General features: G+C 43.6%; 2 protein-coding genes across 8 annotated transcripts; both read right to left on the reverse strand.

Annotated features, from left to right (window-relative positions):
- Positions 1 to 2,343: 2,343 nt before the first annotated feature.
- On the reverse strand, positions 2,344 to 33,826 carry ISY1 (ISY1 splicing factor homolog). Of its 4 annotated transcripts, none has more exons than XM_050957905.1 (12): positions 32,081 to 33,826; positions 25,368 to 25,493; positions 24,584 to 24,606; positions 22,745 to 22,796; positions 19,443 to 19,508; positions 18,851 to 18,893; positions 17,601 to 17,713; positions 14,894 to 15,011; positions 13,106 to 13,228; positions 7,605 to 7,714; positions 5,581 to 5,667; positions 2,344 to 3,280 (listed from the first exon to the last, which is right to left on the reverse strand). In XM_050957905.1, the coding sequence occupies exons 2-12, from the start codon at positions 25,368 to 25,370 to the stop codon at positions 3,173 to 3,175; spliced, it is 846 nt and encodes a 281-aa protein (XP_050813862.1). In that variant the 5' UTR covers positions 25,371 to 25,493; positions 32,081 to 33,826; the 3' UTR covers positions 2,344 to 3,172. The 4 variants fall into 4 exon arrangements, with proteins under 4 accessions (XP_050813862.1, XP_050813861.1, XP_050813860.1 ...); XM_050957904.1 differs by having other exon boundaries at positions 25,368 to 25,533; XM_050957903.1 differs by lacking the exon at positions 32,081 to 33,826 and having other exon boundaries at positions 25,368 to 26,933.
- Positions 33,827 to 53,575: 19,749 nt separating this feature from the next.
- On the reverse strand, positions 53,576 to 64,396 carry CNBP (CCHC-type zinc finger nucleic acid binding protein). 4 transcript variants are annotated; one of them, XM_050957931.1, is made up of 5 exons: positions 64,277 to 64,396; positions 56,139 to 56,257; positions 55,628 to 55,720; positions 55,266 to 55,464; positions 53,576 to 54,777 (listed from the first exon to the last, which is right to left on the reverse strand). In XM_050957931.1, the coding sequence occupies exons 2-5, from the start codon at positions 56,239 to 56,241 to the stop codon at positions 54,660 to 54,662; spliced, it is 513 nt and encodes a 170-aa protein (XP_050813888.1). In that variant the 5' UTR covers positions 56,242 to 56,257; positions 64,277 to 64,396; the 3' UTR covers positions 53,576 to 54,659. The 4 variants fall into 4 exon arrangements, with proteins under 4 accessions (XP_050813888.1, XP_050813886.1, XP_050813885.1 ...); XM_050957929.1 differs by having other exon boundaries at positions 55,266 to 55,467; XM_050957928.1 differs by having other exon boundaries at positions 56,118 to 56,257.
- Between the last annotated feature and the right edge of the window lie 7,693 nt (positions 64,397 to 72,089).

Raw genomic sequence — 72,089 nt, forward strand, 5'->3', positions numbered from 1 at the left:
CAAAGGAGACATGCTCACAAAGCAGTCAGCAGCTTTTATCTGCAAAGCAACAAAAACTTAAAGAAAAAGGTTATGAGCAAAAACTGAAAGCATCATACCTTTCTTAGTTATCTGCTCAAGCATATTTAAACATTAATGTAGGCCAGAAATTAACTGAACAGCAATTGAAGTTTGTATGACCCACTCCCCAGGAGTTAAACAGGTTTCGGGGGAGGGTCACAACCACCCTGCCCTTCCCACATTGCTAAATGGAAGATGAGTCCCAGCATGGAAGGGGTTGATAACCACTGCTTAAGAGCTGCATGTAGCTATATCCTTCATATGGCATAACAATCAAACAATGTGCAATGGTTGCATTCTGTAATGTCCCCCACACAAACCTATTTAGGAGGTTCATTCCTCCAGAATATCTGCAGCTTTTCAAAGACTCCTAAATTGTGTGTCTTAGCACTCCATCTCATGGCTATGCTCAATGGGATGTTAACACTTTAAATGAAATGAAAGGGCTATAGCATTGAATGTTATAACACAATTATTTATGGTGCTCATGTTTCCCATTCATTAACCCTCTTCTACAAACAATTACCATGACTTTCTCATCAATGTTCTTGCAGAGAAAAGAGGGGGAATTAAATTAAACAAGCTTGCTAAACAAACTGGTTGAGTCAAATCTTGGTCATGAGCCTACAATCAGACAAATTAACCCAATTAGGCAAGATATTAATGCAACAGTCAACCTAGAATTATATTCTATAATTACATACAATATCTGTTTTTCCACATTAAAACTAAATGATCTCTTTCTTCAGTTGCAAAGTGGAAACAACCCTTTTCGGCAGCTGGTATGCGCTTCTCATGGCCCATTTTCAAATTTCTTTTGAAAAACCATCTTTTCCCGCTACCTCTTATTGGCTCTCATTTTACATTAGCATACTGTAGTTCCAAGTGTGTGGGGATAAAAGTCATTGCATACAGCAATTTTCATAAAGTAGTTGAGTCATACTAATAATATATGGAGATATACCTATACCATAGAACTGGAAGGGTCATTGACTCCAGCCCCCTGCCTTCACTAGCAGCACCAAGTACTGATTTTGCCCCACATCCCTAAGTGGCCCCCTCAAGGACTGAACTCAGAACCCTGGGTTTAGCAGGCAAATGCTCAAACCACTAAGCTATCCGTCCCCCCTGCTGAAACACCTGGAAGCCCGTTACATAAACCATGTTATGATGTAACAAACACTACTCTGAAAATATCTGAAGTCACTATAGGCTTCACTGACCCTACTCAACGCAGTTTTACCCCAGAGCATAGACATCGCACTGGGTCAAGGCAGTAGGTTTTTGTGGAAGTAGATACACAAAATTAAAAAGCCTCAAGTGTTCATGTGTCCTTTATGGTCACTGAGCACAAGATGGTGTTGAAAAGCTGCAGTCCCTGTTTGAAGAGCTCCATTTTCAGAGGATCCAGAGGACAGCATTGAGCAATTGCTCATCTGTTCCAAGGGTTCTCTTAAGCAAGTACAGTAGGTTTCTGACAATCATCCTGTTCAACACGACATGCTGCAAGGAAAGTTAGTGAAGTGGTATAGGCTGAGGGGCTTTCAATATGCAGGTCACACCCAGCTTCACATTTGTTTGTTAACAGCTGATGGCCCTTGCCACAGTCGCTGACCAAGATCCGAGTTCAGATTAGGGCAAAATGGCAAAAACTCTGCCCAAAGAAGACTAGCTAGGGAAAAGACTCAAGAAATTGTGGTAGTGTTATCAACTCCTTTGATTGAGGGAGATATGTGTGTTACTCAAGTTTCCAATTTAGGTGTTGTCAGATTCTCTGCTTCTGCTCAGATTCTCTACTCTTCGTGTAGGTCCAGAAATAGCAGTAGTGGCCTTGAGTGCTTTTATTTTTTTAAAATATCTATACTAGGCAAGATACAGACCTCATCACAGTAATCCATACCTTTGCCATCTTCAGACTGGATTATCGCAATGTGATACACAGGGGCTACATTTTAAGACTGCCTGGGAACTTTAGCTAGCACAAAATGCCTGTTCGTTGATCACTACATTTCTCATAGACTATGCTCTGAACAGGAGTGACTTCCAGTTAGTCTCCATTCATGCCTGTACACTTTGTAAGATATTCAGGGTTCACAGGTTATTAAAACTACATAGCTTGGGTACCTCAGAGATTGCCTCTTTTTGTGCTACAGCAGCCAAGAGCAGCTGGTTATGCGAGAGTTAACAGCCCTCTGGCTAAGGGATCTTATGACTTCCCTTCTGTGTTTATAGTAAAGAAAACACATTATTTTTGAGTCAGACTGAAAACAATATAGAAAAAAATTAGTTTGTATAAAATGCTTTACTAAAAAGATCTGAGTAACTTAATACAAAGGTGAAAAAGTAATTACAATAATTGCTGAAATATCCAGCACTCTAGCAATCCATCCAGCAACAGTCATGAATGATAACAGGAAAAAAACTTTAGACAGACTACAAGAAAACTGCACTGCTTGGGCAGATAAATGAGAGTTTACTTCTTCAGAGTTTTAGTGATTTTTCTGAAATTTATAAAATAGTCATGGAAACAAACAGTCTTCAAACTCCATCTCAAACTAAGAGGTTATAGGCTATCCTAATAGTTTAGAATTAGCAGACCTCCATCTAGAGGTCACCACAGGATGGCAGAATTAATAGTCAGAATGTGGAGGAATGAAAAGTATTTGCCAGCCATGTCACTCCTAGGGCATCTCCTCTAGTTTCAGAAGGAAACGCTTTGGTTTGCTTTTCTATTCAAGAGTGGTCACTATGGAAGTGACCACTAGAGAAAGGGAAAACAGGGAAGTAGGGGAAATAAATGGAAGCTAGAAAAAAAAAATAGTACTGAAAACATGAAGGAGGCCAACTTATTTTTGTTGGTCTTTTTTGAGACTGAGGGACAACAAATACATTCCTTAGGGTGGAGAAAGATAAGAGGACAAACCTATATGGAGTAGTCTACCTAAAACATTGGAGTGTTTTAGGAAAATATGCAGGAGGATCACCTTTTAGTCTTAGCATCAGCAAAGACTAACACAGTTGCTGATGAGTCTATATTTAGGGGATCAAAATAACTGCTGTCAGGATGGATTGTAAAAAATAAAAAATAAACATGCCACTACGTGGTGAGACACTACAACCCTAGGAGCCTTTTCGCGTCTTCACTTTGTGCCATGAGAGTTTCACTGGCATACTTCTGGAGAAGCTCCATCTTCTTCCTCCGCACAAGAGCTTCCTCAATCTGTAAATACAAAACATAAAATAATTCAACTTTCAGTTCAAATCACTAAAACCCAGAGATTATAGATCAGGCAGAAAAGAAAGCAGTCTGAAGGCTGGAAGAAGCTGGCCTTTTATTAGAAAGCAGTACTACACAGGGACAGAAGCAGCAATAGTATTCATATTGCTTCCAACGTTCAGCTAAAAACTAATGTTGGTCAGCAAAGGCTATCATTGGAATGGAAGATACTGATGACTTTACAGCTTTGCTACTGTACATTAGTATTTAAAAACCTTCTCTGGACTGACTCATTTTCCATTATATTGGATATGACAATCTGCTCAGAACTCCGACTGGATAAAATAATTTAAGTGAGCCATTTTCCCATTACAAGGCTTTGCAATGAGATTTGGATGACAGCTCTAAAAGTAGGCTAAATCCATACCACAGTAGGTTAATTAATTCGTACTGTTTACTCTTCATTTCAGAGTCTAGAAAACAAGACTGGTTTGCTGTTTTTTTTAATCAAAGAAATCTGCCTGCCTATGCTGCAGTCTTAATAAAATCACCACTATGTTCCCGACACAATTACAGGATTAAACATCCTCACTTGAACTCTGCATCTATGCTCAAACACATGCAACAATTATTTATTTATTTATTTATTTTTTAAAAGAGACAGCCCTTAGCCACGAAGTCTGGATCTGAACTTCCAAACACATGAGAAAATTCAGATCCTGGGTTTTGGTCTGAACCAAACTCTAGCATTTCAAAAGTTTTGTGCACAAATTCCAGCTGCATGTAAAAAATATGGATGTTATTTAAAAGACTGCCAAGGAGAAAATGATCAATAAGTTCTACATTTGTCTTAAGGATATAAATCAATTGGTGCAACTCCACTCGTTTTTACAATCAGTGTTGTCATTTATTTCCCCCCCCTCTCTAATTGTTCTCTCTGAAAGTCAAATATGACCACAATGAGTACAAAATAAGAAGCAGAATTGCAGCTACACTGATTTATATCTTAGGATAAGGCCGTGTTATTGATCATGCCTCTTTTTAGGAACCTTTACATCATAAAAGGTTCAAAGCTTAGTTAATGTAAAACAGCATTTCTATACAAACATCACAAGATAAATTAAAATACACTCCTCATTCCTTTTGAAATCCACATAATTCTTATTCACAGTACACTGCAAAATAAATGTTATTCCTATTAAAAAAAATTACATATTTGTCTGAATGAGACTGTATCTAGTACATGACCTTTAAAAAGTTCAATTCCAGAGGCTGAACACTATTATAAATTATATCCACACTCATTAGATACAGATTATTATATTCCAGTGAGTAACACTGACAACGGAAAAGGGTCTGGTCCATTAACACTTGCATATATTTACCCAAGAGACAACTTTTCTGCTTTACAACTGGAATCCCCCTAGAATTCCCCTTGCCTACATCATCAATAGTAGTTCAGCATCAGATACCCTGTTCTGACTGTTCCTCACAGTGCTGTGCTCACTGAATCGACAGTACTGCTATCCAGTCTGCAGCATCTCTCTCCCCTATAATTTTGCCATCTCATTTTAGCATAGATTAACACTATATGTATCAACCACTTCATATGGATATATTACTGTCGTCTTCTCTTTCCTCTGCGGCTCCGGTGCCAAGCACTATGGGGTATCTGTGTGAGGCAGAGGCACATCTAGTGCTAGGTAAACAAACTGGGTGAGAAGTCTCAAGAGTTGTTTCAGGTAAATTGATAAAATTAAGCTAAGTTGTACCCTAGAACAGTTTCAAAAGCAAACAGAAAAAAAGAGTGACTGATTTCAGGCTCATCTAACCAGGGCCATTTTTAAGAATGGTCACTTGATTCCCTAAACAAACAAAGCAATCAAAAATAGAGGCATTAAAAGTTAACAAGAAAAAATCTAGATGCTAAAACTCCAAACACAAAAACTTAGCCTGGTTTGCCACCAATAACTTTCTATCTTTCGAGTAACCCGTCACCATGTATATTCTTATTTGCACACTACTTTACAAAATGTTTGAGACTCTCAGATGAAAGCATTTGAAACTACAAATGTTATGTCTCATAACACTCCTGGAAGGTAAACATCCCCATTTCAAAGATGGATAAATGGAAGTGAAGAACTTAAGTGATTTCCACAGCGAGACGATATTCAGGAAGAGAACCCAGGAGATCTGCCCCCTAGTAGGAAACACTTTCTGTAGGATGCCTGCCATTGTTTAGGTCCTGCATTGTAATAGCCTGCGAATGTCCCACGTGCCTTTGCCTCCCCATTATTTCTTACCTCTTGTTGTGATGGCACTGGAACATGGGCAATAAATTTCTGCTGCCCTTCTTCAGCTTCTTTTTCTTTGGCGCTTTCCTCATCAGACTACAAAATTAAAGACATTTAAACAAACTTATTTTGCAGTTCCCATCAACAGGTCATTACAGCTAAACCTCACTGATCTGCAGTAGTGGAGGTAAACCCAAAGCAAATTAATGAGGCTTGCGAACCACAAAGTGCTGGGGGCATGACCGCTGCAGGAGACGGTGCACTCCACGCAGCAATAGGGAAGTATCACACCACCCTGACCCTGCTACTTGAAGTCCTAAAACAGAGTTGCTTACTTTCCTCTGTACCAGATGCCATCCCTTGTGCTGCTGATGTATGGATGTGGGGCCACGTTCTTACTTTTCCCACATTTCTCAGCCGGGGCAGTGTAGACAAACAAGTTAACTCAGGCAGGGGATCGGGGCTTTTACAGAGACAGCCATGCCATTTTTCTGTCAAGTGGTTGCTCAAGAGCTGACACCACCACCCTCCTCACTCCCCACAGCTGGGCTCAATGTAGCCACAGGAGATAGCATAGATATAGATAGAGCAAGGTGGTGGGGGAACAGCAAGGCAAACTTTGTCAGCTAAACTAGTTCCTATGACAGGTCCAGCAGAGAACATGCTTCTGCAATGCTGCTGACCTCCCAGGAATAGGAGACAGAAGTAGCCCTATCTCAGGGTCTCAGCAAGTGTGGGATAGGGTTAGCAGTGACATGCACTCCCCACATTGCCCTGCAGGAAGTGTGATGTCACAGTAGTACCCCTGCTCGTTAACACTAGAAGAGCAAAGCTGGAGGATGGTTTTGTAGTACATCAAAGCGTAAATAAGTGAAGTTCTACTGTACACAAAACAACTTAAGTTCAGCTACAGACACTAAATATTCTACATATTGCACACTGTTGTATCTGTACTGATAAGTAAAACCTTTTGAGAGATTCAGAGTCTCAAATGCCATCTATGTCAATATCTCCCACAAATAAAAACCGCAAAATCAGTCTTTTTACTTGGTTTTCATTCCAGCCACAGGAAAAAGCCTTCTCAGGTCGCTGACTCTGATTCGAAGTCATGCTTAGAGTGAGACCAAAAGCCCCATTCTAGTGTTAATTTGTATCAACCACAAACACTCATGCACGAGGCTTTAACAATTCACAGCCATGAAAAATGCACTGTGAAATCTGGTCTTGGGTGCTTTTACCCCATACTATATAGATTTCATGGGGGAGACCAACGTTTCTCAAATTGCAGGTTCTAACCCAAAAAGGAGTTGCAGGGGGATCATAAGGTTATTTTAGGCAGGCTATAGTATTGTCACCCTTACTTCTTCGCTGCCTTCAGAGCTGGGCACCCGGAGAGTGGCAGCTGTTGGCCAGGTGCCCAGCTCTGAGGGCAGTGCCCTGCCAGCAGCATTGCAGAAGTAAGGGTGGCAATATCAGACCATGCCACCCTTATTTCTGTGCTGCTTCCTTCAGAGCTATGCAGCTAGAGAGTGGCACTTGCTGACTGCGGGCCCAGCTTTGCAGGCAACAGAGCAGAAGCAAGGGTGGCAATACAATATCGTGCCACCTTTACTTCTGTGCATCTGCTGGCAGTGACTCTCCAGTTGCCCAGCTCTGAAAGCTGTGCCACTGCCAGCAGCAGCGCAAAAGTGAGGGCAGCAGTACCACATTCCCCCTACAATAAACTTGCGACACTACCACCCCCAACTCCTTTTTGGGGCAGGACCCCTACAATTACAACACTATCTGAAATGTCAGATAATCAAAAATTATGATTTTTAAAATTCTGTGACAGTTAAATTAACCGAAATGGACCATGAATTTGGTAGGGCCCTACTCATGCAGAGAATACAGAGGGTAGCAAAATTCTCTTCAGAACAAAGCAGCCACTCTGCTTCCAAGTAATTAACGCTGAAGACATCTAAAGGATACTCATGCTATCCAGGCTAACACTAATTGCTATCAAGACTTCGGTCTCTTATTCACTGGGGTACCTCATCATCGACGGCATAGATGTTAATTTCCTCCTCTTCCTCCTCCTTGTCACCTCCCGCAAGTCGTGCCTCTCTCTCTACTTTCCATTTTTCCACTGCTTCTGCTATGACTGGTTGGAAAAATAAAAAAAACTACATAACTAGGTTTAAAGGCAACGTCAGACATGAAAGTCAGTTCTAGAGCTGATGCTAATTCTTCTAAGCTCTTGTACACAGACTTTTACCATGCACTTGTAACAATGCTCCTAGTTAGATCCACAGGGATTGAACCTGGGACATGCATCTAAAAAGCATGAGCTTCTGCTGATTAAGCAAAAGGATTAGGTCCATTAGTTCAAAGGCAGAGGAAGATCCAAAACAAGTAAAGGTAGTTGTCCACCAGAGGGAGACAAAGTCACACTTAGTGTGAACTGCACTTTAACCAGGCTAAACCTTGGATGTGACCAAGTTGTTAGACTGGTTACAGAACATGGTTAATGGCCCAAACTCCACACTATAACTATGTCGTAACCACATCCAGGGAACACTGTTCTAAATGGATTCCATACCATAGCTATATTTATAGTGCAAGCAGGCACACGAAAACAGGCTGCTTGATGGCAGTTATTGTACCATAAGACTGTCAAATACAAACTTTCTCTTACTTGAATAATTATTACATGGTTAAACCATGTTCTCCTTGACTCATTTTTATTTTCTCCATTTTATAAACCATGCCAAATGAAGTTTACTTTTTTTTTTTTTTTTTTTTAAAGGTAACGAATTGGTTGTAGACTTTATGGTGTGGATAACTGCTGTTGGGCTACTATACCTGGGGTACTGCAAATGCTAATACACCTTTAACTATAACAGTAGCTGTGCTACTTCAAGTTATAAGTAGCATGAACATTGCTTCACTCCTCTTTTCTTCATGCCTTTACCTGATATTGCAGCCTTCATGTTAGGGTCCACATTTATCTCAAATGAGCCTGCAAATATCCTGCAAGGACTACCAACGTATGCAATGACAGCCCATCTCAATCATTCAAGGTTAGTCAGTCTCCTAACAAAGAAGACAGCAATGTCTCTAAAAAGCCCACAGAGATTTGCTAATAGCTTTCTTATCATGCAGTTAGAGTTACAATACCCAGAAAGCAGCAATTTTTCATCTTTGACAGTAAGTGGGGAATTACTAGCCCCTCTTTATTCATGTAAAGAAACAAAATTACAGGAGGAAAAGCTGACCACAGTCATATAGTTGTGCTGCTATGTGATAGCGTAAGTAGTGAAAAAGAAAGCTCTTGCTAATTAGGAAAGTTCAAGTAGTGTATAACCTTTTAAATTCTATATCTCACATGATCAGACCATAGAAGAGCCTGGATGATGTCTCACATAACTGGTGACCTTTAAGATTTTTTAAATAGAAAAATAAAGATGCCACGTGCTACTACTTTGGGGCAGTCCATCACATTTTTCTTTCTCCCAGTATATCTGAAGCACCCATCCCAACAATTCTAGGAGCTTACACAAGCTTTTGAAACACACACACACACACACACAAGTTAAAAGTCCAAAATATTATTTTCCCAAACTCCAATGAATTGCCCACCAAAATAACCACCTTCTTCATGGGACCCCATAACCCTGAACCTCCACCCAATCAAAAGAAGCTAGAGAAAACATATACTCCTTACTGCATGCTCCAGAGGCCAAAAAATTCCACCTTACATGAACCAATTAAATTCCCTCCTCCCGCATTCAGACCAAGGGGACTGAGCATCTCCATTTATTACAAACGGCACAATGTCACTTGGGGAGAAAGTTTCTTAGGCAGTCACTTGAATCTAGTATACTGCCACTCCTGTCTAACCAATGATGCCAAGACATAACACTATACGTTTTTAATGTTTGCAGCAGCCCCTATATGCTCTGATCTTGTTTTCACTCTAATACTTCACTCTTTCCTATGTATTTGAACTCCCAGACCCTCCCTGTTCCCACCTATTGCTACCTTCCACCCCACTTTAATCTCCATCCCACAACACTCGAACTGTTGCTACTCTCATATCCCTATAAGAGTCTGACCCACTCCTTCCACTGTGCTCTCCCACTATTCCCTCCCCAAAGGATCCAATCTCATTCCTGCCAAATGCTTCTATTCCATGGTCAATGGCAGCCCAGTCCCAAGCCATTACTGCTGCCTCTACCCACTTCCCTTGTGCGCCCAGCATGCTGCTCCTCTCACCACTCCAACCATTGCTAGATCATCACCCTCTTTATATCAGCTGCATCTATTCTTACCTACTTCTGTCCCTCCACATTCTACCCAGGAGGAAGCCAAATTATGCTCCGACCCCAGGTGTGCAGCAAGACTCTGATTTGAGGCACTAGCACTAGATCCTGTGGTAACTAGGAAGCTAGGCAGCAGCCTGCAGTCTTCAGAGGCTCTTTTAACATGGTTTCCTATATACCTCTCCCTACTGCACAGCTTTCAGCATCCCTGTGCTACTGAAATTGCAGGTAGTGAAAAGGGACCTGGCTTTGCAGCTGAATTCAGGTGCTGTGTACTGTGCAACACATGGGGTCTGCTGAAACATGTTACAACTGAATGTTTGCTCCTTCTAGCTGCAGCAAAACATATGCAAGTTGATGAGTACACATCACATTAGCATTTATGTGAAGATCAGGTCACAGACTGGCTAGCCAAAAAGAACAGCTCTGCAGGAAAAACAAGCCTGAAGTTAGAAACAAGGGGGGAAAAGTCATGAAAGAAAAGGCTGTTATAAGGGACTTGAAAAAAGGTTGAGTGCATAACCTGTGGCTCTGATATCATCATCATTTGACTCACCTAGAACAGAACAGAACATCAGGGTTGGAAGGTGTCATAAACAGATAGCTAAGGGTTAATGTCTCTTACACCTGGAAAAAAGTAATCTGAACCACCTGACCAGAGGACCAATCAGGAAACAAGACTTTTTCAAATCTGGGTGGAGGGAACTTTGTGAGGGAGTCCTTTGTTCTGGGGTTGTCTGTCTGCCTCTCTCTCAGCTATGAGAAGTAATTTCTGTTTCCTGCTTTCTAATCTTCTGTTTCCCAGTTGTAAGTACAAAAAGATCAGATAGTGAGTTATATGGTTTTTTTCTTTTGTATTTACATATCTATAGTTGCTGAAGTGCTTTAAATTGTATTCTTTTTGAATAAGGCTGTTTATTCAATATTCTTTTAAGCAATTGACCCTGTATTTGTCACCTTAATACAGAGAGACCATTTTTATGTATTTTTCTTTTTATATAAAGCTTTCTTTTTAAGACCTGTTGGAGTCTTTTCTTTAGTGGGGAACTCCAGGGAAATTGAGTCTGTACTCACCAGGGAATTGGTGGGAGGAAGAAGTCAGGGGGAAATCTGTGTGTGTTAGATTTACTAGCCTGACTTTGCATACCCTCTGGGTGAGGGGGGAAAGAGAGATTAACTCTCGGTACTTCTGTTTTCCAAGACTGGGAATGGGGAGGGTGGAATCCCTCTGTTTAGATTCACGAAGCTTGCTTCGGTGTCTCTCTCCAGGAACACCTGGAGGGGGGAAGGGAAAAGGTTTATTTCCCTTGGTTGTGAGACTCAAGGGATTTGGGTCTTGGGGTCCCCAGGGAAGGTTTTTGGGGGGGACCAGAGTGCCCCAAAACACTCTAATTTTTTGGGTGGTGGCAGCTTTACCAGGTCCAAGCGGGTAACTAAGCTTGGAGGTTTTCATGCTAACCCCCATATTTTGGACGCTAAGGTCCAAATCTGGGACTAGGTTATGATAGAAGGGACCTTGGGAAATCATCTAGTCCAACCCCCTGCTCAAAGCGGGATCAATCCCCAGACTGATTTTTGCCCCAGATCCCTAAATCCGCCTCAAGGATTGAACTTACAACTCTGGGTTTAGCAGCTCAAACCACTGAGCTACCTGAAGTATATAATGCAGATTTGTCTCTATGTATTCAAGAGAGACTGAACTAAACCAGAAAGGGACAAAGTCAATGGAATAATATCAAGTCTACAACTAGAATGACACAGGTATTCAATTCAAGAAGGCAGAACCTGAGACTTTTACTGGTTGCTATGCAGACGAGCTAACTCAAGTCAACCTAATGTTTTCCCTATAAATATTGATGTCATACTGGGGAGGAAAAACCAGGTGAAAGGCAGTATTTCATAACTATTTACAGAGCTTCCCTTTATAATCAATTACAGCAGCTCAGCTATTTCCTCTGTGGCTCATCTAATTTGCTTTAGGCTCATTCCTTCCATACTAAATGAATTAAAATTATTAGTTTCCCCTGTATCCTTGTGATTACAAACATAACAGTTTGGAGCATGCGTAGGCTAACTGGAGTCAGATGGTAAATCATACAAATTGTTTCTACTCCTTTATTGATCCTAAATGGTTTGCTGTATAAATAACTTAACCAGTTTTCCCAATGCACATTTCTAAACGCTAAGTTTAGGTTACATTCCAACGGACTTTTTTTTGCAAGATGTTTTATTGAATTCACGTATGCTCCACCATAGTAATACTAGCAATCAGGGCTAGTATAGACCTTAAAGTGCTACACATAAGCAGGGAAACTGGTATCTTCATTTTACAGACAGGAAACAGAGGTACAGAGAGGCTAACGTTCCTAAAGCCTGTGACAGTGGCAGTGCCTGGTATAGTACCTAGATATCCAGACTCTCCAGCACCCACTGGCTTTAGTGGAAAGGTGTAAACCAGCTGGCTTCCAACAAAAATTAGCCCTTGCAGCTTTATACTTTTGTTTGGAAGCAGATGGAGGAATGAGAGAGATTTCATCTCCTCTTTAAATGAAAATATGCTAGTTTTCCTGTATTTGATTTTTATATAACCAAATCAAAGGTTGCTGAATAAAGTTTTACACTGAGATTTCAGCAAGAGATATCCAGAAAGAGTGACAGGAAGATACCCACTTCCCTTGCCTATCCTTTTATTTTAAATGGAAGCATAGTAGTTAAATGAGACAACAAAAATATTCCTATCAAAGAGCTTTACAGTACACTAAGTTAAAAAACTCACAAAGATAGGACTACTGCTTACTCACTGTAGGTAGAACTATGCACAATGAAGTATCAGAGGGGTAGCCGTGTTTGCTGCTTTTACAGATCCAGACTAAGAATCCTGTAGCACCTTATAGACTAACAGATGTTTTGGAGCATGAGCTTTCGTGGGTGAATACCCACTTCTTCAAAGTGGGTATTCACCCACGAAAGCTCATGCTCCAAAACGTCTGTTAGTCTATAAGGTGCTACAGGATTCTTTGCTGCTATGCACAATGAAGATCTACAAGCCAGAAGAAAATGCAGTGAAGCACCATTTTAAAGAGTAAAAGGGAAAAGAAAAGAAAAAAAAAACAGTTCTGCTCTAGCAACATGTAACTTGCAGATGGTCACATGTAACAAGCTGGGGACATCAGAAACAGCCTTAAATGAAACTGCACCCTGTTTATATAGGATTTTTTTATCTCACATACCTTTCTTTTCATGTTCCTGTTCCAATGGCTCCAAGACACCATCATCTTCATCCCTGTAGCCGTAATACTCTGCGTCAATAGCCTTCATAAGCTCAGCTCGAGTCTTCCTTGGAGGAGGGAGGGCTGAAGGAAAAGCGACCACCACACTTTCAACCACCCCCAAAAAAGTGAAATTCTACCAATCTTAACAGCTGGTCCTGCCCTCATGGATCACATCAACCCTGTACCACTTGTCTAGCAAAGCAGATTAATTTGCATTCAGACTGTTTTCTGACCATCATCCTAACCTCTCACATTCCCATCAGTTTCCACTTTCTGGCAATTTTCTTTAGGCTGATGCCAGCTTCATGCTGCCAACCAGTGCTCCTAGAAAGTAGTTTTTCTTTGAATTCTACAAACTCTACTTCAGCTGTGGATAACAATATCTAAAGTGGACAGGGAAATCCCCACATGGTCCTCTGTGGTTATGTCTACACTGCAATGAAACAACTGCAGCTGACTCAAGACACACAGGCTCGAGCAGTGGGGCTATAAAATCGCAGTGTCGACACTCAGGCTGGAGAGCATGCTCTAGGACTCTGCATGGAGTAGGATCCCACAGCCTGGGCTTCAGCCCAAGCTCAAAACTCTACATTATAGCCCTGCAGCTTGAACGCCACGAGCTCAAGTCAGCTGAGACAGGTCAACTGTAGATGTTTTATTGCAGTGTAGACATACCCAATGAGATTCTGGAGCAAGGCTTCCTGAGGAAAAAGTTTTAAATGGTTTCATTTGGGCTTTTAGGCCCAAATGCCTCTTGACCAAATTATGCAATATTTTTACATAAGATTGGTTAGGACCAGCCAAAGGATCAATAGGTCCACTGGGCACACATTACAGGAGATTTTTTTTTTTAAGAGGCAGGTGATCAATGGATAAGTGACTGAGATAGAAGATTAGATAGACCATTAAACTATATATAGACTGCTATACTGTTACTGATCAATGGCTTATCTAGTTCACAAGATAGATTAAACCTAACTCATACAAATACAGAAAAAACTTCTTCCATAGGATATTTACCTTTTCCTTTGACTACAAAATTAGTTAGCCTCCTTAAGCATTATAGTGAATACAGGAAGCAACTTGTCATGACAATTTAGTCAATATGAAACTTGGAGTGGAGGGCTGAACACAGAGTCATTTTAACAGGACAGCATCAAATAGTTTTAACCATAGTTAGCTTTATGGGCTTACGGGCATGCCATCCTCTCTTAGAAAAGTAGTGTGGTCCCTACTTCATACTAAATACAGGAGACGGAGCATGAATTTAAAACAAGGAAGGGAAGAGAAGACACACAATTTCCCCTTTTATCATCCTGCCCTTGTTTGAAACAGTCACTGAATTAATATAAAATATTTGAGCTTTGGGAGTGCAGAAAAACAATTTTATCTAATTCCAATCAAAGATAATCATGGCTGTGAAAGAACAGGCACGCAAATAAATGGGTTTCTTCTCAGTCAAGGAAAGAGCTTTTAATGGATGACGACTTAGTTATACTGTGGTAAATGTTTGACTAGACTGACACCTACATAAAGAGATTCTTTTCCCCACCTCCTTCCCTAGGATTCACCCTACATTTCCGATGACACATTTTGTATGACAGGAGAGATGCTAGAGAAATTACTCTGATGTTATCCTGGCTGAAAAAGTCACAATTCTGAAGAAGGGGAAACTTCATATCTGTGATAGTCACCCATCAATACAGAAATAACGAATAATTCTGAAAAGTAGCTAAAGTTACTTACGTTCCTTTTCAAAGAGCTCTCTGACACCCGGTAAATCTTTAGCAGCTCCAAAATATTTGTAACCCCTGTTTCCTGGAACTTCCTTTCCTTCATGATCTAGCATCTTAGGACCAACTCTCTTTAAAAATAAAATAGATAAAAAGTATCATTGCTCCTGTCCATGGTCATTTTTCTTTCCCCATGTTAATTAGCACTACCCATGTTCTGGTTTACTAGGCTAAAAAAATGCTCTCTATCTATGTCAGATGATTCAGGAGTAGCAGCCCACCCAGACAATCTTTTTATTTTTCAAAAGAGAAAATATGTCCTCTCTTTTACAGAGCGCCAAGCAGTTAGGACTATGCAAAGCATGGAGTACTCTGACCCACAGCAGACCCACCTTGTCACCCCACACGCTGGATTTTACAGTAGAAGAACAAGATGGGATTAAAATGCCATACACAGAAGTTTACTATCTGGCTCCCCATGTGATCCTTACTAGTCCAACTTTTAATAGACGGGCTTGATAAATCAGCACAAATTCCTAGGACAGTGAAGCAACTAAAAAAATTGTGATTAACTGCACTGTTAAACCATAATAGAATATCATTTATTTAAATATTTTTGGATGTTTTCTACATTTCCAAATATATTGATTTCACTTACAACACAGAAAACAAAGTGTACCGTGCTCACTCTATTTTTTATTACAAATATTTGCACTGTAAAAAACAAAATATAGTATTTTTTAATTCACCTAATACAAGTACTGCAATACAATCTCTTTATCGTGAAAGCTGAACTACATACATAGAATTATGCACAAAAAAAACTGAATAAAAAAAATCAATGTAAAACTTTAGAGCCTATAAGTCCACTCAGTCCTATTTCTTGTTCAGCCAATTGCTCAGACAAACAAGTTTGTTTACATTTGCAGGAAATAATGCTGCCTGCTTCTTGTTTATGGTGTCACCTGAAAGTGAGAACAGGTATTTTTATGGCACTGTTGTAGCCGGTGTTGCAAGATATTTAGTGACAGATGCGCTAAAGATTCATATGTCCCTTGATGTTTCAACCACCATTCTAGAGGACATGCATCCATGCTGATGACGGTTCTGCTCGATAATGAACCAAAGCAGGGCAAACTCACCTATCTTCATTTTCATCATTTCAGTCAGATGCCACCTGCAGAAAGTTGATTTTCTTTTTGGTGGTTCAGGTTCTGTAGTTTCTGCATCAGTGTGTTGGTCTTTTAAGATTTTTGAAGCATGTTCCACATCTTGACCTGCTCAGATTTTGGAAGGTATTTCAGATTCCTAAACCTTGGTTTGAGTGCTGTAGCAATCTTTAGAAATCTCACATTGGTATCTTCTTTGTGTTTTGTCAAATCTGCTGTGAAAGTGTTCTTAAAATGAGAAACGTGCTGGATCATCACTGAGACTGCTATAACATGAAATATATGGCACAATACAGGTAAAACAGAGCAGGAGACATATAATTCCCCCCCAAGGACTTCAGTGACTAATTTAATTAGCACATTTTTTTAAAAACGAGCATCATCAGCATAGAAGCATGTCCTCTTGAATGGTGGCCGAAGCATGAAGGGGCATATGAATATTTAGCATATCTGGCATGTAAATACCTTGCAATGCCAGCTACAAAAGTGCCATGTAAATGAATGTCTGTTCTCACTTTCTGGTGACATTGTAAATAAGAAGTGGGCAGCATTATCACCTGTATATGTAAAAAAAACTTGTGGTCTCTTAGCGACTGGCTGAACAAGAAGGAGGACTGAATGGCCTTGTAGGCACTGAAGTTTTACATTGTTTTGTTTTTGAGTTCAGTTATGTAACAAAAAATCCCTACATTTGTAAGCTGCACTTTCACAATAAAGAGAATGCACTACAGTACTTGTATGAGGTGAACTGAAAAATACTATTTCTTTTATCTTTTTACAGTGCAAATATTTGTAATAAAAATACTAATATAAAATGAACAGCGTCAACTTCGTATACTGTCTTGTAATTGAAATCAATATATTTAAAAAATGTAGAAAAACATCCAAAATATTTAATAAATTTCAACTGGTATTCTATTTTTAAACAATGCAACTAAACTGCAATTAATTGCGATTAAAATCACGTGAGTTAACTGTGGATTAATTGACAGTGCTACAAATTACATTTCAATTTTTCATCATGAGATGTTTTGTGTCAGAGACCTGAACGTCAAAAGTCAAGTATTTCATTATTTCATGATCAGTGAGAGCATTTACACTCTGCTAAACACCTTTACACACTGACATGTAATACGGGACAGTGGAGCCACAGAAAGTGGCAAGTAGTGTTTGTGTGTCTCTTCAGATTCTGAACAAAAAGCACTAATAGCCTTATCTTAACAAGACCCTAAGTCTGAAAGAAAGTCATCAAATAGTCATTTTCAGAACCAGGAGAGGGAGAGAAAGATAAGATATCACTATCTGATCTAACATGCCATTCAACACGTTTAGAGGCTGAACAAGATTTGCTGATCATTGAAATACCAGCAACTATGAAAAAAATAACCAAGCGTGTTTAATACATCTCTGTTGGATGCACTATGAAACGCCGGTCATCCAATATTCAGTAGATTAAAGTTTCTAGTCTTGGGTTGATGGGCTTTCACTTTGCTAGCCATTCATAGTTAACTGCAGAGAGGTTGTTTGCCCACACAGTTGTTTTAAACTTACTGCATAATCAGGACCTCCCAGCTCCTTTATCCGGACCTCCCAGTGCCCCTTCTCTCTTAGGAGTTTGTTAATTTCATCATTCAAGTCTCGAATTCTGAATTCACCTAAACCAGCTTCAAGATAAAATAAATCAATAAGTTCTTACAGAGAGTGTATATTAACCACTTTGGAAAGACTCATTTCTCTCTGTTTCCCTATGGGGAATGCTCCCCAAACTCTTGCTGGACACCCAGCACTTTTCTTGCTTTAACCAGAGGTCTTGCCTCATAATGAGCAGTTTGCGGGCTCAAAAGACTTAACTTGAGCACGCTGCCCCTGCTCAGAGAGAAAGACACTCTGTCCCTCCTTGGACCAGGTACTGACCCGCCTATATTTTTTTCCTCATCAAAAACTCATTTTTATCCACTTTGCCAGGAAGCAAAATCTTAAATGGGGATGAAAAGTGACTGCTCACTGGTCCATGACCAGTACTTAGAATACATTATTCCTAAAAGCACTGGCCTACCCATTTTTAATCCTGGCATGTCATGAAGTGTATAATGCCCAGGTGTCATTTAACTTAATTTTCTTCAATATTTGTAGTTGAACACTGACACCTAAATGTCAATAGTTTCACAAAACTAAATTAATGAAACCTTAAGATAAGCTTCAATAGCACAGTTAGGATAAAATATGGGATTTTTCTCCCTTATTTAATTGGGCTATTGTAGCACCTCATGAAAGCAGAAACAAGAACTGTTCATAACAGCAGCTAACATGGCCTCTCAGGTTTCCTAGTGCAGATAATCCCAGTGGCAACAAAGATTTTTAATTTGTGAATTTTTAGAGGTAAATATTTACCAACAAATATTGAAAAAAGTGTAAGAGTTAAGCAAAACACCACAACACTTTAAAAATTAGGTCTAGCCATAGATAGCCTTAAAAGCATCCACCAAAAGCAGGCCAGAATTGATGTGAGGGAAGGAGATAAGAGGGCAAACAGAATGATGCAGTTTTAACATCACACTATTATTGCTAGAAACAATTGCTATGCCCCACTGAAGAGGTGGAGTTCCTTCTAGCTCTAGTATCAGATATTGAACATTAAAATAGTCACCAGGACTACTGTCCAGCAGTGCTATTTTGAGACCGATCCACAACTTAAAAACAGCAGCCAATATGATTTTATACCCAGGTAAATTGCAGCAGTGAGTTAACCAACACTGGAACCAAAGTTTCATACAAGTCAATTGCAATTAAAAGATGCTCACCATTCTGAATCTGTGCCACTTTCTTGGAAATTTCTCCAATAATCTATTTAAATAAAAACAATTATGCGGAAATTAGTTTTTCTTGATGAGTCAGAACTCAGGGTAGTTTCAACTGTTAAGCCATCCTACATGCTTAAGAGAACTCATATAGAGAACAAATATCGGTAAGATGTTAATAAAAGTTTAATTTGGGAACAAACACTATTTATAATGAATGAAGAAGTATCCATACTGGGAAATGCATCATCCATGACTCCTTTTTGTTCAGGCATTTGCACCTTTGTGCTAACAATAACCTGCAGTCTATCCTTTAACTTTCTGGTCATTATGGTTAAAATATGACACACACTATTTTGGCTCAGACCTCAGTCAATTCTTAATTTAACTGTTTACACACAAGCTAAGGAGAACAATTCTAGCAGCAAAGAAATATTAGACTTAGTTCAGTGTTCAGAACAATTACCTCATTAATTTTAATTGTATAAATATTTTGTTAAAATTATGCACATTTCCATAATTTGATTATTTATCTGGTCATCCTCTACAGAATTAGAAAAGCCTGATGTTCACTGCCTATATATGTGATGCATACCTGACGTCTCCATTTCTCAGCTTTAGGCAACTCATTACATTCTGATGCAAGAAAAGGTCTTCTTTCCTGTTTGGGAGAAAGACATGTACAGTAACTCCTTACTTAACGTTGTAGTTATGTTCCTGGAAAATGCGACTTTAAGCAAAACGATGTTAAGCGATCCAATTTCCCCATAAGAATTAATGTAAATGAAGGGGTTAGGTTCCAGGGAAATTTTTTTCACCAAAGACTATATATAAGTATAAGTTTTAAACAAACAATTTTATACTGGTACACAGTGATGACTCTAAGGTGTCACAAGTACTCCTGCTCTTTTTGCGGATACAGACTAACACGGCTGCTACTCTGAAACCAGTGATGATGACTGAAGCTTGGCTGAGGTGGAGGAGTCAGAGGGTTGGATATCTCCCTTACTGCTAAATGATGATCTCTAGCAATTGGCTGAGCCCTCAAGGGTTAACTCTCTCACTCTACAAGGCAGCAGGAATGGAGGGAGAAATGCACATTTCCCCTTTAAGTACACTGCCCTGTTAATTAGATCAGCTTGCTGAGATGGGAGCTGCTGCAAGCTCCCTAGTGTGTCCCTCCTGCTCTATGGAAGATGGGATAAGCAGGGTGCAGGAGTGGGGAGAGGAGGACACCCTGACATTAGCCCCACTCTTCCTTCCCTCCCCCCTGCACAGCAAGCAGGAGTCTCAGGGAGCAATTCCAAGGCAGAGGGCAGGAGCAGCACATGGCAGTGAGGGGAGGGATAGCTGAACTGCAGGCAGCTGCTGCATAGACAACTTAGGGGAGCAGGGAGCTGATGGGGGGCTTCCAGTCCACCCTGGTTCCAAGCCTCCACCAGCTAGCTGCAACAGGCTGCTCTTCCTGCAAGAAGGGAGCATTACACAACTTTAAATGAGCATGTTCCCTAACTGATCAGCAACATTAACCAGGATGACTTTAGGTGAGGATAAAGCTTCAAACCACCTAATACTGAAGCTTGACATGTTCCCAAAGCAATTGGTATTTCATGTTCTGAGTGTAACATGGCCTACTTGTTCCTGGATTAGTCCCAGGCAAATCAGCCACTCATGCCTCCTTACCTGAGTTGCCTCTGTTCCCATCCCATTTTTAAAGATTTCATATAACAGCCCTGATGAAAGGAATTCTATTTAACCACTGAATGCAGCCACCAATTCAAGCCCAGCATGTACAAAATAGAGCCTGTCATCTTCCATTCAAAACCTTTCCCCTCCATTCTCCAAAGCCTGTTCTCTCCATTCTTCATCACCAGCAGTGGTCCAGTCAGCATGGCTCAAGCATAGTATCACTTTTGACTCCTTTGCCCACATCTAGTCCACTGGTAGATTCCATTGCTTCTCTGTACATCTATAGAGTTTATCCCTTCCTTTCTACTGCTGCTGCTAATATTCCACGTTCTAGTTCTCTGCATTAACAACTACAGCTTCCAACGCCATGGCCTCTCACCCTTCCAGTTCATTCAAAAAGCTGCTATAAAAATCATTTTCCTTTCCTGCCACTAGCCACTTCACCACCTTTGTTTGCATCCTTCCATTAACTTCTGTTATTCCATATATACATTCGGTGTATTCCTCACCTTTAAGCCTCCCTACTTACATATTTGCCCCTTCAGCTCCTCTTACTCCCACTTCTTACACTCCGTCCTGGCCTTACTTTCACATAATTTATGGTCTCCCCTTATGTTTGGAACAGACTCCCAATTAGAGTGTGTGCCCCGACCCCCAAACACACATCATCCCTTCCTCTGGGAAACTCCTGAAAAGCCACCTGTTCGAAGTTTTAGCTGCAGTAGCCATTGTTTCCGACTGCATTACTCTATATCGGGGGTCTCAAACTTCATTGCACCGCAACCTTCTTCTGACAATAAAAATTACTACAGGATCCCAGGAGGGGGGACCAAAGCCTGAGCCCACCCAAGCCCCTCCACCCCGGAGGCGGGGGGCAAACCCAAAGCCCTACTGCCCCAGGCCAGAGGGCCAAAGCTGAAGCCCAAGGGCTTCAGTCCCAGGCGCCTGTAACCTTAGCCCTGACACCCAGGGCTGAAGTCCTCAGGCTTGAGCTTTGACCCTGGGCCCCAGCAAGTCTAAGCCAGCCCTGGCGAGCTCATTAAAATGGGGTCACAACTCACGGTTTGAGAGCCGCTGCTCTATATTGTCCCCCTAGGAGTTTATAAATGTGTCTGCTCATGGGGAAAAGGTGAAAAATTATAACTCAGAACAAAGCCCTTTAGGAGTAGGTTGTGTGTGTCCTTCTGAAAAACTTACTCCAAACAAGAAGCTTTTCCTCATTTTGAGAAATAAAAATTGATCCAAATCCTTCCATTGACCTGATCCTGCAATTCACCTGAACAGGGTGGACTCCTGCACCCACACAGAGCTCCACTGGAGTCAATGCATGGCTTCACCTGTGGAGTCAGTTAAGAATCAGGGCCTAAGATTATAGGTTCTTTTTTAAATTTCAGAATCCAACCTTCTGACCAGTACTTTTACACAATATAAAGGCACTGGCATCAACTATTTTTCAAGTCATGTGCCAGTCTAACTTGATTTGAGGGTTAAAAGTTTCTCCTAGCATGCATGGTTAAATTTAAGCATAGATATGATAGGAGACACCATGTGGCTGAATAATGGCACAGCATGCGGTGTCATGTGCAAGCCCTGAGTTCGGAATAGCCCTGGAAGTGGAATGCTTAGTGCTCGCTACTTTGGTAGTACAATACTAGGGAAATGAAAAGATTATAAAAGGGGTTTTCTAGCTCTCCTGAGCTAGTTGGGAAAGAAGCCAAACAAAGCCCATTATCAAAACCAATGACAATGAATGTACAGACAGTTAGCAGAAGGAAATCTCTTATCACTACATTAATATTCTTAGAATTGCCTTCTGAGTTACCTTGCTTGTATCTGCTTGTTATTCTTCCAATATCAAGGCATATTGCTTATACTGTGAAATGCCAACTTGGCTTGGCCATATGGACTATTTAAGCATGGTCCACTGTATGTCTCTCTAGCACAGTTTTTTCAGCCCTTCCCCAGCAACAACTGTTACTTGTGGGTTTTGTTGGCATACTGCTTTCCAGAGCTACTCTCAATTTAAGCCCCTTTCCTGGTGCTCAACACCTAGCCCTTGTGCAGCAATTACATGTGGCACATTCCCTCTGCTCGCAGTTGTTGAAGCAGCACTGCATGTGGCTTTGCATTATAAGCCGACAGGTGAGGAGTAATTTCTTGTTGATTCATTTAAAAACAACATAGAAGACCTATTTTTCTCCAGCCTACCTTAACTTTTCCTTCCTCAAGCTGAGCTTGGCGAAATCTCGCCAAGGCTGTCCTGAAAGGAAGAAAGGAAATTAGTTTACTTTTAAACCTCTTCATTCTAACAGCAAGGTTTTCAAAGAACTTAACTGGTTAAGTTTTGCATAGATACACCTATATTATATATAGGCTTTCAAAAAAGAAAAATGATAGCTACTGTTTCCATTAAGAACATTCCAACACTGAAGAAGCCACCAGTTAAAGTAGTCAACACCGGTTACCAGTGCAGTCACCCAGACATGAATTTTGTGCAGCTTAGTATTAGAAGTACCAACAGCCTGCTGGGGGGGGGGGGGGGGGCAGGGAGACAAGGATATCAAGTGTGTTAATTTTAAAGAAACATTTCAATAATATTTCTCAACAGCTCAGGTAGAGTCCACCTACATTCTATGGTTGATTAATACACATAGCTTGTTTATTTTAAAAATAGGTACACCGCTACCTCGATATAATGCCATCCGACATAACATGAATTTGGATATAACGCGGTAAAGCAGTGCTCCAGAGGGGTGGGGCTGCACACTCCAGTGGATCGAAGAAAGTTCAAAATAACACGGTTTCACCTATAACGTGGGAAGATTTTTTGGCTCCCAAGGACAGTGTTACATCGAGGTAGAGGTGTATGTCAAAAAATTTCTTCAAGTATCTCTCCTACCACCACTGCCAAGGGATTCTTCAAAAACCCATCCCTCCATTGTCCCCCATAACCAAAGTTACAGCACCCCTGACTCTAGCCAAGAGAACTGCAAATTACTCCAGACTGGTGCTCCTCTAGTGAGCTAAAGAGGACATGGTTGATTGAGATAGCTTCTAAGGGTACAGGGCATAATAATGCTGCAGTCCTCCCATTATGAGAGTGAGGGATTGAACCAAGCCTTGGCTGCATGGCAGTGTAACGTCAGGCTACTTCTACGTTAGTTTCCGGTAAATTAAAAACCCAAGAACAAAACGCTTTTCTTACTTTGCAAGGAGCTATGAAACTCTCACAGGACAAAGTACTTTGCACAACATCTCTGTTGTATGCACTATGGAATGCTGATCATCCAATATATTAAAGTTTCTAGTCTTAGGTTGACATGCTACATTGATTCATAATATATTAGCACCTAAATTAGCACACATCTCTAATGGGGGTTTGCAATTCTGTAATTAATTCACTTTTACAATGCTGAAGACAACTTGACAGATAAGAGACACAGGTGCCATGATAATGCAAGCAAATACTTCAAACCAAGGGCTCACCTTCTGAATGCTCAATATTAATCTCTGCCCAGCCAAAACGACAACATAGCTGTTCCAGTAAGGACCACTAAAAGCACTACCACACCTGCATCTGACATCTAACTTTAGTAACAATTGCCATAATACACAATTGATTAAGTAGAAGGGAAAGCATTACAGAAGTTCTGATACTTTGAATGCCTTCACAAATTATACTTTACAGATATGTTTAACATGTAATATGACCGTGTATTAACCAGGGCTCCTTGAATTTAAGTCAGTGTAGATGGAATACCACTGCCTTTCAAGCATGGAGCAGATCATCAGTCCTGTTCGTGCAACAAAATACATATATGGAGTCATTTGCATATATATACTATTACTTTGAAATAAAAACAAGTAATTAATTTAGACTGTAAGCAGAAGCTAGAAGTGCTGTACATGCTGACAGAATTTATTAGCTAAATAACACATCTAAGTGTTCAGTTACCAAGATGATAAGCAACGAATACCAATAGGAAGTGCACTGTGACAGACACTTTGAATGACAATCAACATAACCAAGTTCAGAGCTGTACTTACATAGCCTTTTCTGCATTTCGAGCCTAAAGAAAAGAGAGAAATTGATTAACACACTAACTAATACTTCAAAATTCAGTCTGCCACAAAAATGACTAGAACTAGTAAACACTTGCAAATAATGAAAATAGGAACAAAATGCCCAACGTTGTTCAAAATCTCAAACTAACACCTCCCCCGGCCCAGGCCTTAACTCTTATGTATATTATTGTTGCACCTAGGATGTACCAGGACCTCATTGCACAAACTCAGAAAACACAGTTCCTCTCCAAAAGAGGTTATAATCTAAGTGTAAGACCAGAGAACAGATGGCCAGACAGACAGGCAAAGGAGCCCAGGGAAATAATGTGACACTGCTTGAAGGAGAGTGTGAACAAACTGGATTTTCTGGGAAGCCGACACGTGTCCTGGGAGCGGCTGGCAAAGGGCAGGCAATGCACACAGTGGGACCGTGAGAGGGCATACAGCCTATATGAACTCCATGCTGCCGGGGAAGAACGTTTGTACAGCCCCGAGCACAAGGGTCTGGGCCCATGCCTAGAGTCCAGACACAGCCGAGAGGAACGTGGGCGCGCGGGGCCCGGCACAACACAACCGGGGAAGAGGGGAGGAGTCGTCTCTAGAGAAGGCCAAGGCCTGCCTGGTGGAGGGGGCCGCGGAGAGCCGGGCGGGGCGGCCCGTGTGGAGAGGGAACGTGGGGATCCCTAAGGTGCTGGGGGGCGTCCCAGCAAGACCGTAGGCGGAGCTGGCTGCGGGGCCCGCGGCGCTGACGCAACCCGTCACTCACCATGATCCCCGCTGCCTGACGGGGCCCGCAAGTGGCACCTTCTTCTCCGGCCGCTTCCCACGCGCAGACAACAGGAAGTGACGCCTCGGCGGGGCAGATCAGAGGTCAGCGCAAGCCGCCAATGCCCTGGAAGAAGATTGAGGAGGCGGCAGAAGCAGGAAGTTGGCTACGGAGCGTAAAGTGAACCAAATAGGAAACGGAACTTCCCCTCTAGCTTAGCCCCAGTCGCTCGCTAGATCGACACTTCCGGCTCTACGCGCCGTGCTCATACTTTGGCGCTTGCGCAAGATGTCTTCGCGCAAGTGTAGTGTGTGGTTCTCAGGGGAGCATGCGCAATGAAGCGCTCTCCTGCGTTGCGGACCGCTTGAAGGCGCAGGCGCAGTAACTCTGCTGAAGGGGGCGGGCTCTACGGTAGGTTAAGCTTCAGCCTTAGCCACACCAGGGGAGGTCTTGTGCTGCACCTGTTTTAGGGCCAGATGGGTTCAGGCTGCAGTGCAGCCACCTGCCACCAGCACTAAGGCCCAGGTCCTCAGAGGGATTTAGGTGCCTATTGAGGATCTAGGTTTAAATCCTCCACTAGGCACAGGCAATTAAAAATATTCTCTATGGGCCTGTCTGCGCACATTAACTTTTTTATTATCCAGCCTTCTCAATAGTAGAGGAGTGCAAAATCCTTTGCACCAGAACAGTTCCTCATAATCTAATAAATACTTATAGGAGTTCTTTTTTTTTTAAATTACTATGAAACTAGTATTGTGGGTTTCTGTGGTCATTGAATCTGGCTGATTCCATAGCACTTGCCCTTTATTTGCATGTAAACAAACTCTTTAATTGCCAGCCCCATGAACTCTGGTGGTCAAATAGAGTTCTATTCATCTTGCAAATCTTCTCCAGTAATACTTGTCTATAGGCCAAATTATGCCCTCACCTATAAAACCAATATTGTTATTATGCAACCACATTAATTTACTATTACAGTGGTGCCCAGAGGCCCCAACCAGGTATAGTAAGATGAGGCCCTGAAACATAAAACCATTGTATCAGAGGCCTGGTATGAGGCCTCGGTCCTGAGCTAAAGTAATGGTCAAGACTTTGTTAACATAAAACAAAGTTAAGCTGTGAGTAAGAGGCAAATCCTGCTCATAGTCAGGCAAGGCGAGGGCTGATGTTGCAAAAACACACATACCTAAAAGGTACTGGACACTAGAGATATAAACATGCCAGTACATTCCACACAGATAAGGAACATGCTGACCCATCTCAGAGACAGGGTCAAAAGAATAATATGATGGATAGAGTTGTTCGTTCGAACCAATATGTACCAGGAGGGAGACAGCATTCTGAACGTGTAGAGAGGTTGTACCTCAGTGCATCAGGAGTGACATGTAACTTGTTTGTATCTGTGTACAAGAATGCATCCCTGAGTGGATGTCTTTGTCTGGCCTAGGGGGCAGTGGTAAATCCCGCCACTGACTGAGCTGGTCCATTGTCAGGGAACACATATGTACTAGCAGAACTGTAGGCATCTGATCCAGGGAGCTAGAGACTGTATTTTGTTTGGCTATAAACCTGGCTAGGTGCTTTCGTACCTTATTGGAGTCTATGATCATTGGGCAGTTCACTCGAAATCTGCCATGTCAGCTGTCTATGCAGAGCTGGGACAGCATACAGAGAGAAAACACATGCATACAGCTGATTGTTATCAACATTGGATACAGCAGAGCACCACACCGGTGACATCTGACACTGTACATGAGGATTATGCCCAGTTACACCTATACAGATCTATTTAAATTTATTGTCAGTGTGAGCATGATGAATGGAAATAATCTGGTTTGACAGTCAGAGCTCAAAGTGAGTTTGCAGGGACAGCAGTAAAAAAAAACAACAACCCATAATAGCTTAATACTTGCAAACTGAGCAAATGTAAATCAGTAAGAAAATAATATGGAGCCATAAGAACAGCTATATTGGATCAGACCAATTGTCCATCTATCCTGGTATCCTGTCTTCTGACAGTGGCCAATACTAAGATGCTTCAGAAGGAATAAATAATACAAATCAAGTGATCCATCCCCTGTGATCCACTCCCAGCATCTGGCAGGCAGAGGCCTAGGAACATCCAGTGTGGGGGTTGCATACTTGACCATCTTGGCTAACAGCTATTGATGGACCTATCCCCATGAACTTATCTAATTCTTTTTTTAACCTAGTTATACTGAGTATTAATAGCATACTTCAGTAGTGTCCAACCTGTGTGCTCAAGGCTGACAGTATTAAGAAAACATAGCTTTAATATGAATGAAAAATCATTAAAAAACTGCAGGGGGAGATCAGGAAATGTAAATGTTGTAGAGTTAGCTCTATGGTTACCAGGAGGAAATGGGAATCTCACCTGCCACATAGCCCCAAAAAGCAAAACAGGAGTTTGTCCAGAGGAACATTTAGCAGATGTTGGCTCTTTTCCTTTTCCAATATTGGTATCATAGGGCACCCCAGGAGAAGGGAATAAATAAAAGAAGCTAGAAGAACCAACAGTCTGTTCTGGCTCCTTGATTCTCTTCCCCAGGCCAGGTTAGAACAAGTAATTTGCGGGCTGCTCCAGCCAATCCCCTGTCTACTCCACAGGTGAAAGTAATTTACAGGACTTACCGGTACTGCCAGAGTCCTGAGGAGGCGTGGCCTCATCCAGAAAGGGTGTGGCCTCAAGTGGAAGAGGCGGGGCCTCTCAAGATCTAAAGGCCCTGGAGCACCAGCTGTGGCTGGGAACCCCAGGGCCTTTAAATCAACCCAGGGCTCCCAGCTGCAAAGGTGGCTGGGAGCTCCGGGCCCTTTAAATCCCCACCACAGCTCCAACTGGGATTTAAAGGGCTCAGGGATCCCGCAGCGGTGGGGAGCCTAAAGCCCTTTTAATCCCAGCTGCGGAAACCGGTGCAGTATGGTACACTATACCGGACCATACCGGCTTACTTTCACCTCTGGTCTACCCTCAACATGCCGCTGCACTACTGGCTGCAGAGAGGGCAGTGGGACAGCTGCCTATGATGGTTTTTTGCCACAGGTGACTGCACAGGGATATGGGGGAAATCCCAAGCAGGGGACTTGTGTGTGATTTCTGCTCCCTTTCTGCCTGAAGGTGCAAAGGGAGCAGAGCAGACACAGAACCTGCATATTGAGTGCAATCCCTTTCCCTTTTTGTAATAAAGTGTTTGTCCCTCAGGGCTGAAAGATTGTGACAGCACCAGTATACCGCACCTACTATATCCATGACCTATCAAACAGCCATTCCTCCTTCCTAATAAAATCCTCTAATATCAAACCCGGGAGCTGACACAGACCTTTAAAACTTTTATTTTTCATAGTGGTTGAGCACTCTGCAGATGCAGGTATCTGAAGCCTGGCAAATGCCTAGTTAGGCTAAATATACCCTGCTAAGTAAACCATGTTGAACATGATTTAAGATGTTCACAGGTGAAAGTCTGCAGTGCATGGAGTTAATATTCCCAGATGCTGGGACAAACCCAGTATCAAGATGTCACAGCAGATCCTCCCCTAAATCAGCAAAACTCCATTGACGTCATCTAAAATTGGTGGAGACCTATGCCAGCTTACACCAGGTGAAGATCTGGTCCATAATTTAGCTGTACTTTGATACCTGGTTTTAGACCAGCAATTCTCAAACTGTGGGTCAGGACCCCAAGGTGGGTCTCGACCCTGTTTTAAAGGGGTTGCCAGGGTAGGCATTAGACTTGCTGAGGCTCATGGCCCAAGCCCAAGCCCCATGGCCTGGGGCCAAAGCTGAAGCTCAAGGGCTTCAGCCCTGGGCAGTGAGGCTCAGGTTACAGGTCCTCTGCCTGGGGCTGAAGCCCTGGGGCTTCAACTCTGGCTTCTCCCCCACCCACCCGGGGCAGTGAGGTTCAGGCTTTGACTTTGGCCCCTCCACCTGGGGTGCCTGGGCTCAGGCGAGCTCAGGCTTTGGTCCCCGCTCCTAGGGTCATGTAGTCATTTTTGTTGTCAGAATGAGATTGTGGTGCAATGAATTTTGAGAACTACTGTTTTAGACACATAATTACCTTCCATGGAGTCAGGAAACTAAGACAAAGCTAATAGGGGGGTACTCAGAGTCTATAGTGGTGAGGACAACATACCCACCTAGTCAGATGGCTATGTGTATGCCAGGGTACTGTAACATTGCATTTGCATTTTTATTTTTAAATGTAACCATAACAATGAATTTCCTGGCTCTCAGATGCTCATGTTTTTTCAGAGTACAATTAGATTTCAAACTCTTGAAACACAATCTTCAAAGCAAGGATTGTGTCTTCTTGTGTTTGTATATCACCTAGCACAAAGGGGGCCCAATCCTGACTGGAGACTTAGGTACTACCACAATACAAATAAATAATAATAATATAATTATTACACTGATTTTATTACACTGGTATTATACGCTGACAACATTTTTTGCTCTAGGAATACTATTGTACACTTAAGCTTTCTTTGGAAGAGCTTTCTAAAGTGTGACTTGTACACAGTTCTGTACTGCTGCTGAATTCGGTGGTGAGTATAACCCAAAACACATGCCCAGTCATGTCAACATGCTAAATGCAGCACCTGAGTCAGCAGCAGTGGAAGCAAATTTTGAAAACAGTACCTCAGTGTACTAAGCATTGCAGGAATGGAAGAGACTGCACAGCTGAATCATGATTTATGTACTTGTGCCACCTGATGGATGTTTGCTGTCACTACAATAAGAGCAACAATCCACAATGCTGTAATAAATCCACTGACACGCTGATCTATCAAGACTGGTTATATTTTCTTTCAGCATTATATCTAAGGCTTCAGTTCAGCAAAGTATGTGCTTATCCTTAAGCACATGCTTAAGTCCATCCCTATTCAGCAAAGATATATCTAGAGGTGAAAGTAAGCTGGTACGGGCCGGTATGGAGGACTGGTAAGAAAAGGAGACTGACTGAGGGAGGGAGAGAGAGAGAAGCCTGCTCCCTGTATAAGAAGAGTTTAAATTCAGCTGTTCCCTGATGGTTCAGCCCCCAGGGCTAGGTTTCTGGCATCTTTGTTAATTTCACTCACAGTAGCTGGGGGGAAGGTGTGTTTGACCATGGCAGGGGCAGTCCTTTTCTGCCCCCGGGATGAGGGGATCTCTCCAATACTAATATACACAACAAATACAAGCATTTGGCTGCACAGCTTAAATCCAGAGCTAATAAAAGTAGGTGGAAGGGGAAAACTCACTGTCCCATTGGTTTCTCGGCTCCTCCCTCCCCCTCCTCCAGCCAGGCTGCAGACAAGGCTCTGCATTCCTCCCCCCCACCCCGCCCCCAGCAGGGGTTCTCCTCTAGGCTGTAGCTTGCAATAGGGACACTGGCTGAGATGCCTGCTGCTGCTGCCTGCAAAACAACAATTTAAACTCAGCTGTTCCCTGTGCAGTTCAGTGCCCCGAGTTAGGAGCCGTTACTGGCATCCTTGTTAATTTCACTCCCAGTTGTTGTTGGGTGTGTGTGACCATGGCAGGGACAGTTCTTTTCTGCCCCCAGGATGAGGGGATCTCCTAAACACAATCAAAATCAGGAACCATTTCCAAGTTCAAATCTATCCCATTCCCTCCCCATCAGACGATCATGGTTGTGATGTCCAAACTGCTTGCAGATCCTCTTTGAAATGTTACTGTTTAAAATAAACAAACAAAAAAAACCATGGAGAACATGGTGGAAAGATGTATCATGATGACTAGGGTTTATTTTGGGAAAAGCAATTTTGCTAAAGCAACTAAAGATTCACAGGGAAAGCAAATAGCCCCATAGACAAAACCACAAAGGGATTGGAAGGGAAAACTGAATATTCAGGGAAATTATTGTGCCTCCTTTGAAAGAAATAGTAGTTTTCATTCCAATCCACCCTCTTTATATATTGATTTAAACACCTGAAATGTCCTTAGGACATCAGGTGTAATCTCAGATCTCTTTTTGTTTTGTCCTGCCTGCAGAGTGCAGAGGCTGAAATTGACAAAACTTTCTCTAAATATTCTCTGTAACGCCCCTCTCCACCTGATTACCTCCTTTAATGGCAATCCACTTACATGTTCTGATGGACAGGTCTGGGTTCTTTTGGATCCCACCACCCACTCAGCAGGGTGAATCTTTTTTCTTGTCTGTTATGAAATTATTTGGCGGTGCCTCCACCCCCCCTCACTCCTGCCTGGCAGGGTCACCAGGGCAGCTTGGGCGGAAAATTCTAACTACAGAGGAATCACCATTTACTTGCCAGATAGTTGGAGACTTCCAAGAAATAACACAACACATAAAAATATATTCAAACACAACAATTATATTAAACAGGCAACAAATACAACATAACAGGGTGAAACACTATTTTTAGGGTCACCGGTGCCCACACTTAAAACACCCATGACTTGATGTAACAAGTGTAAAATTAGCAACAGGTACCGGGTACTTTGCTGGGGCCCTTGATGACCTATAAAATTCTCTGCAGTGGTTTAGCAGTGTGGCTAACAGGGTTCGGTACAGCCCAAAGGACCCACAAGTCGGAGGAGGTGGTGAATCCCTCCACAGGTATAATAAGCAGTAGGTTATAAAATCCTCAAACCCTTACTCCCTGACTTGAGGACACAGTTCAGGGAGTAGAGGGTCCCCAAAACAAATTCCCTGACTAAGTAAAGACAGCACACTCACAATCTCCATGAACGATCCTCAGGTTCGAAGATGAAGCAGGATTCCTCAGTCACCGCAGAGGGGCTGCTGTCTGCTGACAGGGATCCCCCTCAAGCAGGAATCAGGCTGCATTGGTCCCAAGATTTACCCTCACCACAAAGGGGTGCAGGGCTCAAGGTGTAGGTTATACAACTACCCTAACATCCAAACTGTAACCTCCTAGCCCAGCCTCCAGTCACACACTCCACAGGCAGCTTCCCCGGACTAGGCTGGTGGGGGAAATTTCTCAGCAAACGCTACCAATTGGGAATCATCCATGGGGAAGGAAAACCCAGCTGAGGGATCTGCGGTCGGGTCCCTAGAGGCCAGTTCTCAGGGGGAACCCTGCTTGCAGGCCTGGGCCTCACCAGCTCCTCACACAACCAATCCAGCCCTGGCCCTCACTGACTCCAGCCTCTTCAAAATGGCTTCTCCCCTCTTCTCAACCCCCTGGGAGGGGCATCTCACTCCCTATTGGTTGCTGGGTGGATTCTGAGTTTGCCTTGGCTCCTCCTCCCTGAGCAGTCAGCAGACAGAGCTCCAGGAATCTATATAATCTCCTTGGGGGTTACACTTGTATATTTCATGAAGGCTATTCCAGTTGTCCTTCATTCACCCCTGACTTCCCCTCCCCCGGCTCCCTCCCTGGCTGGCTGGCTGTGGTTTTTACCTTGGTTACTTACTCCTTGGCAGACCCAGCGCAGAGGCACCCGCTGGCTCTCTGCAGGCAGCAGCCCACAGGGGCCGGTTGCTGGGGTCACTGCTGGTTGGTGGCAGACTGCAGCTGCATTGTTTGTGACACATTCATACACATACATATACATACAGTCAGAGGTGAAAGTAAGCCGGTCTGGTCCGGTAAAGCGTACCGGCAAGAGCCAGTACACCGTGCTGGACCGCATCGACTTCCACGGCGGGGACTGAAAGGGCTCTGGGCTGCCCACGGGGAATACCCACCGCCTGCTTCTCCATTCCTTCACACTGCTGTGTATCTAATCTCCGAAGCAGTGGGGAATGTGGGAGGGTTAGGAATGTACATGTGCACAACACATCTTGAAGAACAGACTGTAGAGGTAAGTAACTATTTTTTCTCCCTCGAGTAATTATGTACATATACAGCCCACTGCAAGTGACTCATCAGCAGTTCCCTGACAGGTAGAGGGACTTTGGATCATCTGAACAGGTTGTAACCTCAATTTGCAGAAGTCTGCATCATCATAAGAGCCTTGTGACTACATGCTGTTTTGCACGTCTGATATTGGTATATTGCTCAGAAAGGCTGATGAAGCAGACTGAGCCCTCTTCTCCCAGGGGAGGAGAGGCTTTAGAAAGATTGTAGCAGAGCTTCATGCACTCAGAAATCAAATGTGAGAATTGCTGAGTGGACACTGATTGACCCTTAATGCTGTCAGTGTAGGCAAGAAGAAAGCCTGGTAGAGGCTGTGAAGGTCCTAGTACAGTCCAGGTGGAATGCCAAAGTCCTGTGAATGTCTGAAGTGTGAAGTTTTTTTTCAGCTTTAGAAGAATGGGGCTTTGGGAAAAACTCCAGGAAATGGACAGTTTGGTTCAAATGCAAAAGGTGACAGTACCTTTAACATAAACTTAGAGTGTGGCTTAATAGAAACCTTGTCTTTATGGAACACCGTGAAAGGAGAGTCAGCCAGAAGAGCTTGAAGTTCTGAAACCCTCCTTGAGGAAGTGATTGCCACTGGAAACACCATCTTTTTAGACAATAGAGGTAGGGGGATTGTTGCCCTAGATTCAAAGGGGGGAATCCCATTAGTCTGGGGAGGATTTCAAGAAAGTACTGGATTAGACAAAGGAGAATATATGTTGAGTAGAAATATGGAAAGCAGAGGGTGAGAGATAATGGAAAAGCCCTCTAGTCAACATTGTGCAGCTATGGAAGACGGACTGATAGGCCAGATGACTTCAAGTCCAATATATGTCTAACTCCTGTATGATGGGGCAATAAGTTTTGAAATTGTGCCCAAGTTGAAAACTGCTTCCACTTTTCTGTGTACATGGTTCTAGTGGATTATTTTCTTCATACCAAGATGGTCTGCACATATTAGGAGCATGATCTCTCATGAGTATTCAACCAAAGCTCATTCATGAGGTGGAGAGTTTGGAGGTTGGAATGCAATTGCCCTGGTTCGAAGACAGAAGATCCTCAACTAGAATTAAAGTTATCCCATGGCCAGGCAGAGAGTTGATGTAGGTCAATGAACCAATATTCCATTGGCCAAGCTGCTGTCTCTAACAATCATCATTTGTCTGTTTTCATTGTCCTGGCTACCCTTGGAATGAGAGGAACTGGAGCGAATGCATATCTGAGATGACTGGATCAAGGGAGAAAAAAGGCAACTATGATGGAACAAACTCTCCTGCATTTGTTGTTCAGATTGGTTTTGAACAAATCTATTACTGGGTAGTCCCACTGGTGAAAAATCTGGAGGAGAATGTCCTTGCTGATTAACCACTCATACAGATCTATGAAATCCCTGCTGAGGGCATCTGCACTTGTTTTTCTTATTCCTGGAAGGTGGAATGCCTTCAGGGAGACTGTTTCTTATGCATAGATTCCACAGGTCGATAGCTTCCTGGCATTGCTGAGACAACCTTACACTTCCCCTGCATGTTCAGATAAAACACAGCAGAGTGTTGTCCATGCAGACTTGTATAACCTGGTTCTTGATGACGGACATAAATGTCTCACAGGCCTAGTGAATAGCTTCGCACTGCTACACACTTATATAGAGCAAAACTTATTGGGGTGACCAAAGAGCTTGAGTCTGAAGTTGACAGAGGTAGGCCCCCTAGCCTTTGGTAGATGCATCTGTTACCAGAGTTCTAGTAGGTTCTGGGGACAAAATGGAACTCTGCATGTATTCCGCAAATCCAGCCACCAATCCAGAGACTGAAGCGCTCATGCAAGTATGCAAATCCACAAGTCCAGAGAATGCCTGGTAGGACAATATACCAATTGAAGCCAGGCCTGCACACAGTGAAGGTGAAGTCTGGCATGTAGAGTCATGTAGGTGCAGGAGATCTTGGGATCCAGGAGCTGTAGGCAGGAATGCACTGTCGTTGTTGGGCTAGACATGGGGCTTCTGGACAGACAGGCTATCACCAGAAATCCTTCCATCAGAAGGAAAACTATGGCAGGTGAGGCATCAAGGTCCACCCTGATAAAGCTTATGCGTTGTGTTCATTGTAACTCTTATTTCTCCAAATTTATCATCTAGCCCAGACAATAACTGCCTGATGACATATATGCTTTTTTGGACTTGGTTGCTTGATGTTCTGTGAACTAGTCAATCATCCAGGTAAGGAAATATTTGAATGTCTAAATGGTGCAGGGGACCACTACCCCTGCCATGCAGTTCTTTAGGACCCGTAACCCTGCTATGAAGTCTATAAGATGATACAAAGCAGTGGCTTTCAATCTTTCCTGACTACTGTACTCCTTTCAGGAGTCTGATTTATCTGGCATACCCCCAATCCTGAAATGTGACACCCAGAGCTGGGCACAATACTCCAGGCCTAATCAGCATGGTGTAGAGCAGAAGAATTACTTCTCGTGTCTTGCTTACAATATTCCTGCTAATACATCCCAGAATTATTGCTTTTTTTTGCAATGATGTTACACTGTTAACTCATATTTAACTTGTGGCCCACTATGACCCCCAGATCCCTTTCTGGAGTACTCCTTTCTAGGCAGTCATTTCCCATTTTGAATGTGTGCAACTGATTGTTCCTTCCTAAGTGGAGTACTTTGCATTTGTCCTTATTGAATTTCATCCCATTTACTTCAGACCATTGATCTGGACAAACTAGAGAATTTTGAATTATGGGGTCCTTCCTTTCAGATTCTGGAGAAGAAATGTAGCTTTCTTCTGAAAAGGGAGGAGCAGTCTCTGTCAGGGTCCGAGGTGGCCTGAGTAAGGGAGAAACCTGGGGATCCAAAGAAAGGAAGGGTCAAGGTCATTGGAATAGCAGTGAGATGATTGGTGCTGGCAGTGCCACCATGATGGTGTGGAGAGATGGTGCTCTCTGTGCAGACAACGTTGAAGGGGCTGGCGGTGTCAAGTGTGTCAGCAGTGTCTGTTGTGCCAAAGGCACTGCTCATGCAGGCTAAGACACCCAAGTTACCCTGATTGGAGTTAGTTGTAGCAATGGAGAGTCCTGTAGGAGGACGTACAGAAGATCTCTTGCAGACAAGAAAGCTTGAGGAGTGAAGGGCACCAAAACAGATAAGCTTTCATCCATCAATGCTGATGTTGCCATGATAGACTGGATCAGGTGATATTGTGAAGAAGGACCTGATAAAGGTGAAGACACTGTTCTTGAAGGCCCCGAAAGTGCACATGCACCACCTATATCATCTAAAGTATTATTCTTCTCAGCTAAAATAAAAATATCTTAGCTCAGAACTCCCTTCAGACCTACACCGTGAATCTCTGGAGTTTGAAATTACGTCTTAGATAGATTGCCAGCAGCTTTCCTGCTAAACAGTTGGATTTACATTGTATTGTCCTCCCAAAACTAAGTCTTCAGATCTGAATCTCATTTAGATATGATGGCAGAGCTCTAAAATGGGGTGAAAGTGGACTTAGCAAAAATGCATAAATTCTTCATCTGGTGCTGTTGGTAACAAGATGATCTGGAACCAATTTATGGAACATAATTCATTTCAGACCATTACTGGAGTAATTTACACCCTGGAGTCTCCTTAGATATATAATTGAAAAGGAGTTGTCTGGCTACATGCATTTTAAAACATTTATCATCTAAAATCAGAGATCAACATTCAAATTTTAACTCCCAGGGACATCGTTTTGAGGTCAATATACCAATGATTGAATTACACTGTGATCTATGTCTTTTTTTTAGCTCTCACAGATAAAATGGAAAATATTCTTCATGTTAATATTTGGTATTAGCTTGGAATGTAACCTTTTTGCTTTTTTTAATGCTGAATACTCTGGATGCCAGACAACCTAAAGCTATATATACACAGCATTGTATCAGTCTCTACAGTTGTGTGGCATTGCCATTTTATTAGGTATGGTTTGTTATAAAACTGGGAAAATATTTTCCTATTGTCTAAGCATTCTCTCGCTCTCTGCTCTTTTTTGCTTTGCTGGAAGAATTTGGCAACATCTTTGGAAGAAATGAATAATGAGATCACAGTAGGGGAAGATGCAGCGGCAAAACTCATATTTGATCCTCCAAGTAATTTTCCAAATACAGCAAAAAGCCAGCGAGGACCTGATAGGCCAAACGAGGAGGGAGCAAAATTCCCTCCGCCTGCCCCTAAACCTAAACCAGGGTGTCTTTATACCTCATAAAGAAGATGTAAAAGACACTATTTTGTTAACCTTTGCATTTTACATTTAACTGTGATCCTGTATTCTGGAGCCCATCCAATCAATCTTACCCAGGCTGTAGTTTCTCATATTGTCTACAGACACACACACCAACACCTAAACTCTACATAATGGTTTGTGAACCATCCAACCCACAGACCCTCCTACTGCCCAACCTCCTGCTATAGTCCACGGATCAAAACATCCTGCATTTTACCCTTCACATAGGGTCCACAGATTTCACTACATGCTGAAGACCCCAATCCATCTCTTCCATCCTCTGTATATAGCTTAGAAACCACACTGGGGTAGATTCAGATGCAATTAGGAGAGGCCTTTGAGAAACTAGTTATGGCTCCCTGATCTCACATCCTCCAACCCGAGCAAGTGAGACTTGCACAGGAGCACCTCAGAACTCCACTTCACCATGCCCCTTTCCCTTCTGCTCTGTAGCTAGATGAGGAGGCAGCTGGCACATAAGGCAGAGGAGCTGCCACTGCTGTAAACTAGAGAATCCAGCCCACTATATCTAGCTCAACCATCTTACACATACAAGTTAAATATGCCCCATGAACTCTGTGACCAAAGAACTTACAAATTCTAACTCTCAGCGACATCATTTTGAGGTCTATATACCAATAGTTAGATTACACTGAGACTTACATAAGTCTTTTTTGTAGCTCTCTCAGATAAAATGGAAAATATTCTTTACGTTAATATTTAGTAATAGCTTGGAATGTAACCTTTTTGCTTTTTTTATGCTGAATACTTTTATGCTGTAGAATTGTGCCTCAGAATCTAAGGCTTTTATTTTTTCCTGACAGAAAAACCTTCCAAACATGAACGAAGTGCAAGCCAATGCAGTCTTCTTCCTGAGTTTGCAGATACCTTGACACAATATCTGAGAGGGATATGAAATTCCCTCATCCCTCTAAATGGGGTGTATTAAAGCTGAAATATAAATGATGAAATTTTAAATGTCAACATTGTTGACTATTTCACTTCTGATCATTTTATCAGAGGTGTCCAGTTACAGTACTGTCCTTATCCTTCATGGTTGATTGCAGTGGCAAATACTGAGGTTGGGACAATGAAGCAGCTGAATGCGAGGCTTGGGAAAGTAGTTCAAGCCACTTGCTTTCCCTCCTGTCCTCCAAAAAACACTGAAGCCACAAGGGGGAGAGAAAGAATAGAGTCATCACCACATGTGGTCTCTTGCTGCAAGACTCCTTGGTTTCTGTGGCACTGGTGCAGCAGACTAAAAATTCTGCAGCAGACAACAAATTCAAAACAGGAGGATTTACTGAATTAAATATCAAAACAATGATACAATCAACATAGTTTAGAAAGAGCCTCATGCAAAAGTACCACATACACTGAAACTAAGACCTTATTACTTCTATATGGAAAAGAGGCATCGCTCTCTCAATGCATGTGCAGAATATATTACATTAGAATTTACAATCTATGATGTGAAGAGCTTCTAAAGCTATTATACCACTTTGGTGGCAAATAATACTGAGCCAGTTCTAGGTTTATGGAACCTTAATTGCAAAATCCTTGACCTGGAAATATTTTTTATGAATTACAAAATTCCAGTGAGATTTTCTGTAATTCCAGCCTTGACTCACTCTTCCTAAAGTTTTTGGTCTAGAAATACATTGTTTACTTACTGGGATTTTTGTTTGGTTTGGTTCCTTCTTAAATAAAATTGAACTTCTTAGATGTCTATTTCTTTCTTACACTGCTCACAGTGCTGATTTTCTTGTAAAATAAATTTTCAAAAAAGAAAGTTGTTTTAGTTTTCAGACACAAAAAAATGAAGCAGGAGTGTCAGTAAAGCCAAAACAGCTGAGCTACACCTGACTTTGAGATATCTAAAGATCATTAGCAGCAGCTTCTCTCTTCAAGTCAAGACACTCCTGTTCAGTCCAAGGGGAGCAGATAAGAATATTCCCTCATTACTACCTTGGAATTTATCAGATTTTTGAGCCCAGTGTGGTGACTTCTTGAGGAGGCGTTATTAAGGCTTCACCATGTATGACTGCAAAACTTTGAAATTCCTTAAGCCATAGCTATTGGTTTGGCAAAGCTATCAGGATCTACAAGTGTTGCCTAGGGAACTCACAAGGCCTATAGGCACAGCCAGGCCCTTACGGTATTCACTGACCTCATCTTGTAAGAAATATGAGGTGTCAATGATCAAAATGAAGCTTACAATGTGCTAATCTTGTAAATTCCATAACAGTAGACAAGTACCGTATAGCGGCAGAATTTCACACCTTATAACAGTGGTCCCCAACCTTTTTGTCTGGCGGGCGCCGGACGAAGGACCATGGCAGCAGTGGAGCACCCACCAAAATGCCTCTGAATTTCTGCGGCATTTCAGCGGCGACGCCTCTCAATGATATCATTTGTCGGTGGCAAGCGACGTCATCGAAAGGCGTTGCCACCAAAATGACGCATAAAATCGGTGGCGAAGCCTCTTGATGACGCCGCTTGTCAGTGGAAGTGGCGTCATTGAGAGGCGTCACCGCTGAAATGCCGCAGAAATGCAGCATTTCGGCGGATGCTCCACCGCCGGCCAGGACGCGGGTGCATTTAGATGCGCCCATGGGCACTGCATTGGGGACCCCTGCCTTATAAGGTACAGATGGTATCTGTGGACCATGTAAGACCTGATAAGTCCTGCTGACCTTCAGACATTGGTAGCTGCAGCTTTTTAAATTCCTTTAACAGAAGCTATTGCATTTTCAGTCCTAGAACATTTTTGTCCAAAGGCTCTAAATTCATTGAAACAGACCATTTGTTTTTTGAAGCTTCATTCTGCAAGGTGAGCTATGATTAGTCCTTTTGTGCTATGAATGAGAAGACATCCACTTCAAGTGGCATTTTTTTGCCATCATCTTTTGAACTATACCACAATTTATTAATCATGTTCCTGTGGTTTGTTTTAAGCATCTGGCTTCCCAAAAGTGGCTCTTACCTGATCATCCTTTTTTGAGGATGGCTGCACTGCTGCTGGTGCAGATGAGATGGGCTTTTCCTCAATGTGCAGCTCAGAGATGCAGGATCCATTAGGAAGAGAATTTTTGCACCATCCAAAACAGAAGGGCATATACACAAGAGGAAAAAGGCCAGGTTATGACAGTTTCCAGGTGGCCTCCCTTTGCCTGTGTCTGCTGTAGAACGTTTGTTATTTGCAAGTTTCTTCTGTAATATATATATGTCTATGGTTGGATTGCCTAGAAAAATCCACTACTGTTTAGGAAGCACATACTCAGATGGATTTTCTGGTGGCTGAAGCAGTTTCACATCAGATTTTATTTCCCTTGACTATAACGCACTCAAAAATAGACAGACGGTAGCTTTACTGCCTTGATTAGGGTTTTCAGCTTGCTCCACCTTGATGACTTAAGTCATTACAACAGCTTTGTCTAACCTGCAAACAATGTGCTGATTCTAGCAAAACTGTAGCTTAACCAGAGCTATTTAGGACTTTCCTGAACTCTAGAACATTTGTGTGGAGAAATGCCTCTGACAAAAGACTCTTTTCTTTGAACCAGATGAAGCCTCATTAAGCTCCCCAAACAAGGAAAGTGGAGTCTGTCATTACATGAAGGCTTTCACAAATGATGTGGCATCCCCTTCAGGGTTTTCCAGTGGTCAGCTAAGCAACACACCTTGATCTGATTTGATATTATCACTTCCAGTTCAAGAAGTTAACTGCATGGATCTTTCTTGAAGAGAAACCATGCAGTCTGCTCCTTAGGTGAGGCGAGTCAATGGCACTACTTTGATAGTTTAATGCCTATTAGGATGAATGGTCTCCTAACAGATTTCTAGGAGGATGTGACAATCACGGTCCACATGGTTTAAAACCCAAAAAAATGAGCAGTTGAACTGATTGCATGCCGTATTATTGTACTATAAAAGCACATTGAATAAGCTCTTATAAAAGTTTGTAATGTTCTGAACTTGATCATTATGTGCTGTACACAGACTGTGGTTATGAGTTTATGTATATAGAAAATTGTGCTCATAACCCATACTACATCTTCAACTATGCCTCACAACAGGTAGGGGCACCTCCTAAACCATGAAAATTAGTTCCAAATAACCACCCACTGTCCAGCTCAAGAAAAGACAATAATGGACCATTACAGTTAATGGGAAGACAGTGAGACACCTTGGCTATTGAGTGGGAATTTACCCACTCTGAATAAAAGACGGTTACTCACCTTTGTAACTGTTGTTCTTCGAGATGTGTTGCTCACATCCATTCCAGTTAGGTGTGCGCGCCGCGCGTGCACGCTCATCGGAAACTTTTTACCCTAGCAACTCCAGTGGGCCGGCAGGTTGCCCCCTAGAGTGGCGCCGCCATGGCGCTCGATATATACCCCTGCCGGCCCACCCGCTCCTCAGTTCCTTCTTGCCGGCTACTCCGACAGTGGGGAAGGAGGGCGGGTGTGGAATGGATGTGAGCAACACATCTCGAAGAACAACAGTTACAAAGGTGAGTAACCGTCTTTTCTTCTTTGAGTGATTGCTCACATCCATTCCAGTTAGGTGAATCCCAAGCCATACCTAGGCGGCGGGGTCGGAGTGAGAAGTCGCGGCATGGAGCACTGCAGATCCGAAGGCCGCGTCCTCTCTTGACTGCTGGACCAGGGCGTAGTGGGAAGCAAAGGTGTGGACCGATGACCAGGTCGCTGCCCGACAGATTTCCTGGATGGGCACACGGGCGAGGAAAGCCAGCGACGACGCCTGCGCCCTGGTAGAATGCGCAGTCACACGGCCCGTAGGAACATGGGCCAGCTCATAGCAGGTCCTGATACAGGAAGTTGCCCATGAGGATAACCTCTGCGAAGAAATGGGAAGCCCCTTCATGTGGTCCGCTACTGCCACGAAAAGCTGGGGGGATTTGTGGAACGGTTTGGTCCTCTCCACATAGAACGCGAGAGCCCTACGGACATCAAGCGAGTGGAGCTGTTGCTCCCTGCCTGAAGAGTGAGGTTTCGGGAAAAAAACCGGGAGGAATATCTCTTGGTTGACGTGGAAGGCTGAGACCACCTTGGGGAGAAAGGCAGGGTATGGCCTCAGCTGCACCTTATCTTTATGGAAGACTGTATACGGGGGGTCTACCGTGAGAGCCCGGAGTTCCGACACCCGTCTAGCTGAGGTGATAGCTACTAGAAAGGCAGTCTTCCAAGAGAGATAGAGTAGGGAGCAAGTAGCTAACGGCTCGAAGGGGCGCCCCATGAGCCGAGACAACACCAGGTTAAGATCCCAGGTCGGGGCAGGGAGTCGGACGTTAGGGTACAAACGTTCCAGCCCCTTCAGGAATCTAGTCACCGTCGGGTGAGAAAAAATGGAGTGGCCATCCCCACCCGGGTGAAAGGTGGAGATAGCCGCCAGGTGGACCCGCAAGGACGATATCGCCAGGCCCTGTTGTTTGAGGGACCAAATATAGTCTAAAATATTGGCCACCGAAACTTCCATCGGGCGGAGACCTTTCTCCACTCACCAACAGGAGAAACGCTTCCACTTGGCCGAGTATGTCGCTCTAGTGGAAGGCTTCCTGCTGCCCAAGAGTACCTCCCGTACCGGGGTGGAGCAGCGCAGCTCAGAACTGGTCAGCCACGCAGGAGCCACGCCGCTAGGTGCAGCGACTGCAGGTCCGGGTGACAGAGAGTTCCGTGTTCCTGGGTGATCAGGTCCGGGTGAAGGGGCAGGGGAACTGGGTCGGCTATGGCCAGGTCCAGCAACATGGGGTACCAATGCTGTCTGGGCCACGCCGGGGCTACCATGATCACGCGGGCCCTGTCCCTGCGCACCTTCAGAAGGACCCTGTGGACCAGCGGGAACGGGGGAAACGCGTAGAACAAGTGGGTCGTCCACGGAATAAGGAAGGCATCCGCTATAGACCCGGGTTCCCTGCCCTGAAAAGAGCAGAACGCCTGGCATTTCCTGTTCCCCCGGGACGCGAAGAGGTCCACACGGGGACAACCCCACCTCTGGAAGATCGAGAGGGCGACGTCCGGGCGAAGGGACCACTCGTGTGAGAGGAAGGATCTACTCAGGCGGTCCTCCAGCGTGTTCCGTACTCCGGGGAGGAAGGAAGCCGTGAGGTGAATGGAGTGGGCTACACAAAAGTCCCAGAGTTGCATCGCCTCGTGACATAGGGGAGAGGATCTGGTGCTGCCCTGCTTGTTGATATAGTACATGGTCGTCATGTTGTCGGTAAGCACCGCGACACAACGACCCCGAAGCTGGTGACAGAACGTTTGACAAGCAAGGCGGACCGCTCTCAACTCCCGCATGTTGATGTGCAGCTTCACCTCCTGCGGGGACCACAGGCCCTGTGTTCTCAGGGATCCCAGGTGGGCCCCCCAGCCGAGATCTGAGGCATCCGTCATTAGGGACACCGAGGGCTGGGGTGGGTGGAATGGGAGCCCCGCACACACTACGGACTGGTCTAGCCACCAGCTGAGAGAATCCAACACCCCCTGGGGAATTGTGATCAGCATGTCTAGTGGTTGCCTTGCCGGCCGGTAATGTGCCATGAGCCATGACTGGAGGGGCCTCATGCGGAGCCGAGCGTAACCGGTCACAAATGTGCATGCTGCCATGTGGCCTAACAGGGTTAGACATGTCCGTATTGATGTTAAGGGGGCTGCCCGCAATCGCTGAACGATCGCCGACAACGCCTGGAACCTTGGCAACGGCAGAAGGGCCCTGGCCACGGTGGAGGCCAGGACGGCCCCAATGAACTCCACCCTCTGCGTGGGGAGCAGGGTGGACTTGTCCACGTTGATCATGAGGCCCAAGGTAGCAAACAGGCCAGTGATCCTGCGGACGTGGCTGCAAACCTGTAGCTCCGACGTGCCCCGAATTAACCAATCGTCTAGGTAAGGGAACACGTGGATACGACTGCGCCGAAGATGTGCCACAACGACGGCCATGCATTTTGTGAATACCCTCGGAGCCGTAGAAAGGCCAAATGGGAGGACTGCAAATTGGTAGTGAAGGCGGCCCACCACGAATCGAAGGAAACGTCTGTGGTGTGGCCAAATGGCAATGTGAAAATAAGCGTCCTGCATGTCGAGGGCGGCATACCAGTCTCCCGCATCCAGGGATGGGATAATGGTCCCCAGGGATACCATGCGGAACTTCAACTTCACTAGGTACTTGTTGAGCTCTCGCAGGTCGAGGACAGGCCTGAGGCCTCCCTTGGCCTTGGGGATCAGAAAGTAGCGGGAATAAAACCCCTTGCCTTTCTCGTTTTCCGGAACCGCCTCTATACCTCCTTTGTTGAGGAGCGTCTGTACCTCCTGCCGAAGGAATTGCTCGTGAGAGGGGTCCCTGAAGAGGGACGAGGAAGGGGGGCGGGAGGGAGGAAATGATACAAACTGCAGGCGGTATCCCGTCTGCACCGTGCGTAAGACCCAGCGGTCCGATGTTATTTGGGTCCACGCCGGGAGGAAAAACGAAAGGCGGTTGGAAAACGGGGGGGAAGGATCCGTGGGGGAAGCTGTTATTGCGCCCTCGGGCGCACCTTCAAAACGAAGGCTTGGGCCCAGGCGGGGGCTTGGAGGAGCTTTGATTCTGCCCCCCTTGGTTCCCCGACTGTCTACGCCTTCCATTCCTGCCGCGGCGCCTATTAAGGTCCTGCCGCTGGCGGAACTGGGGGTATGGCCTACGCTGCTGTTGCTGCTGTGGCCGGAAGGGTCTGCGCTGCGTTCCTGGCGTGTGCATCCCGAGGGAGCGCATAATGACCCGATTGTCTTTAAGACTTTTCAGTCTGGGGTCTGTCTTTTCTGAAAACAGGCCCTGGCCTTCGAACGGGAAGTCCTGGATGGTGTATTGGAGCTCCGGTGGAAGGCCAGAAACCTGAAGCCAGGAGATGCGGCGCATCGTTACCCCCGAGGCGAGGGTACGAGCAGCCGAGTCTGCAGCATCCAAAGAGGCCTGTAACGAGGTTCGTGAAACCTTCTTGCCCTCGTCAAGAATCGCTGCAAACTCTTGACGAGCCTCTTGTGGCAGCAGCTCTTTAAACTTGTCCGCTGCCACCCATGAGTTAAAAGCATATCGGTTAAGAAGGGCTTGCTGATTTGAAACCCTGAGCTGAAGGGCCCCAGCCGAATAGACCTTGCGGCCGAGGAGGTCCATACGCCTGGCCTCCTTGGATTTGGGGGCTGGGGCTTCCTGTCCGTGGCGCTCCCTCTCGTTCACCGACTGCACCACCAGGGAACACGGTGTCGGGTGAACGTGGAGGTACTCGTAGCCCTTGGAGGGGGCCATGTACTTCCTCTCGACGCCCCTCGCCGTAGGGGGGATGGAGGCCGGTGACTGCCAGATTGTATTGGCGTTGGCCTGGATCGTCCTAATGAAGGGTAGGGCGACCCTGGTGGGAGCATCGGATGAGAGGATGCTGACGACGGGGTCCTCGATCTCAGAGACCTCCTCGGCTTGCAAGCTCAGATTCTGTGCTACTCGCCTAAGGAGGTCTTGGTGTGCCCTGAGATCTAGCGGAGGAGGGCTATTGGAGGAAGTGCCAGCCACCGCTTCGTCAGGAGAGGAGGATGAGGAGACCCCTGGCAAGAAAGTGTCCAGTGGGGGGTCCCCCTCAGCCCTCGCCTCTGTCTCAGGAGCAAGACCAGGGTCTTGCTGCTTCAATGCTTCCTCTCCATCAGGGGAGGGAGGGGGGCGAGACAACGAAGCCTCTGGCACCCTGTGCTCCGCCGTTGCAGGCCTAGCAGGAAGCTGTTGGGGGCCCTGGGCTTGATGGTACGCCCAGGGTGTCCAAAACCCCCACTGCTGTGGACCCTGGTCGTGTTGCGGAGGGTCCTGGAATAATGCCGCCTGTCTGTCGGTGCCCAGCGCATATACGCTGTCCGCTTGTGATGACACCGACGGCTGTCTGGAAGGCCATGGCGGGGCCGACCGCGGCTGATAAGAGTCTGCGCGGTCCGGCACCGAAGATCTTCTCGGTGCCAGGGATCGGTACCGGGAGTCATACCGGCGCCGGGATCGGTACTGGGTTCTGTCTCGGTGCCGGGATCTGGACCGGTACCGGCCGCTGCTTCGGTGCCGGGATCGGGACCGGGACCTGCCACCGACGTGGTGCCGGGAGGTCGACCGGGACCGGGACCTGCCACCAGCTCGGTGCCGGGAGGTCGACCGGCGCGCTGAATGACGGCGAGACTGGCTCCTAGAGTCACAGTGCCGGTATCGACGGCTGGAGTCAGACCGTGACCGTCTGGAGGTCGATCGGCGGCGCGAGTGCGACCGGTACCGCCGAGGGGAGCAGTGCCGGGACTGCGAGCGGCGGCGGGATCTCGAGCGACTGTGGCGTCGGGACCTCGATCGCGAGCGTGAGTCCCGAGACGGTGCCGTCATCATGGGCTTGCCCCTAGATGCTACCCGCACCGGAGGTACCGGGGGTGGCGGCTGAGTTGACTCAGTCAGGGCAATAAGGTCCCGTGCCGAGGCGAAGGTCTCCGGAGTGGATGGGACCAATATCTCAACCTCAGATCTTATGGGGGAGCTCGGCGGTACCGGACTCGACAGACCCACCGGGCCCGGAGTCGACGGTGCCGGTAGCGCCGCGGCAGATGTCGATGCCGGGCGCTCCATTCGAGTCTGCCTGGCTGGAGTAGCAGACGTTGATGGTCTCGTTTCTGCACCCGGTGCCAGGGAAGGTCGGTGCCGGGGAGTCTTTCCGGTGCCGGTGCGATCCGGTGCCGGCGTAGAGATCACGGCCTGCGAAGCTGCTGGGTCAAGTGCCGCTTCCATTAGGAGAGTCCTGAGTCTCTGGTCTCTCTCCTTCTTTGTTCTGGGCTTAAAAGCCTTGCAAATGCGGCACTTGTCCGACCTGTGTGATTCCCCCAGGCACTTTAGACACGCGTCGTGAGGGTCACTGGTTGGCATAGGCTTTTTACAGGCCGCACATTGCTTAAAGCCCGGCGAACCAGGCATGAGCCCGGTGCCGGGAAGGGCTACAGCCCAGACCGGCGAACAACTATGTACAAAACTATTTACACTACAAACTAATTAACTAACTATACTTAACCACTAACTAACAACTGTAGTAACAACGGTAGTAACAAGGAGAGCTAGGGACGTGGAGGACAGCAATGCCGCGCTCCACAGTTCCAACGACCGACACGGCGGTAAGAAGGAACTGAGGAGCGGGTGGGTCGGCAGGGGTATATATCGAGCGCCATGGCGGCGCCACTCTAGGGGGCGACCTGCCGGCCCACTGGAGTTGCTAGGGTAAAAAGTTTCCGACGAGCGCGCACACCTAACTGGAATGGATGTGAGCAATCACTCGAAGAAGAACTGAGAGTTACCATGGAGAGAGAGTGGGGGTGGGGGTAGAGGCAGGAAGAGAAGGAAAAAACCTTTTTAAAAGCAGGCTTGGGCCTGTGGACTTTTATTTAGGTAGGAGACTGACTGAACATTGGATTCCCTCATACAACCAGCAGGAACGGGGGAATCGAAAGGTAGTAAGTTACTTATTAGTAGAGAAATACCTAATAGGAAAGTATAAAACCTGAAGTTGCACCTTTATTTTTTCTAAATCTTCTGTGTGACTTGTGAAATATTACGTGAAAGCAAATATATCAATTTCAAGCTGGTTTTTCTCAGTAGCAGCTCTCTAAGCATGCAAGCTGTGTTGTGTGTATGGTTAATATAAGTTGGCAGCTCAGAAGGCTGGTTTAACACCTTTAAACCTTTGGGCAGGGGTGATAAACCCCAGCCAAACAGTCTAAGTAGTCTTAAGAATTTGGGAAGGACAGATCTGGGGAGGCTTGGGACTGGAAGGGCTGGTAGCATCTCCCTGTGGAAGCCAGGCTACTTTGTGGGCAGGCTACTGTGTCAGGCAATTGAACCACAATGACCCAGAATAAAAGCCCTCCAGATTACACCATTTATGGGTCTAGGTATACTCTTTTGGAGGTCACAAGGGCATTTACTTTCTTGATCAGTCCCAAAGGCAGAACATCAGCTTTGAGCTGGTCTCAAGCCTAGCTGCCCAAGTTTAAGTACCCTAAAATTAGCTAGTCGTCTAGCTACCTGACCACAGCAATCACTACCAAACACAGGCAACAGCCAATATCACCATAATTTTTTTGAAGGTTTTTAGGGCTGTGGCCAAACTTGAAGGATAGAGCTTTATTCTACATGCTTTTTGGATTTTAATAAGTCTAGAAAGCAGGAAACAAGGGATGAAATACAAGCATTTTTCAAAGGTCAGATAAGTCTCCTAAAGGTGTCAGCAGCTGCTATCAACTTGAAACATTCTATTTCGAGCTACTAAAGAGACAGTGCAGCTTTTTTTAAGTTCCATAGCAATGACACTCCTGCCTCATTTTGTTCAAAATTGGGAATAGTATAGAATAGACCAGAGAATCTGAGGTGGGGGATGGGGAGAAACAGCCTAATATTCAAGAAATTCTGTACAGCTGAGTTGAAAGCTTCCTTTTCCCCAACCCTCAAGGGAATTAGTTTGTGGGAGACCAAATGGGAAATACCCTTGAGGACAACATGGAATCAGAGTGAGTACTGTTAAGTAGGACCAAGCTTCTCTGCAGAGGGTATCCTGCTGCTTGTATTTAAGCAAGGAGCAAGAATGTGAAGAGAGCCTAAAATCAGTTGCTTTAAGGAGCTTAGTGACCTGGCTGGGGGGCAGAAAGGGACCTGCTGTTGATATTTCAAAGAGCTATTCTAACCCAGAAGTTAGTCCTAGAGGTTTTAAGTGTCAGCTTATTGATGAGTCAGCAGCACATCTTGCTCTATCTTGTGGTAATGACCATCTAATAGGGTCTGTGTCTCTGATGAGGGCTCCTTTGTGCTATAGTAATACAAAGATATGACCTTGCCTCGTGCTATAAACAGCTCCACTCCCAAAACCTTAAATGTCATTAAGACTAGTTTGTTCTGTCCCAGTGAAGAGCCAGATAGGATGCAAGACTGAGTTTCAGGTTTTGTTACTTTATATACAAAGGGTGAAAAACCAAAGCAAAAAGCTTTCCAACATTAGAAATTAAGATTCAGTCTTTTAAGACAGACTTGATAACTACTGAAATGGCAATGCTGACCGCTGAGAAAGCTTGGCCAAGTGAGTTAATAATTTTTAGATATAAACTATTGCTTTAGTCTATTTAGAAAAAGCAGGTTAAAAAAGTCATTTAGATTCAACACTCTCCCCTGTTCAATCAAAATGAGTGCTCAAAGGCACTATATGAACAGTTTACACCATAGGGAGCAAGACTATGATCTGCATGTCTGGCTGCTGCTGTCGCCATATAAACATCCAAGAACATGTCACCTTTAAGATGCATAAAAAGCAGTTAACTGATCAGACAAGAGGAGCCATCTATGAATTAGAAGACATTCAGATTGCTACAAACTAATTAGGAACTCGGCTGCTGCTTCAACTGAAGCTGTTTGATTGCATCCTCAAAATGGAACATGTAGAAGTGAAAAATGAGTACTCGTGAGCAGAAAGGATTTTTTTGCAGACTTGACTTAGTGATGACCATATTAAAGCTACCATGGAAATTTGGGCAGTAGCACAGGCTATTTACATTCCAGTCTTTAGTATTAGACTAATCAGCATCCCCTGAATTTTTGAAAATGCTACCCTCCCTGCAAAGGGGCTCTGGCAAACAAAACAAAAATCTACCAATTTGCACCTTTTAGTTTTTTCTGAGATGGCATGTTTACTGTTTCAATTACATTTTGGCATGAAAATAAGTATCACATTAAATACCACTCCCTGGCAGCTTCTGTGAGTGAGAAAGCTTCACTACAGTCACCTGTAAATCACCAAGTAGACGTAGTAAGGCTGGCTTTAGAGAAATAACTATCAGGTTTGTAATTTAAGAATGGTTTTTGTTTTACATAACTCATGAAAATCATTACCTCAGCTGAGAATGATTTTCATGAGTTATTTTGCCTAACTTTATCTAATGGAAAAAATGGATCACACTTGTAAAGTTTATCTTCACTTAAAATGGAAGCTACAATGTATTTATTTGCTGTGAAATTAGAATTAAGAAACTAGACATCAATAAACTTGAGTTACTTTGATTGCAATCATCAGATACCAGGCCTTGTCTACATTGCAAAGTTTTGATGACAAAACATTGAATGCTTACATACTGCAATGTGACTTTTTGGCAAAAATGCCATTTTGGTGACAAAATACAGCTACCCTGAGAGGTAAATCTTTTTCCTTGAATTTTTTTTTTCCAAAGCACCAGTATAGACACCATACTTGGTTTTAAGTTGCTTTAATTGGCCTCCAAGTGTCCCACAATGCCCAGAGTGACAGTTCTGTGTCAGCAATTTGAATGCCCCTCCCCTGCAGCCAGCTAAACAACCATTTGCCCCTCTCCCTTAGGATCACCAGGAATTTTTGAAATTCCATTTCCTGTCTGCTCATAGTGGAGAGGTCTCATGCATCTTCCAAGGTGACCATGGCAGGTTACCACAGCAAACGCTCACCTGGCTTGGACCACTGTGAAACTAGGGTGACTAGATGTCCCAATTTTATATGGACAGACCCAAAAAAAAAAAAAAATCAGGACTTTCTTAAATAGGCTCCTATTATCCCCTGCCGCCCCCCAACCCAATTTTTCACTCTTGCTGTCTGGTCACCCTATATGAAACTGCTGTAGCTGCTCAGATAAACAAGAACTTGAGATGGAGCAAAAAGAACACATTCCTGGAGGTACTGCACTGCTCCAATGCAGACAAGAGGGAATGCAATGAGTGCTGGGAAGCCAAAAGGCAGGACAGAAAAGAAAAATCAGGAGTTTAATCATATGCTTAGTAGCATCCTTAAAGTAATGGAGGAGCAGATGCTGAAGTCCTTAATAAGGCTGCAGAGGGAGCAGAGCTGTGCCTGCTCTCCCCTGCAGCACATTCAGAACTCTTTTCCATGCCCTCCCAAACTCTGCTCCTAGTCCTGTCCACTTCTGTCCCCCCCGCCCCCCCCCCACACCCCTACCAAACTCTCATGATAGCTGGACCTACACACAGCTCTGGAAGTCTGCCCTTCCCTGGTACCTCCTTTCCTGCCAAGCATCTTTCTGTGCCATTGCTTTTTGAATTGTAATTCATCTTTGTTTTCTGCAAATTGAGATAGCAGGCACTACCAATACATACACAGGCAGTTTATTCATGTGCTTGCTGGAATGCAACACCCCAAAATGTCACCACTACTTCCTAGGAAAACATGCAATATAACATTGCAGCACCAGAGATATATATATATATATATATATTATTGGCTCTCATTTTCAAAGTGTTGCCTCAAAGCCTCCCTGATTCAAATTGTCCAACCCCCCCGGGCTCCTGCTAGTCCATCTGGCTGCTCAAAAGTCAGCTGCCAAGTAGTCTACCTTGACACTCCACCCCAAGCAAGTCTTTCACCCTTAGCTTCACAAAGATTATGCAATGTACATGTGGCTATGACCATGGGAATTCTCCTCAAGGTCTAGTCTGCCAAAAAGGCATTACCAGCATGGCTTTAATCTGCCAAATGCACATTCCACTGTCATCCAGCACCTACTCAGGCTGTTGAACTGCTCATTACTGCTGTCCAGGTTCACTGTGTAAGGTTTCATGAGCCACAGCTGTAAGAGGTATGCTAGGACTCCCACCATCACTATGGGCATTTCAGCATCTCCCACTGTACTCTTCAAGTCCCCATTTGTAGCTTTCTATGCAGGCCAGTGTTCCTGAAGATATGCATCCTGGACTACCCCTGTCAATGTCAGTGAAACACCCAGGGGTGTTTCACAAGTGCCAGCATCATCATGGAGAAGTAACCCTTCTTACAGAGTTACTCTGCCACAGGGTGGTCTGGTACCAAAACTGGCATGGGTGTGCTATCAATTAACTGCCCTGTGTATTTGCATTAATGCAGCTGCAACTGTTGACTTCCCAACTCCAAATTGATTCATGAGTGACCAGCAGCAGTCTGGAGTTACCAGCTTCCACACAGAGAATGCTACGCACTTTGCTACTACTAGAGCGTCTCTTTCTGGTGTCCTTGCAGTACAGTGCTGCGACAAGCTCTGCCACAGTTCCAGGAAGGTGGCTTTCTGCATTCAAAAGTTCTGTAGCCACTGCTCATCATACCACACCTACCTGGTTACATGATTCCACCATTCAGGGAATGTGTAACAAGCCCAAAAGCTACTGTCTACTCTATGCAGCTGTTCTGTGAATGCCAAAAGCAATCTAAAGTTGCTCTTATCAATACTGCACAGCATGTCAGGCAACTGGAAGTCTTCAGTTAGGAACTTCACAATTAACTGAATTGTCACGAAGACATTGCAGATGGCAGTGAACAAGCATAGGAGAGCAGTTCAGGATCCATCTCATCTCCCAAAGATGCTGAAGTACACATGGGGGTGGGGGGAGAAGAAGAGCAGTGAAAAATGCCATGAAAGAAAAGCTGGAAGCCCACAGAATGCTGGGACAGAAAGCAATGCATCCTAGGACACTGAGCCCAGTCCCATGATGCCCTGTGATTTGCTCTGCCTTCCCACAACACCTATTGACAGAAGAAGATGTCAAGCTGGACTGTGGGATAAATACCCACAGTACATTGCTCACACTGTCTATGCTAGTGCCTCAACTGTGGCTGTGCTCTGCTGACAGAAGTAGTGAGTGTGAACATGACACCGATTTGTATTATGTTTTGAGTGTCAACACTACTTTTGTTGACAATTTTAGTTTAGACAAGGCATAACAGTTCTCCTACCTTTGTCAAATAGGTTTGCACTTGACAGTTTAAAACTACATCTTAATGCACTGCCATATATTCTGAGGGCACTTGTTTAGTAAGAATTAGTATTTTTCACCTATCCATCTAGTAAGGACATGCAGGCTACTTGACAGGAGTTAGTATTGCAGTATGATTCATCAAGTTGGTCTCTTAATGGCCACTTTAACTCTGCCCAATCACAAGGATTGTAAAAAAGACATGATCTGATGTTTTAATGGGTAGCCAGTGCAAAGGCTGGAGAGCATAGTGCACGTAGGAACCAATGGTTTGCCAGACACACTGTATGCAGAGAAATTAAGGCCTGTAAGTAAGTGCTTTATTTTGTGATTTTATGAAATTCTGAATGTTATGGGACTGAACTTTATACTAGATAACATTTCATACAAAAGAAAAGTCCAAACGGTAAGCTTTTCAACACCTCCACATTCCCCTCTTTAATATGGTGTTTTGCACTATGTACATGAATAACAAAAGCTAAACAAAATGAATTTTAGCCAAACTCCCCTTCCTCCTCCAGCTTTATTGATAGTTTAAAATTACATTTCTATATTCTAGGACTTCAATTGCTTTTACCATTTACTTTAAAAACTGATTACAAGCAAATGAAACTCAGTCGGTCTAAGTGATATAGTATACAAAAATAACATCTTGATTTCTGTGAAAATGCATTTCTTTGCAACTCCTGAATAGCTCCAAATTGTGTATGTTATGATAACTGATGTTCTGGGTTTTAGATTTTGTTTGAAATATTTATTCAAAAAGCTTCCCATTACCTTCTGTATTGCTGACATTAACATTCATTGACTGAATTGTTACTTCGTTTTAATTATTCCTGATTTCCCTCTCTCTCTCTCTCATGGCCACTAACAGGCACGTGCATCTGTTTGTTTTGTTTACTCCCACTCAGCTATATGCTCTAGGTAGGGCCTGACAAAGACATTACTTGATGTTATTAACAGCTACTGAGGTCAGACAATCCAAGGCCATCATTGTAATAAAATTAAAGTTAGCTACTTGTGGAAGTTTGGACACTTCCAGGATTTAGTCCTCCTCTTGCAAAGGATCACTCCCATGGACCCTGGACAGCGTTTGCTGGTCTGACTCAACTCTTCCCACTCAATCCCTATTCACCAGTGGCACGGAAAGGGGGTTCTTTAACAAAGCATTATACATAACACCTCTACCAAACTAAACATAAACATTTTTGTAGTTAAATGCAGAAAGTCGATTTTTCCACCCCTTTCCTCCTTTTACACGGCAAGTAAAGCTCACTGGCCTGGGAGTAGCCTCTATCTGCCAACCTTTGGCCAGTGAAGAGGATTCAGAGAAAAATAATACAACCATCAATCAGAAAAAGGAGGGGCGATAAAGGAAATAATTAAGCTGTAGCTTCAATTGTGCATTCCCGTGCAAGGTGCCCTGACTCGCCACAGCGATAGCAGTTGACTTCACTTGTCTTGCTGCAGTTGATGGCTACATGCCCAGTTTCACCACACCTGAAGAAAAATATTTTAATTGACAAATTAAAAGTGGATATTAGCCTCTTCAATAGCCACAACAGGAACTATTCAACACTGCCATCACAGTACAACCTGATGCACCACTAATGAACTCTGTATTTGAGGCTTCTGCTGTATAACTGTTCTAATACATTTGGTAATATACCCTTAGCTATTAGGCAAGCTCAGTTCTATACCAGAGAAATGTGTGCAATTTCTAATATCCTGACTGACATCACTGAATGTGCTGCACTACTATACATGCTAAACCCTGTTTAAGTCAAAAGCAACAGGAAGAAGTTTAGACTGATGTCTGATGCATTACAGGCAGGGAGTCAAAGTTAGTTTCTTTAAGAAGATCACAAGAAAATAGGCATATACCCAAAACAGATTAAATAAGCTAACTTGTATAAACTGCAAATTAGATTAAGGGTAAGATATAAAAATATTTTACAGCTATTTAAAGTATACCTTTAGTGCCTTACCTATAGCACTTAACTTTGGTGCAGTCTTTTTGAATGTGTCCAAATTCCCCACAAGAATAGCACTTCTGCTCATCTGCATGGTCACAGTCACGAGCCAGATGGCCAGGTTTGCCACAGTTGTAGCAGCACTGCTCTCGCTCTCTCTTCGGTTCCTTGCAGTCCTTAGCAATATGGCCACCTCTGCCGCAGTTATAGCAGGCTTCCACAATAAGAAAACAAGCCAAACAAGACTATAAAACCTTGATAAAGTTACAAGGTAACATTCTTTAAAAAAATTTTTTAATAATCTGACAAGTGTATTCAGTTCCCCCCTTCCACTACATTCTAAGTAAATAAAATATAGAAAATTTAGTAATATTTACCATCCTCCTGAAGATCACAGTCCTTGGCAAGATGGCCAGACTCACCACAGCGGTAACAGATGTCTGGGAGAGATGAAGACATGAACTGGAAGCCTATTTTATATAGAGAACATGAAAAGCATTGTTATTTGGGGATTAAAATACACAAACAACTTGACAGTGTCAACATATGGGTTAGGACATTAGCAGAAAATCTACAATCCTTCCCACAGCAACCTCACTATTCTTTTCAAAAGATTTAGTAGCAGAGGGTTGCAGTAAGCCCTCATCAAGACTTAGCAAATGTACTCTGATGTACTGCAAGTACAAAAGATTACCAAATTAAAATTGGAACTGCACTTGACAAAATAAGGTTACCAGAATAGATTTAATGTACTATCCTTGATCTGTGTTTGCTCAGTCACTAAAGCAATACTTGTAAAGATGTCAGCTGTATCACATTTGCAAGTAGAGAGATTTTACTGTGTTCAGATACGTATAAATTAGAAACCTCTTGCGGAGGTAAATCCACCTCTGCCACGGCTTCGCATCCCACGGCCACGGCCAATTCCAGTAGGGCATTCCCGAGCCCAATGACCAGTACGTCCACACTTGAAGCACTCGTTGCTGCTCATCACTGCGGTTTACTTCCTATGTAAAAAGAATTTACAGCAGATATTTAACTTTTGAATTTTTTTTTTTTTTAAAAAGCCTTATCACTGACCTAGTGGAAGTCACTGGCTAAGCACTGGGGAGGTGCTTAACCAGTTTTTGCTATAGCAGAAGCCTCTTCTGCAGTTGCAGAAAGAATACTTCCTTAATTTCAGTTTACTTAGTTCACTGACTAGTTCAAAGTTAAGCCAATTGGGAATGCTCATTTTTCCTACCTGCGATTATGTATTAAACTAGGTGTGTGGATGAGATCTACTAGTTCTAAAAAAATATCTTGAAGCACTTGGGGCCAGAAACAGTTTTCACTAACTACAGACAATATTTTAAATGCAAAACATGTTTTGATGACAAAAGACTTCATAAAGGTCCTGATGCAAACAAGCTTTTTATTAAATTTCCATCCAAACAGAGCTTGATGCAAGTGTTAAAAAAACCACGCACACCACACTTTGCTATTTTCTATCATTGTAAAAGATGTAAATATAATCTGAAGTGTGTATAGGTATACACTAAATATGGTGCTTGTTTGCTAATAGGTAATGTTTAATTACAAATCAATGTTTTCATAGCTACCAATGAGAATCAACTTTGTAGAAAATAAATAAAGTACAAGTGTGAGCCAATTAAAACCAAACCACCCAAGTTTATCTAAAGTAGCTATTAGAGAATCTTCCAGAACACAATAGGTGTTTAAAGGGAGACTATCAATTAAGTTCACAGAAACACAGATCTTAAGATCTTGAAAGTTCTGGGTTTTGTATTTTAAGTTTAGAAAATAGTTTCACTTTCAAATCTCATGCACTACACAGTGCTGCCATAATGTGTTTACAATCACATCTTTAATTAGCTCAGAATTAAAAAAAATCCTGGAAACAGTCTTAAATTTGTAGAAGCTTGCTGAAGCCAAAAGTAAGTTTTGAACCATGTTTGAATGTCCTTAACTATGGCACATTAATATCTAGAGCTGATAAGCCAAGTTTCATAACTTTACTGCAAAAGTTATTCATGTGTAAACCAACAGCATATTTTCAGCTACACCTCTACCATGATGCATCCAAATTCATGTTGTGTTATAACGTGGTAAAGCAGCGTTGGGGGGTGGGAGGGGTGTGCAGCTGCGCACTCCAGCAGATCAAAGCAAGTTAGATATAATGTGGTTTCACCTATAATGCAGTAAGATTTTTTGGCTCCTGAGGACAGCGTTATCAGGGTAGAGGTGTATGTTGATGCTTTACACTGGGAAAAGCATCAGTCACTGAAAATAGCACCTGGAGTATACTGAACTGCAGACAGCAATTTATAGCCATTAATCCCACACAAAGGCTCAAACTACGATAAATTAACAATACAGAGCATAAATAACTCCAGCTTTTATGAAGTCTGCTCGTTTAGCATGACAGAAACCCTACAGAAACTCAGTTATCCACCTGTTTATGTTATAAAACAGACCTGTGTAATGGCCAACATTAACTATGCAGTTGCAAATGTTTAACTTCTAAATTATGTACTATTTCTGAACACTCACTACTAGACTATTCAGGTATTACATTATGGCTGAGTATTTGAAGAATTTAAGACTGCTCTTAACAGGAAATCAAGTACAAAAAATTGAAAATAACTTTGTTATGAAGATTAGCTAGTTCTACAGCAAGTTTAGAGATTAGAAAATTTAAAACTAAAAATTGTCATTTCTACTTATATTTTGACCACCTTTGCATTAGCTTAATTTTTGCATAACTGAAGTTATACTGCTGATCTGACCAAAGTGAGACACAGATACAAAGGAAACTTTGCTATTAACAAAAGTAATTGATGTACTACTAAGCACGGGGTCCCCAACATGGCGCCCGCCAGTGCATCTAAGTGCATCCACGTACTGGCCAGCGGACAAGCATCCACTGAAATGTTGCCGCTTGTCAGTGGCATTTCAGCAGATGCTCGTCCACCGCCATGGTCCTCCTTGGCTCATCGTCTGGCACCCGCCAGACAAAAAGGTTGGGGACCACTGACTTAGTATGACTGTAGCAAACAGCTGGATTTGTGTTCCTGTTAACACTGTTACTGAGGTTTCTTTCTCGATGTTTTGTTGCGCTGCATCACGCTACATGGGAATATTAATCTAAACTGGTATAGTACTTTATGCAAGACAGACTAAAAACTATTATTTAACCTGCTGACCAGAAGTATTTTGTACTGAAACTCAGAGCCCCCCTAATTTTAATCACCATGCAGACATATAATTAAGTCCCTAATGCAAAAGGGCTTACAACAAAAAGTTAACATGCAAAAATTGGTGCAACAAAACAAGCAGAAAAGGGAAGGAAAGGATCAAGAAGGGTATTAGACTCACAGTATTGTAAGTTTCTGTAACAATTAAAAAGGAAAGCTGACAAAATCCTTATGGGCCACTTGTGCTAAATACCGATCAACTACTGATATGAATTTTTAATCCACCTGCTTTTGTGGCAGCTGGATTTAAAAAAAAAACCAAACACTTCGCTACTGTGTAGTTCTATAGTTTTGAGTACCTCTTTTCCCCCCCTGTATCTTTCTGGTAAGGGGGGCACAAATGCCAAAGTATGAGCACTGCTCATTTAGAGCATGCTGTTCTGTATGTTCAAAGGTACCTCTGACTGCAGCATCTGTCAACCAACCTTGACAATCACTTTAAACTACTGTATTTCTCTGCACCAAAATTCTAACATCCACATGTATGTTTGAGTCAGTTTCAGGGCCTCCATTGTGATGCTTAAACACTTGAAACAAACAATCTATAACCTGTAACCAGAGACTTGAAGATGACAAGTGTATAAGACAATATAAGAAAAAGAATTTGTCCACCTTTTAGGAGAAACTGCATTAGAATTCAGAGACCTGCACTGCTAGAAACAAAGAGGACTGAGTTATAAAAATATATGCAAACAAGCCATCTAGGGTCAGTAGTCCCAATATGGCTTATTGCTGTCCCTCGAAAAAGTATGCACCATATCTGAACAAGTGTAATTCAGCAGAGTTAATGATTTTATTCATTTTAAGCTACAATATATAACCATGTTTTCCTGTCATAGCTGTTTGCAGGTTGGACAACACTAGCACTTGTTCATCTGTAGCAATCAATTCTTTGTAAAGAGGTATCAGACTTTCAGAATCATGTAAATTGGTCAATTTTCATTGTCATTAGAATTACTTTTATTTGGACCCACCCAAAAAGTCTGTTAAAGATAACCTGCAATGAAAAACAGTGTTTTTTGTACGATGCATCATGGCCTGAATATTTTTTTTTTTTAAATCTACCTTAAGGTTCAGGTCTGCTCTGGAATATTAAAGAGACTCAATTACCAGAGAAGTCAGAGCTTCGAGAAACTTCAAGCTGAGCCAGAGGTGAGGAAAAGAGGATTTTTAGCTACTTTTTAAACCTTTGACATTTACCTCAATAGAACTGACATTAGGATGTTATAATAGACATCCTTTTCTCCTTCAGATAAGGAAGTTTGTTATACACACCTGACATGACCTTCTCAACACAAGCTCCTTTGCCAAAGCACAGAAGAAAAAAAAATAAGGAAAAACTGAAAAGGTATTTAAGTCTTCATGCTTCACGGTGCAGGAGACCAAAAAAATTCTAATACACTGACTTAAAGCAATACCTTCTGCAAGTTAACTTAAGGCTTACAGTAAAGCTACAACTAACTTTACTTTCATTATACTCAATTAAAATTACTAGTTTCAGGATGCACTAGAATTTTGGAAGAATTAAAGTCAATTTTTAACATCCTATTCAGAGGAGCTGGATTTTTGCCCCATGAGTATGAACAAGTACAACTGGTGTGTCAGGGAGTAAGTGAGAAGATGAAGCTAGGACAGCCAAGGACTTGAAGAACCTACAAAGCTCGAAGGTTTCACAGCACAAATAAGATGTTATGAGCCATATATCCAATGGAACTCAAAACTCAAAGGACAATGTCAGCTAGGGAAATATGGGTATGCAGTATTTAAGTTTCTGCAGCACTAGAGAGTGGGAGGAAGGTGAGGACCCTGCAGAACACTAAATCCATAGGCAAAGTGAGAGGACTATTTTAATGCATCAGAGTTAAGGCTGTTTTTTTTAAATGTAAAAAAAAAGTCACACTGACACTTGGACAACAGATCTATCAACTGTAAAGATCTGAATATCTTCATTTCCCTATCTTTGAATGTGGGAATATTTAAGCTTTCACATAATATAGTATTGCAGTACCTTACATCTTGTAGCTTTGTATATCAGACACAAACTCTAGAACTTCCTCGTTAATATCAAAGGTTAGACAGTTTATAAAAAAAGAACTAACCAGGGGCAACAAAGAGTTGGTCAAATTAGCAATAAGTTTACTTTCAGTGTTGTCAGCTATTGGTTTGTCATAGTTCTAGACGCTTCTGTGAAGAGACACTTTCCAAACTTAAAGTTTTGAAGTGCAGAAGAATAAGTTGTCTTCCTTGCAGCACTATGGCCAAAAAGTTTTTCCTTTAGACTATCTGGAAGTCTAATTGTTACATTACAGAAAGAAGCTATGATAACCCACTAGAAAGCAAGCATAAGTAACAAGACTTAAAAAGGAGTAATTTATGGGTTTGAAGAGCTATAAAGCTCAGTTTTTTAAAATACATTAGACAGGTTTTACAGTCAGGATGTTTAAATCCTTATCAACTGTCAGCCCAGCGTATCTCTATTGCTTGTTAGAAGTCAAGTTTCTTAAACCACTGTTCTGGTCATAAAACAGAATGCACCTGCTCTCACCTTTCACACTGAGAACATTCTCTAACAAGCTTTGACTATTCTTTGTAATAGATAAATGAATACTTCTGTCATAAGCAGAGTTAGATCAAAAAAAGGAATGCTGATAGCTCATAATGGAAAGCTTAAGCACGGAGGGGAAGGGGCGAAGACGAGTAGATATAATAGCTTGACAAATACATTCTAAGTTTTTATGTCTGAGTCAAATGGAGCTAGAAGGTATTTTCTAGACCATAACTGAAAAAGCAACTAATGTTTTAATGAACTGAAGGTACTATGAGTTATAAATCTAATCCTCAATTGTGGAATTTGACCTGCACCACTGCCTTCACTGGATATTTACAACAGCAGATACATAAAAACCCACACATAACATTCATGATCTTTGCTCTTGGGGTGTGTAAGTGAAGACAAGAAACCTTGCTGAATTACTTGTGAGCAATGCAGCAGTTTCAAGGAGTTAAGACACAGGTCTGTCTAGGGGAGGGAAAAAAAATCCAGACTCCATGCACAGGGGGAGATGGGGGGAGAGGAGGAAGAAGGAGAAGTCTTACTCCATGCTCCCCTCCCCAGCTTCAATTCATAGGGACTTTCATCCCCCCAGTTTGCTTTATTATAACAAGTACTCAAATGTTTCCTAGATACATTACACCTAAAATGCTGACTAATGTCAAATCAGCCTTAATACAAGGACAAGCTAGCTATATTCGAGCGCCAACAAAATGCCCCACCCTTCTTTCCCTCCTCCTGTGTATTGGAATACAAGCATTAATGATCCCTGGGGCTAACTTCACTAAGTAGATTTTCATTCTGTACTAAAAACAGTTAACAAGGAGTCTGGTAGCACCTTAAAGACTAAGGGATTTATTTGGGCACACATTCTGCATTATGGTAGTGTCAAGATCTGTGTTCAGGTCGTAACAGAGACCTGTTGGAGGTCCACAGAGAGATGTTAGCACCACCTTGGAATCCAGAAGTGCCCCTAGAGATCTTTGTTGGGAAGTACAAGCCTCCTTTTGTCAACAACAGAGGCAATTATCTTCAGCATACTTAGTAAATATTTACTCTCAATTTATTAGTATTACCAGCATCTTATACTAGAAGAACTTCAGCTTCTAACCAGGCACTCTCTGCAGCAGCCAGGAGACAGCAACACCAAGCTACAGTGAAAGATGTAGACCAGAATACTGGTCAAAGTCCAAGTCTACTCTTCCCAAACATAAGCAGTACACACAGTATAGATTTAAAATGCAGCGGAATTCCAAGGCAAAATTACTGTTCCCAAAGCCATCTTCAGTTATCAGAAGTGACTCACCAAACAGTAATCTACTTAAGCAGGGTCCAGACACAAGTCAAAGGTAACAAAAGCAGCAAATCAGTAACAATACTTCACACTATATTGTTATATCAACCTTCATGGCCTAGCATCTATATGCCACAACCTAATCAAGGGACAAAAGTTGTCAGATACCAGCCAACCTGCTCTGCAGTTACCTTTCCTCCCATGAGCTTCCAAAAAGGAGGGTAGGGACACCATCATCACTGGCAAAATATGCCAGCATTAACATTGTTCTAGCAGGGTAGTCAATATCCAGATTCACTCTGCAGTCTGTTACACTCTACAGTTTGCTTTTGAACAAACCCTGACATCTCTTTGTTTTCTTCTCTAGAAATCTGGACACCACAGAAAAGACTACTCCTGTTCTAGAACATGGCCTATACACCACTTATTTGAGGAAAGTGTGCCTTCTACAAAGAACTATTTACTTCCACCATAAGAATTAGACTAGTTTTTGAATACCAGTCAGGCTGATACAATGACTGTCACAAGAACCCTAACAGGTCCCCAATTAATCTGTATATCATGAGACCCGTAAGTATGATACTGGAAGAGGATCTTGGAGCCAGTGAGTTATTGGTTATTAATAGCCTAGACTTAACAATGGGGTTCTCAAATTGTGGTCCACAGATCAGCAGTAATTTACTAAGGCCTTCTCATAGCCTACTACATGAAACATGGGAAAGCAGGGGATTGAGACAAAAGGAGTCAATGAGAGGGTAGTCTGAGAAAGACAGACTGCAAGTCACTTGCTTGGATGAAAGCTCATCCACATGGGAAATCTAGGCTTCCTGATCCAAGAGTATCTAAAGTGAATTCAAACAGGAGGTGAGGACTACCCCTGTAAGAAGGTATAAATTTCACTCTAGCCCCCACCTCCTCACCAAAAACAAACCCCTCAAAACACAAAACCACAGTTCAAGAGTCTAGGTTGAAAGAGTTACTACTTACATTAACACCCCCTAATAAATAATTTGGGATAGTCTTGTTTATATAACGAACTAAAAAAAACTAGAACTATCCCAAGCAAAGATATTAGACTGAGACTACTTAAAAACTAAGTTTAACAGACATTCAAATAAAGTGATTGTAAGATCAGAAGTACCACCATGATCGCGAAGTTATTCTGTCTGTGAGCCCTGCAACTTAATAGAGCGGGACACTTCCTAGATCTCCAGTCAGATGTAAATAGATTGAACACCCCAACCGAGCACATGGAGAGGCCACATGGTGCAATCACACCACGGCCTGCAGTCCTGGCCATTACCGCCTTCCCGACCCGCACGAGGTCGCAAGAAATGGGAGCAAGGCAGGCAGACGGCAGCTTAAACATACAGCACGAGTTCAGCCCCAAACTGACTTCCCACCCGGATCACGCAGTCCAGACCCGCTACTGCCCCCAGGGGCAACAGGCCCGACGCAGCCGGCTGACTCTCCGCCCTAAGCCCAGCCGGACGAGTGTGCTTATGCCGCCCGCCCCGCAGGAAAGGCTGCGGCCCAGCCACCAGCCTCCTCCATCCCCACGCACCGGGATGAGGCGCCCCAGGCAGCCCCCCGCAGAGCTGTTCACCCGCGCCTCGGACCAGGGGAAGGGGAAGGAGGCCGCTCCGTCCCCAGCCCTCTCCGCCGCCGGAGCTTCCTCTCACCGCCCCCCACAGCGTGACTCAGCCCGGCCAGCGCGCCCAGCCCACCCGAAGGGCCCCCTCACCCGCTTCCAGTCAAACTGCCGCCACCTCCCCCTCCAGGGCTGCAGGCAAGCGCGGCCGAGGCTCGGGTGGTTTCCCGCGCGCTAGGCCGGAGTGCGCCACCGCCACCACCCTCAGCTTCCCCGCGCGGGCCGGGGCCAGGCCGCGCCCCCGCCTGCTCCGCGAGCCGCCTTGACGGTTACCTGCAGGCTCCCGACCCTCCTGCGATAGGTAGCGCGTCCGGGCGACAACGGGCCCGCTTCTCTTGCGATCTCCCCCGCTTGATACTAGAGCCCCGCTGCCTGCGCCACACGCGGTTTGCACACGGCCCCACACACGCACTTACTCGCTCTCCCCCCGCCCTTCCCTATTACTCTGCGCACGGCTCATTATCCCGTTCGCACAACCAATGGGCACCCGCCGCTGCCTCCGTGCAGCCAATCAGCGCTGGGACTTGGAGGACCAATCGGCGCCGTCGAAAAGGGGGAGGTGCCCGCCTACCGGGTCAGGTTTGTCTCGACTCTTTCTTGCCTTACTGGCCTGTGAGGGAGAAGGGGCGGTTGGTGGAGGGGTGGGGATGACGATGTCGCCACCGCCGCTCTAAGCTCCCGGGGAGATTGACGACTCCGAGGGTGCTGCAGTGCGCGAGGTTCCCCTGGGTTCCCGCAGCGCCTTCCTGCCCCTCCTCTGTTGTGACTCACAAGGGAGGAAGCTGCGGCTCCCCTCCCCAATCCTGGAGGCAGCCCCGACGCAGTGCTCGGCCCCCGCCCGGCCTGTTGGTCTCACGTCACGCGGGGTGAGGTGCAGGCTCGGCCGCCCTTGTGAGGTGATGCGGCAGAACAGGGGAGTCAGCGCCCGCCTCCCGCCAAATCCTGAACGGGGCTTGAGACTCGCACGATGCGCGAGGAAAGCCAGTCACTTGGCGGCCCCTGTGCTGGTTATTTCTCGCCCGACAAGTGCGGCAGCCGCAATTCGACCCGAAACGTGGCTCAAGCCAGCAGGACCCCGTCCCCCAGCGCCTAGTCCCTGGGCTGCGGGGAGCTGCCATTCCACCTTTTACCCCCATTCCCTGCCTTTCCCCCCACCGCCCTTACAGGCTCCGCTCGCCGCCTTGCCCCACTGTTTGTCTCATGTACAGTCTCTTACGCTCCATGTTTTCCTTCTGTCAGCCCTCGATCCCCCTCCGTTCTCTACACCTCTCCCGGTTCCCTTCTGCTACCCCCATTCTCATCCCCTTCAATGGGCACTTTCCCCAGATACCCCTCCACCTCTCACTCCCCTGCCCCCTCAGTCTCTCCACTGAACCCCTGTTCCTCTGCAGCCCCTCAGCATCCCTCCCTGCAGTCATTCCCCTGCACACGACTCTGGCTCCTCCAACACCTCATCTCGAGGGCGCCACCTGTCCAGGCTTCTAGCTATCCTAGGAAGTCTGGATGGGTGCTCAGCACACGCTGCCAGCTGTCCAGTTTTATGGACTCAAGATCATCCTGGAGGGCCTGTGTTTTTGCATCAGCGTGGCAATCTTCCCCCATATTCCCTGTACATCATTTCTACAGCACCTCTCAGTTTCCTTCTTCCGACTCCTTCCTGCTCCCCATTTCCCTGCCTCCTTGTGGATTCCTGACCAGCCTCTTAATCTTGAAGGCATCCTGCCTCCAGTCTCATTAGAAACAGGAGTTAATGGTCATCTTTATCTGAAGTGTTTGTATAGCTCACATCAGTGCAGTATCTGAGCACCTCACAATCTTTAATGAATTTGTCCTTACAATACTACTGGGAGGTAGGGAAGTGCTATTATCCCCATTTTACAAATGGGGAACTGAGGCACAGAGATACAACTGATTGCAATGGGATTTAAGTGCTTAACTATCTTTGAGGAACTAGGCACAAGTTACTTATCCAAGATCATACAGTACGTATGTGGTGAAGCAGGGACTTGATCCTGAGTCCCAGGTTAGCTCTATCCTGTGGACCATATTTTCTCTGTACTGTACTAGGGGCAGATTCATCTCCACATAGACTCATAGACTCTAAGACTGGAAGGGACCTCGAGAGGTCATCGAGTCCAGTCCCCTGCCCTCATGGCAGGACCAAATACTGTCTAGACCATCCCTAATAGACATTTATCTAACCTACTCTTAAATATCTCCAGAGATGGAGATTCCACAACTTCCCTAGGCAATCTATTCCAGTGTTTAACTACCCTGACAGTTAGGAACTTTTTCCTAATGTCCAACCTAAATCTCCCTTGCTGCAGTTTAAGCCCATTGCTTCTTGTTCTATCATTGGAGGCTAAGGTGAACAAGTTTTCTCCCTCCTCCTGATGACACCCTTTTAGATACCTGAAAACTGCTATCATGTCCCCTCTCAGTCTTCTCTTTTCCAAACTAAACAAACCCAATTCCTTCAGCCTTCCTTCATAGGTCATGTTCTCAAGACCTTTAATCATTCTTGTTGCTCTTCTCTGGACCCTCTCCAATTTCTCCACATCTTTCTTGAAATGTGGTGCCCAGAACTGGACACATGCAAATAGGCTTGGGAAATGGTGGCCATCTTGACTACAGGCAACCTGGCTTCAGTGCTATTAGCAGTAATAGGTGATGGTGGGCATTGTGAATAAGTGAAGATTCTTAAGTTTAATGCTAGTAATAGGAAACTTAATAACTTCCAGCAAATATCACCAGAGTCACCATAAAATCATGAGAGTTGGCAACAGTGGTTCTTATCACCCCATCATCAACCGAATTTCGATCACTGGTCAGGTAATATTGTAGGGGGGCAAATTTATTTATTTAGTGCTATGGGTCATTAGATTCCCAATATATTTGTCTCCTTATTTATATTTTTTTGGTCTTTTGCATAATCTCATACATAAATTACAATATACTGTCTATCTCAATCTTCAGCTTCAAAGACCCTCATGTGACTTCTCATCCCCCTTCTTCTAGGTACTTCACAAATGAATCACTGGTTAAATATTATACACAAGTGCTTCTTGGATTTAGATGTCCCCAGGGAGTGTAAAAGAACCCATAACTTCCCTAACTATTCTTTTTCTTTGGTCATCACCAACACCGTGAAAATTCCAGCATCTCAAACCTATATTGCAATGTGATTCCCTAGCAATAGATTTGTTGCATGAATGAGAAAGCTGCCATGAGGCTTTAAAATTTATAAACATGAGTCAATAAAATGACAGTGCAAAGTTGATTTTGGAGATTAATAGTTTATAAGGCAAGAAGAGATCACTGTGATTATTTAGTCTGATCTTGTATAACACAGAACAAGGGACTTTCCTGAGATAATTTCTCTTTGAACTACAGCGTATCTATTAGAAATGTATCAAATCTTGATTTAAAATGTCCAGTGATGGCAACTCTACTACAACCCTTGGTAAATTGTTTCTGTGGTTAATTGCCACTGGAACTGGATGGTCTAGATCAGTGGTTCCCAAACTTTAACAGCCTGTGAACCCCTTTCATTAGCACGTCAAGTCTCGTGAACCCCTTCTTAAAAATGAAGATTTCCAGGGATTTTCTCCTGTACCTGAGTACAAATCATAAAAGCAGTGATCTTGGAAATATAAAATTTGTTTTAATGACATGCTTATTACACACTATTTATTATTAATTATTTATCATTACAGTATTTTATTACATTATGAAAACAACACTCTTCCAAGATCTCACTTTTCCAAGAGTTCCTCCTACACAAACATTCAGGTCTTGAGCAGTCCAGGCAAACAGCACACGTTACAAAAAAGCTTAAACTTGTTCTTCATAATAATTTTAAAAACAATAGTAGCTGCCTATTTAATTTTAAAAACAGCAAAAAATATTCACCTCCCTTTCTACTTTTTATAAGGAGTCTTGAAGTTTAAATCTCCTCAGTGTGATAGATATGCTTGTTTTGATCTGCTTAGCTCTTGGAAGTCTAGGGGCTCCAGGCTGCTGGCCCCATGCTGCCTAGGATCTTTAGGGACAGCTCTGTCTGCAATTAGGGAATTTTTTCCCAAGAACCCCCTGTAACATTTCGTGAATCCCCAAGGGTTCACGAACCCCAGTTTGGGAATCACTGGTCTAGATAATACTTAGTCATGCCTTGAATGCAGGGAACTGGACTAGATGACCTCTTGAGGTCCCTTCCAGTTCTATGATTCTACCCTCACTGTTAAAAAGAGACAGCTTCTGATATACCTTTCCTCTAGAAATGAATCTACTTTGTGTTATATCAATATGATATGGTGTGTTTATTAGAACATATGATTTACATAAACATAAAAAAACCCAATTCTTATATTGACAATTGTGATCTCTTTCAAACTGGTTGTAAATCTTATCCTTTGTTTATATTTTAATAATTCTATGCATCATACCGCCTACCAAATTAGGATGGTTGGAACTCAGTCTCAGAGCATCAAACTTTGCTAGTGAAAGGATCTTTCATTCCATACTCCTGCTCCACTAGATATTCAAAATGTGACATTATTGCCTTAGGATCACCAGCTATTGTTCCAGCAATGTAAAAAATGTCAACAGTGACAACAGACTTTGTATAAACTATTATGTCTTTGCGCTTCCAATAACAAACTTCTCTTTTATCTTTAGTTTTGTGCTAATACTTAAAATTTTCTATGCGCTTGGTTTGGCTGCCTCAGATACACTGCAAAATTAAATCATGTAAGAGGTGCCATGATTGGTAACATTCACCAATATTTGTACTTTTAGTTTTATCTCCTGCTGAGTTTGGGCAATAAAGAAGACAAGAAAATTAATTACTATTATTTATTTTACAGAAGCACTCAGAGGCTTCAATCAGGATTGTGACTTTCACTGTTCTGATTGCTCTACAGATACATATTAAAAAATAAAACTGGCCCATGCCTCAAAGACCAGAGAGAAATCTTTTAGAACACGTATTTGACTGCCCTAGAATCATTATAATTGCAGTCTACCAGCAATGGATAATGGTCCATTCTAGGGGGATCCGTTAGGTTATGCTTAGAGAACTGGAGGGACTTCTGAAACCTGAAGGACCATATGAGTCTATATAATAGGTCTCTGGAACTTTGGGGTTACACAGTATAAGAACAAAAGAGCTGTGATACTGGGTCAGACCATGGTCCATCTTGCCCAGTATCCTGCCTCTGACAGTACCTCATACCAGAGTTTTAGGGGGAGTGTACAGAAAAGAGCAATTATGGAGTGATCCACTGCTGTCTTACACTGCCAGCTTGTAGTCAGAGATTTAAGGTGACCCCTATAATAATTTCAACTTTTCTTCCCTAATTCTCTGTCCTATCTTCTTAGTTGTACTTGTGATACTTTTCCTTAGGCTAGGGTGGAGGTGTTTAACATTCCCAAACCTAATTCTGGTGCTGTTCCATGGATGAGTTGGCCCTGGAAGCATTGTGACTGATGCAGTCAACACCCTCACAGCCTGTGTGAATCACCTGTGCAAAAGCAATGTTTGCATTATTGAAGGGACTCGCAAGCTGTTTAAAGGAGTCATACAAGGTTTTGAATTAGTGTAGCTAGAAATAGAGAAACATATATGGTCACGCAGAAAGTTTTCATTATTGGTGGGAAAAGGTGTTGGTCATCCCCTGTGAACCCATGGGCCAAATTTAGGATGTAGGAATTTTAAGGTCTACTTATTTTGGGGGAAGGGATAGCTCAGGATTGTGAGTTCAATCCTCCAGAGCCACTTAGAGATCTGGGGCCAAATTAGTACTGGTCCTGCTAGTAAAGGCAGGAGGCTGAACTTAATGACCTTTCAGCATCCCTTCCAGTTCTATGAAATAGGTATATCTCCATATATTATTTTTATATTATACTTATAACAGACCAAATTAATCCCTGGCAGATTATGCATGACCCCATTGAGTACACAGGAGTTGTGCATGAAGGATGAATTTGGCCTGTTACAAGCTCAGCTAAACAGAGCTTGCAGTTCCTGTTTCACTGGTTCCTCCATGACATTTAGGGAAGGACAGTCTTGCAGCTAAAGCTCAAAATTGGGAGTCATAAAGCATGACATCTCTTCCTGGCTCTGCTGGTGGTTTCCTGTGTGCCTTGCAGTGATTTAGTTAATTTCTTTGTGTCTACATTTCCAGGTTTGCAAATGGGCATAATAATGCTTAGGAGTGTTGCAAACTTTAATTATTTTAGAGATATAGAGATTTTAAATCTTTAGATAGAAAGCACAGTAGAAGTACAAAATATTTTCATTATTTATAAGTAGGGAGTAGAGATGGCCCTAAACCACAATGTTTTGTTTCAGCTCCAGTTTAGGTCCAGTTCTAATAAAATTCCATCTCTGCCAAGTCTCAAGAATACTTTATGTAGTGGTGCTGAAAGTAGTTTGTCCTCAGGATAGTAGCATCGCTGTTTCCAAATGCAGACAGACCTAAAAGCATTGGTGTGCAGATGAATGAAACCATTTCAAGGACAAACAATTCAACAAAACAGTTCATGCCATCAATGTCCCTACAGTGGTTTCCTCCCTTATTGCAGATGCACCCTGTCACAACCTAGCCAAATCTCCCTCTGTAAGCATGCCAGTCTGTTGTGAGTGAACCCAGCTATTGGATCCCAGTGGCTTCAATCTAAGCCAAATGGATCCTGGAAGAACTATGTCACTCTTCCTAGCTCTGGGTCTCTAAGCCACATTCCCAGCTGCAGACCTTAAGTCTGCATCCCTTCCTTGGGATGTGAGCCCCAACCATCTAAATCCCAGAACCAGTGCCTCTGCCTTCCTGAGCCTTCAGTTGCTTATACACGTTCCCTCAGAGTCCCATCTTATTGTGGGCACTGAACTTCTCAATTAACCTTGTCAGGGACAATGTGGTAGACTAGCAAGGAATAAAGGCTTAGCAAAGGAATTTATTAACCACAGGCACTTTACTCTTAGTTAAAAGCACTTGGGAGTTACAGATCTTTGGAAAACAACAAATGGTCCTGAATGCACTTTCCCTGAATCTGATCTTACCACTTTTATGAATCCTGGATTTGGTCAGCATTCATAGGCTACATAGCCCTTTTTGCCTTCTCCTTCGCCATCCCTTTCTTCGGCTTCATGGTGATGAATTGGCCCCTCGCTTAGAGAAACAGTTCCTGACCTGTTTGGTCACATGCCCAGCAAGAGAAACTGGAGAGCTCCCAGCCATGTGCTCTAACTAGGAAATGTCTTCTCTCCCCCCTCCCCACAGGCAGCTGCTGTGCAGAGAGTTCATTTTTCCAGGGTTTGGATGGCTGGTCATTGACAGACAATCAGAGTTGATGGCAGGTTGCTTTGTCATAGTTTCTCAGATATAGGGTATGTCTACACTAGAAACAGTACAGAGGCACAGCTGCACCACTGTAGCTAAACTGCTGTAGGGCTTCACTTATTACAGTGACAGAAAGGGTTCTTCCATCACTGTAGTAAATCCACCTCTCTGAGAGGAGGCAGTTAGATCAACGGAATTATTTTTCCATTGACCTTGCGCTGTCTACACTGGGGTTTAGGTGGGCTTAACTACATCTCTTGGGGGTGTGAGCTGAGAGCTGGGTCAACCTACCTTTCTAGTGTAGATCAGCACATAATCATTCCACCAGGTGTCAAGCCCCTAACAAAGCGGCGGTCACAATGAAGGTTACCATCAAATTTAGAGAGACAAGGTGGGTGACATATCTTTTACTGGACCAAATTCTGTTGGTGAGAGAGACAAGCTTTCGTGCTTATACAGAGCTCTTCTTCAGGTTACCAGTCTCTCTAGCATCCTGGCACCAACATAGCTACTACAACACTGCAATACAACAACCAAATCTGGCATTCACAAAACAAAATGGAATTCATAATTTGACACAGATGTATACCCAATCTGTCACACACCCTTCCATTCACACTTCAATTCCTCAGGGGCAGAGGCCATAAGAAATCAAAAATGTAGATATCTGAATGAGTAATAATCATATAAAGCTTTTAATTCAAAGATCTTAAAATGCTTTTACAAACAGTAATTATAATCTCATG

The sequence above is a fragment of the Gopherus flavomarginatus genome, chromosome 6 (assembly GCF_025201925.1).
Source record: "Gopherus flavomarginatus isolate rGopFla2 chromosome 6, rGopFla2.mat.asm, whole genome shotgun sequence".
In the NCBI taxonomy this organism is placed as follows: domain Eukaryota; kingdom Metazoa; phylum Chordata; order Testudines; family Testudinidae; genus Gopherus; species Gopherus flavomarginatus.

Coding starts and splice junctions, on each gene's coding strand:
- CNBP (XM_050957927.1), bottom strand. CDS start 56,241: ATGAGCAGCAACGAGTGCTTCAAGTGTGGACGTACTGGTCATTGGGCT. Junction 55,721..56,117: donor TGGATTTACCTCCGCAAGAG/GTTTCTAATTTA, acceptor TATATAAAATAG/GCTTCCAGTTCATGTCTTCA. Junction 55,468..55,627: donor CTGTGATCTTCAGGAGGATG/GTAAATATTACT, acceptor TTCTTATTGTGG/AAGCCTGCTATAACTGCGGC.
- ISY1 (XM_050957905.1), bottom strand. Junction 18,894..19,442: donor CTGAGAAATGGAGACGTCAG/GTATGCATCACA, acceptor TTATTTAAATAG/ATTATTGGAGAAATTTCCAA. Junction 15,012..17,600: donor TGGGAGGTCCTGATTATGCA/GTAAGTTTAAAA, acceptor TTATTTTTAAAG/AGAGTTGGTCCTAAGATGCT.